Below are 55,697 nucleotides of genomic sequence, written 5' to 3'. Positions count from 1 at the left end.
GCAGGCTCACCTCTGCTACACAAAAAAAAAAAAATTGAGTAAAAATGTTCAGTTATTTTGGCAAGTTTCACATTATTGCGTTTTTAAAATTATAATTACAAAGACAAAATTTAGGCAAATATTCTTCTACGGCTATGCTTAATCATGCCTAAAGGTGGACACGAAGATTAGATTTCTTGCCCTCTTTTCCACTCAATATAAGTTCGCAATTCCTGGGCGTATAGCCTACCATGATACCAGTGGGCCTACTACAAAAAAACACCACTAATTGGGGTTTGGTCTGCTGAGAACTGTAAGCTTTGGACAAATTTTGTCCGATCTGGGGAACCTTTTCATTTGGGGTCCCACCTAACAATACGTTGTGTAATAGTGGTGTATTAACGGGACATTCAAAAGACCATAAGCGGCCATCTGGTCAGCCACCACACCATAACAATAAGCCATATTACACAATTACACACACATAGGCTACAAAGCCAGAGCCGGCGCGTCCATCAGGGGAACTAGGAAGTCGCCTAGGGCGGTTCCTTCAAGGAAACTAGGGATGGTAGAAGTTGGAGATTGCTCAGCACTTAAAAAGAAGGTGGACAACTGGAGGGTCATAGTGTTATGACAAAATTTGGTGCAACTACAGCTTGAGGTCTGCCACCATATGTTGCATACTCAGGTGCAGCGTATTTGACCTCTCCACGTGTGTACTTAAGTGTGTATTGCCAAAATAAATGCTTGGGAACACGTTTTATCATGCTTAGGCTACTTGACACTATTCAAGTCATAATAAAGCAGCGGAAGATTTCACGCTACACTGGTAACAATAGGTAGCCTCACGCTGCTGCAGTAAGGTTCTGCTGACGTTCTAGCGCCCAAAATTTTAAGCAAAATATAGCATTTCATTTGATAAAAGTAAATTGATGTAAAAGTAAAGAAGAGTTTTTGCAGTTCTGCCAATTTTTGAATTTCTCAGTGACCCTCCAGCTGTCAATTATTGCAAGAAAAATCAGTAAAGTGAGTCGTCCCGGTATTCCACTGTTCCTAAAGGAAACCCAGAACTTTCTTTATCATGCAGTATTGTAACATTTCTGAAGTTTTCTTATAACAAAGACATTTTTGTGTTGCAAATATTGTTACACGAACTGCAAGCCTGACTTTACGAGATAATAAATGAGAAAGTCTCTCTGATGCTTGGAAACCGCAAAAAGTAAAAACATCTCAAAAAATGTCAGTAAAGCACTAGCAGTAGCTGTAATCAAAATCTGCAAAATGTGACAAATCAGGCCGCATCTCCAGATGGCCATGACTAGCTGCAAAAAAGCTAATGTAGGCTATCATTGAACACCATTCATTTTTTCACCCTAAGAAATAATTTAACAGATCACAATAAATTGATATCTGAAGCAGTAGCCTACTTTCCAAACTTTTTAGACTGCGATCAGGGCCGGATTTACCAGTAGGCAGAGTAGGCAGTTGCCTAGGGCGGCAAATTATTGGGGGCGGCAAAATATACGAATATTATGGAATATATTACATATAATAATTCACAACAGATATATTCAGATATATAGCAATTAATAAATATGTTATCACATCACACACATTTATAAACAGTGCCGCAAGTCATGTATAGCAAGTCATCGCCCCTAGAGTACTTCACGCTTGATTGGTTTTCAACAATATGTGCTGCTTAGCGCTTCTTTTAGTTATCTGTCTTGCTTAGTATGGAGGACTAGGCTTGTCTGTGCAATTTTTTTTAATCTTTGTTCGGTTTGTTTCACTGTTAGTAAATTTGAAGGAGCCTAAAAAATTGTTTTTAGTCAATGTTAGGTTGATGGAAAAGTTGCAGGTTATTTTGTGTACTTGCCTTGATGCTTCAAGTATGTAAACAAGCCAAAAAGTATGACTAGTATACGAAAGAACTTTAGTTTCATGAAGTTTTATAAAAATGGCGGCTAGGGATAGTAATGGCGGCATTGAGGACAAATAAGAACAAGTGCCTGAGTTGTATCGAAAAATCGAAAATCACCAATGAAAAATTTTTTGGGGGGCAGAACTTTATCATCTGCCTAGGGCAGCACTTAGGCTAAATCCGGCCCTGACTGCGATCCCTTTTATTTTTCTGCAACCCTCAAATTTTGACAGTAAAAAGCAGGATAAAACATTAAACATACTCAAAGTTGCCAGACTGGCCTTTTTAAGGCTTTTTTAGAGTCTGTTGGCCTTTTTCTAGATTTGGCCTTAAATTTGCCTTTTTTTTAAATTTACTCTTTAAAATGAGTAATAATAATCAATATTTCTCATATATCGTAACCTTACCAGATGAAACCATATTCACCAGCCATTGTTCAATTCATGTTTTATAGGGTTCTAAGTGATCATGAACAGAGTTAGAAACAAATTAGTCTACATCCAGAAATAAACGAATGCCAATATGGGTTTATGCCTGATTAAAGAACAAGGAATGCGGTCTTGATTCTGAAAAACCTCGCTCAGAGATGGTTTGGTTGGTTTGGTTTTGGTTTTGAATCTTTATCCTCGGACTGACAAAACCTTGCTAGCCTATGTTATTCCTGGTACCGGTAGTTTCGCATAGGCTACTGTGTAAAGGCTCTTGACGCAACGCCGGTTACCGAGATTGGCAGAGTGAAGTTTTCCGATTGTTGAAGTGTTGTTGCCGAGGAATTATTCCATTCACTAAGTTTCGCTAAATGGAGAGCAGTCCTGAAATGCGTTTCTCAAGCGCACACCCCAAGAGGCGAACTTGCTCCGCGTGATCTTGAGCCGGGCGCGTAACCACTGAAAACCAGAGATCAATTGAAATGCAAAAAGACTTGTGCTAATTCATCGACTTTAAAAAAGCATTTGATAAACTTCCACACAATAGAATGTTATGCATGCTCGACCGAATTGGAATTGACGATAAAGATCTAAGAATTATTCAAAATTTAACCTACCGTATTTACTTGATTGTAAGCCTCGGCTTATAAAGTTTTTTTTCCATCATGTTTGCGGCTTAAATTCAAGGGCGGCTTACAATCAAAGGCGTCTTACATTTTTTCTTTTTGCCTTTTTCCTTGTCGACTTTGCCATAGATGTTTTGCCGTACTGCGTTCTCTGATGCCGACAATAGACCTTTCCCGCAGCTCTGTGCAATGAAGCGTGACGTTGAAAACAATCACGTTGGCTGCTTCATTGGCAAGCACAAAATTGCTTGTGAATGCTTGATAACTTGTTGCGTAGTTAGTAGAATCTTCGTAAAAACATGGAATCAACGTTAAAAAACAAGGATCTGACTGTTAAATTTTATTCAAGTTATTTTTATATGAAAAACAAGCCAAGTTGATGAAGACTTAAGGGCAAACACTTAGCATTTGCCCAAACTCATCCAATAAAGGCTGGATTTCCGCAGAAGTTTGGTGATTACTTTAGATATAAAATCGAAGCTACGTTTTAATCTTTTTTCCGACCACAGAAGATTTCAATTATTTGTTTGTTTAGCCTACCCAGTTTCATATCAACCACCCAGTAAAGTTGACATGAAGTCCAGTAATGGGCTAGCCTAATCATGTTTTTTTACTCCCATTGCAACAACATATAGAGTACGTAGCCTTCACTGCGATCACAAATGCAACACAATAAGAAGCAACGAAGAGATATATGGCCTAGTTGTCGAGTCAGCTGCTATCCTTATTTTAACATGACATTAAGTGTCTTTGCCGAGACACAAGCGCAAACACTGGAGCGGTGTCGAACCGACGTCCTTTGCGAACGTCGCGCAAACGTTTTCACCACTCAACCATGCAGTTGCTACATTACTATAAATTGTTTGTACTTAATTAGAGTTTTATAATGTTAAAAAGTTTACTAAAATTCAAGACAACAAGGCTAATAATTTAATAAAATTGTATTAGCCTAACCAAAAAGTATGGTATTGGGAATTCCACTTGCGCTGTAGTCAGGGGCGCCGAAACGATTTTTGACTGGGGGGGCAAGATTACGAAAAAAGGGCACTTTTGTTTACTAAAAGGCCAATTTTTTTTCAAGTTTTAAGATAAGATATAGCGACAATGCTCATCTATCAGCTCACTATTGAGTAATGATAGCTTACAAGTGTCCGGTATACAAAGAAGGGCATCATGCTATGTTATAATGACGTCACCTACTGTCAAGCCTTAAAGCAGCCTGCGGCCATGGCCGCTAAGTAGCGCTTGAATGACCGCCGGTGCTACCTCCTCAATCGGCCAAGTTTGGCCGCCGGTCTCTTCTAGCCAATTCTAATTTCGCAATAGAATGATCGTGAATTAACTGTCGAAAATATGTAGTATCAAAGAGTGACGCAAAATTAGGTCAGCGCGTCATAATCGCCACTGTTGCATTGTGCAGGAATATTTGTTATTGATGGAATATATCCATCTGCGATCACCAGCGCTGTAAGTCTTGTTTGTAATTCCCGACGTTTATTTTAACAAAGTCTTAATCCGAAGTGCTAATTTACATCGGCTGGCAATATTGTCGTTTTTATGTCGATTCGATGTTGTCGGACATTAAAAAGGAGAACTAGGTTAGTTAGAAAGGAGAACTAGGTTAGTTGACATCCGAGGAGAAAACATTTTTTGATCATATTTTGCAAAAATTATGCTTCTTTTAGTAATGTCCTTCACATCATTGAAATACTTATTTTATTACCTTGCCGTCATCGTCAACACATGTCGAACGTTATTTTTCGTTGCTAAAGAGAATTCTAGGGGAGTGGCGAACTTCTTTAAAATTAGCCACATTGGACACACTCATGCGAGTGTCGTTAGATAGTCCCGCTGTATTGGATTACAATCCCGATAAAGCAGTTATTATGCGTGGTGCAACGATTCTATTGTAGGACGTCGCCCAGGCCCAGACTTCAACAACGCTAAGTGATCATTTTTGCATTGTTTCAAGTTTAATTCTATTTACTTGTGCTATCGTTATTTTTATTTTGTATTTTGGCCTCCAAACACGCAGATTTGGCCGCCGAGAAGGAGCTCCCGGTAGGCTACGATGGCTGCCGAAAAAAAACGAGTTTTAAGGCCTGTACTCTGTTGCAAAATTTTGTGCCGTATATATCATTTTGAGGCAAAAATGAATGATTATAATTAGGCTAAAAGCGAATAGCAGAAATTGTTATATTGCAAAATGTGCAGTAGCTTACACATGAATTTTAAAGGGCACCTTTGCCCCCCCTGCCCCTCCATCTGCAAAAAAAATTGAGGGCAGGGGCGGCCGCCCCCCTGCCCCCCCCCCCCCCCCGCTTCCGGTGCCCCTGGCTGTAGTCCAATTTAAAATGAATGCGTGTGTGTTGCAAACTTGTGATGTGATTATTCCTATTTCGACAGAAAGGAATAATTGCCAAAAATACATAGGCCCAGGCTATGCTGTCTCATTCTGTGTCAATATATTAGTTCCATAAGAATAAAAGAAGCCGAACCAAACACAAACATTAAGTGGCTAGAAACTTGGAGTGACCAAAAGCATAGTAGTTCAGGCCCTTAGGGGCAAAAATGAGCATCTTTAGGCTAAACGCGTTACACGTTGTTTTTTTGCATTTTTTTGTAGTTGATGAATCTAATTTCAATTTTAGTGGGTGCCGCAACTTTTTGGGTCACGTGATCACCCCCAAATCGGGAATTCCCCCCAAGTCAATTTTGAGCTCTTTTCACGGCATTTTTATGCAATTAGATACGTTATTTTTTTACATTTGGACTGACTGCCACTACAAAATACACGAGATAAAAATCGCACAAAATTATGTTATTAATGACGTCATTGTGACGTCATGTATTAATTTTTTGCTTGTTTTTTTCTTATTGTAGTCGCTTGTTTGTTGTTGGTGTTACTTTTTTGGTTACAATAAGTTACCAATGGTTTTGCAACTGATTTGATTAGTATTGAGTGTCAGTACTAACATAGTCAAAATCTTAAGGAATCCAACTTCCGGAAAGTGGTTATTTTCAAGATAGCTTCCAAGATGGCCGCCAAACCATTGAACAAAACAGTAAATTGACCATAACTCGGTCATCATATGATCAAAACATGTAGTTTTGGTGTCTATATCTAGGTTTTTATACCCTGTGAAGTCAATGAGACTATTTTCAGAATTGTTGAATTATCTGATAGCCTATAAATTCAATATGGCCATCCAAGATGGCCGCCAAACCATTAAAATAACATAGTAAATTCACCATAACTCGGTCATCCTATGACCAAAACATGTAGTTTTGGTGTCTATATCTAGGTTTTTATACCTTGTGAAGTCAATGAGCCATTCTCAGAATTGTTAAATTATCTGATAGCCTATAAATTCAATATGGCAATCCAAGATGGCCGCTAAACCATTAAAATAACATAGTAAATTGACCATAACTAGGTCATCATATGACCAAAACATGTAGTTTTGGTGTCTATATGTAGGTTTTTATACCCTGTGAAGTCAATGAGACTATTCTCAGAATTGTTGAATTATCTGATAGCCTATAAGTTCAATATGGCAAACCAAGATGGCCGCCAAACTATTAAAATAACAGTAAATTGACCATAACTAGGTTATCATATGACCAAAACGTGTAGTTTTGGTGTCTATATCTAGGTTTTTATACCTTGTGAAGTCAATGAGCCATTCTCAGAATTGTTAAATTATCTGATAGCCTATAAATTCAATATGGCAATCCAAGATGGCTGCCAAAACAATTAAAAATGTACAATAACAATGTATTGTTTATTAATAAACCCGGTAAATTTCTATGTATATTTGGGTTAACTGAGCAGGCATAAAGAGCTCATACGATGTGGTCATGTAGACTCTTGACATAATCAGCGTAAAGAAAGCAAATGGATCAAGTATTACTAATGCTCATCGCTGTCACTCTCGATGTCATCGTCTGTAATTATGTGATTGCTGTATGGACACATGAACCAGTTTGGCATGGTCCACATCCAGCATGGTATGGTAGCACATATCTCCGGCAACTACAGTGAGGTGAACACGATTCGCAATTGCAGTGATCATTTTCAGTAGGTTGTCCGGGGCAGCTTTCATGTCCGTCATGATTGGAACCATCTGATTATTGTCTACTTTCCATCCCCAGTCTAGAGCATCCATACCATCGTCAGTAGCCTACCCATCCTAACCATAATCTGGTAGTAAACTCTGAGGCAGTGGAATTTGGTAAAGGATGATGTAGGTGGCAAACGTTCAGGGTGAACAAAGGATTTGGCTGTTTTAATTTTCTTGACTAATGTATTGTATCGCTGTGTTTCTAGGTTACTACTGCCATCGTTGCCAAACATCCCAGCTAGAAATTTCACGTGTATTACACGTAGATTCTACGTACCTTGGGTCGTGTATTATACGTTAATTTTCACGTATAATACACGCATATGTGTAGACACTATTTCACGTGCATTACACGTATATTTGGTGGTGGATTTTACGTGTTTTACGCCCGCGTTACACCTAATTTCCTCGTATCTGACACGTAGATTCTACGTACCTTGGGTCGTGTATTATACGTTAATTTTCACGTATAATACACGCATATGTGTAGACACTATTTCACGTGCATTACACGTATATTTGGTGGTGGATTTTACGTGTTTTACGCCCGCGTTACACCTAATTTCCTCGTATCTGACAACACTAATACACGTGTTTTCCACGTATATTTGGTGGTGGATTTTACGTGTTTTACACCCGCATTACACCTAATTTCCTCGTATCTGACACGTAGATTCTACGTACCTTGGGTCGTGTATTATACGTTAATTTTCACGTATAATACACGCATATGTGTAGACACTATTTCACGTGCATTACACGTATATTTGGTGGTGGATTTTACGTGTTTTACGCCCGCATTACACCTAATTTCCTCGTATCTGACACGTAGATTCTAAGTTCCTTGGGTCGTGTATTATACGTTAATTTTCACGTATAAGTGTCGACACTATTTCACGTGTATTACACGTATATTTGGTGGTGGATTTTACGTGTTTTTACACCCACATTCTACCTAATTTCCGCGTACCGTATCTGAAATCAACAATTTAACACATTTGTATTTATTTAACACATTTGTATAACACATATTGTTATAAGAGGCTACTGTCCAATTGTGACCCTTCTAGCACTCATTCGGAGAGTTAACGCTTGTTTTGAACTTTATTTGGAATTAGAGAAGAAAAAGAGCAATAGCAGTGGTGGGAATCGAACCCGCGTCAATGAAAGCCAACCAGCTGACAAAACCCCTAAGCCAACCAGCTGACAAAAAACCCATCACTTAATTTGCTTTCTATCAACTTCTTTTCGCCATTTTTACGTCACTTAAACCGGAGCTTATGATTGGTTGGCGGTTTCATTCTAGTCATTTTTAGTGGCAGAATTTCGACTTGTTAAAGTGGCTACCGTACCAAACCTTAGTAAGTAATTGTTTAATATCAGTAAGCGAGACCACTTAAATTTACACTAAGAACTATCGTTAAAAGATCACATTAATTTGCGACTAAAAAATGTCATGAAGTTTCCTTTTTACATAACGTAATAAAAACGTGTAAAGACACCTACAAAAACACATAATCTAACTTATATCCTAAAAAATGCGGAGGAGTGTGGTTGACACCAATCCACTTGAGTGGAGAATTCTTTCTGTTTATACCGTCCTTGGGAGGTAGTTTTACCTAACACAGATTAAAAATTGCCCAAATGAACGAAAGAACTTCAACACGTTTAATATACGTGGAAAACACGTGTTACTTTTCAACAGATGGAAACGTGCAATACACGTGGAAACAACATATAATCAAAATATAAAAAATTCCGATAAAACATCCTTCTGCTCGGGTAAACATTTTTTCTCTTTTGTATGCCCTCTTCTGGGTGTGATTTTACCTTATATACCTTAAAAATTAGTCAAATAATCATAGGATTTTGAACACGTGTAATATACGTGGAAAACACGTGCTATTTTTGCAAGAGTTATATTCAAAAAATAATCCCTGATAAAACTTCTAGAATCATATTTACACACTAGTCATACTAAATGCTAGCTAAAATATGTCTCTAAAAAAATGTTTTTTAAACTAGTGAATTTGTGTTGGTGTACACAAACTCCTTAATAACACCTGAATTCTACCTAAGATACCATACTACCTAAAATCAACCAAAAATCAACGTGTAATATACGTAGCTTTCTAGCTGGGATAACGGTCATAGCTTTGTTTCCAAGATCCTTAATGATGTGGTCTGTCTGATTTGGGAGAATAAAGCAATTTGCACATTCTTTGATTATTGGTTGACTTTTCACTATAGTTTCTTGAAAGCGTCTTCTTCCCGATACCAAATATCCTTGACGTTGAATCACAACCGGTGAATGAAGAGGAGCTGTAAGCATAATTATGTCTGGTCCGATGATTGCTTTAAGTTTGTTGATATCGTGTATCTTGGTTGCGTAAGCCTTTTCGTAGCGGAAGTAGAGGTCTTTAATGTCTGGGTCAGTGTCAGCATAGCGTAGTATCAATATTAAAAGGTCCGTGTCTTCACCAATTAAAGTTGTACTATGTCGATGAGGGCTGTCCATCTGCCGTCTTGACGATGTCAACATCTGCATCACCTGGAGCGTTCATCACATTGCAGCTTCTATTCCTCAGTTGAGCAGAAATTAATCCTTCCTTGTTGGAAGCTCGAGGCAAGAACTGCTCCTTCTTTCCAATGAACTGGGTGTCTACAGTAAAGTGAACAACCGGGTGGACGTTCATGCCGCGTCTTTGATGGGTATTGTCTTTGATAGACGGACCACCATATCCATCAAAGACCACCGTTGCTAAGCGATAATGACGAATGGTAAAATCTGCATACGACTGTGCAATAGGCCCATAACTGTCTCCAGTTTCCATGGCACTCGATGCAACAAGAACCCTCCATCAAGGACGTAGTGATCGGTTTTCGAGGCAGATTCTTTCACTACTTCATAATCGGCTGACATCACACTGCTGGCATGTTCTGTGATGGCAGTAGCTATTTGAGGCTTATCTTCTGCAAGAAACAGGGTCTGGATGTTACGTGGCTGTCACAAGTAATACTCGTCTTTCTCTCAACTGGTCTGAGTTTTTGGGAAATGACAGCAACAAAACTGCGTTATATCAACTGGTTCAACAAGCTGTGACAACTTCAGTCGATCCAAACTTGTTTACGATTGTTGTAACATCGTTAGATACAGCTCTTAACAATCAAACATTGGACATGTCTGAGGCTTCCCCATGTGATCACGAAGAGGCAGACACCCGTATGTTTCTCCATGTGAAACATGGAAAATCCGATGCCATAGTCAAAACAGTAGATACTGATGTGGTAATTATTGCAATTTCGTGTTTTGACAAGTTAGAAATCTGTGAACTATGGGTTGAATTTGGAGTTGGAGAAAAAACTCGCTTCATTCCAATCCATGATATTGTTTCATCTTCACCTCAATCTCCGATGATTTGCGCTTCTTTACCTTTGTTTTATGCTATCACAATCTGTGATATTGTTTCGTCTTTGGAAAAAAAGGCTTGGGATTGTTGGATGTTTAATCTTACCGCAATGTGTGGCTTATTTAACTCTCTGAATTTCTCAAGCTCACCTAGTTCTATAAATGACATACAAAAGTATGTCATAGCTCTTTATGGCAATGGTTCTACTATCACGGATGTGGACGAATGCCGTTATATGATGTTTACCAATGGTTGCACTATTGAAAAGCTGCCACCAACGTCAGCTGCTCTGATGCAACATACACGCAGAGCGATACATCAAGCTGAAATACGGAAATCAAGCCTCGTAAATGTTCAGCAACTACCCTCTCCTTTAGCTTGGGGTTGGAAACATAATGATGCAAATCAGCTTGTTCCGTTTTGTCAGTCTACTTGTGGCTCTCGATGTTCCTGTAAGAAAAAATCCATAAAATGTACAAGTCTTTGTTCATGCGAGTACGAAACATGCAATTCGACCACAAAATATCCAATCCTCTCTGATGTTTCATCTTCAATCCACATTGACGTTTCATCTCCAATCCACACTTATCATTCAAGAAATGCTTTTGACTTTCTAAACTCTATCTTGTAACTTGAAAAAACTTGTCGTACACGAATTTTTTTAACATCAAATTACGTATGGTAGGAATTTAACATCGAAAACCGCTAGTTTTTTCATCTTGAATTAACAGTGTTAAGACTCTGACATTGCATCATCTGGGGTCGTGTATTAATTTGATTTGTAGATCATAATTAGGCCTACATATTATTTTAAATTTTAAAGTGGCATGACCAAAAGGGAAATTCACCCCTGGTAGCTGCTCTTCTGGTTATTCCCTTGATGACGTCGTTATTGCGTCATACTGTATTGGAATTATTGTTATTGCTTGCAATTGTAAAATTTTAAGCATTTGCAAAACTTATAATGAAAGTATTTGATCGCTTTTTTCGGAATAAACTTACCTTTGGTTCCTGAATTTGAAGTTGTCTAGTTTTAATAATGTAATGATGACGTCATAAAAAATGCAATCATGACGAAACTACTTTTAGGAATTGTGAAATGGTTTTAGTAACCGGTACTCCAACTAAAACCAACAGCAAACGACCAAATACGTTAAAAAAGCAAAAAAATATATGTGATGACGTCACAATGACGTCATCAATCAAATTATTTTGTGTTTATTTTGTCTCACTTATTTGTATGTGCTTTTTAAGTTAAAATGTGCAAAAATCAAATGTAATTGCACAAAAATGACGTAAAAAGAGCTGAAACGTGATTTCTGGGAAAATCCCCGATTTGGGGGTGATCACGTGACCCAAAAAGTTGCGGCACCCACTAAAATCAAAGTTGGGTTGATCAATAGCAAAAATATGCAAAAAAACAACGTGTAACACGTTTAGCCTAAAGATTCCCCTAAGGGCCTGAACTATAGGGTAAGCTAGGACAAAAGCGTCAATTAATAAACGGAAATGCTGCACGAAAAAAACATAAGTGTAGATTCTAAATGAGATGATAACACGTTTAGGCTACCTACTTTAGTTGTTTACTCAAATATTTTTGAAATAAAATTTATCAATGCGAGGTGCTTTCGTTTAGTGGTCCTGTGCAGTAGGCTATAGCGCTGTGACGGCGGTAGTTAGGCCCATGGGCTAAGGCCCTGTAGTAAATTCAATTTTTTTCTGAAAATAAATAACTTAAATGTAATACTCAGTCAAAAAAGTACTTTTAGTACAAAATGTACGATTAAAATGAGCGATGGTTCGATCAAAACGTTCAAAAACTGTGCTTCACTGCAACGATTTCAGTTATTGAAGTGGCTTGTTTTCATCGTCACGCTTCATTGGTTGGCTGCGGGAAAGGTCTATGCATTTATGACGTGCATTCGAAAGAAAAAAAGGAGTTGTCAGTTTTATTTATGGTACTTAACAGTAAACAGTTTCAGCTTTGCGTGTAAACAGTATTTGCGGCTTACATTCAAGGGCGGCTTACATTAAATTTTTAACACTATTACATGCGGCTTACAATCAAAGGTGGCTTACAATCAAGCGCGGCTTAGCCTACAATTAAGTAGCCTAAATACGGTACTCGGTACCGTACTATGGTGAATTGGGATGCAACAGGACAGCTCAACATAAGAATAGCCCAAGCAAAAGCAAGCTTCCAACAAATGAAACCAATTTTTGCAATAAAATATCTCCTTTAAGACAAGGTCTAGAGTTTTAAAATGCTTTAATTATGCTGTTTTACATTACAACTCTGAAACCTGGAATATACCGTAATCAGAATATCTCAACAAAAATGGCTGAAAAAATTAATGCTTTCGAAATGTGGTGCTTTCGTAGAATGCAACGTATTTCATGGCTTGCAAAGAAGACAAATAAAGAAATTTTACACCATGTGAACCAAACCAGATCTCTGTTAAAATGTATGAAAGCTAGACAATATAAATTTCTCGGTCATGTAATAAGAAAGCAAAAACTAGAGCATCTCTCTTTAACTGGTAAAATTTTTGGAAAGTGGGCATCTGGTAGACAAAGACAAACTCATATGAAACAACTTAACGACAAGACAGAAACAATCATCCATGCAACATATAATAAGTTAGGAATATTTGGTCCAATTATTTATCTGAGGCCGTCGATGCTTGGCTCAGGCAAGGCAATTGAAGAAGAAGATACTTGTTTGATACTCGTAGTGTGACTTGGGAGTCGAGTCAGACTGCGCTTACACTCTAAGCCAGCCAGTGGTGTCAGATGTCACCACTGTAGTGGATTAAAACTCATCTGCTACAGTCCTTTTATACTTGTTATTTTTCGGGCTACTTTCAGAATTATTTTTGCTACAATTTAGGCTATTAAAATCCGCTAAAAGTCATAAAATATCGATAAACAATTCACATTATTTTGACTAGGTACTAGGTAGGCTATACAGAAACGTAACGTGTTCACTTTTTGATTGAATATTTTCACTAGTTACTGCTGTAAAAACAAAGCCTACAAACAGAACACCAATTCAACTATTGGAAGCTATCATAAGAATTCGTTCTCACCTATTGGATTAAAAAATGTGTTGCAAAGACTTCAAGTGTAGGCTACTCCAAATATGATTGAATTGCACAACAGTGAGAATTTGTTTATTTCATCAGAAAATGAAGAAACCAACTGTTCAGAAGAAGTTCTTCCATAACTCAATAAAATGTAAGTAAATTTGTTAAACATATGTATATAAAGTGAATGTCATCTGAGACACCGAGACCTAGCCCTGGCACGCTGTCAGCAAGAAGCGGTTGACTTGATCACATCGAAATAAGTTGAGAATTAAAATAAAGTTCAACCAGCCTCATGTTTAAAAAGAATATATATTTTTATTAAAAAAAAAAAGTAGCCCAATGGGCCCCAGCCAAAAAAAGCGCGCCCAACGCAAATTTTTGGCGCCTGAAGAAATCAAAAGTAGCCCAATTAGGCGTTATAACGCCCAAACTGGCAACCCTAATCTAGGCTTGTATGTCCAGAGTTGCCAGACTATGAAAAGGTCTTAAATCCTAAATAACACAAAACAAAGGCCAAAACAGAGAAAACATTAGATAAATTACTATGTAGCGAAATATATATTTTTTTTAAACATGAGGCTGGTTGAACTTTATTTTAATTCTCAACATATGCATATATTATTATTTTTAATAATTTTTAATTCATTATTTTATTATTTTTAATTATTTTTTATTAATATGGACAACCTTGTCTGATACAAATTAAAAAATAAGTAAAAACAGGTAAATATTCATTTGGCCTTTTTTATCTAATGTTTTCTCTGTTTTGGCCTTTGTTTTGTGCTATTTTGGCTTTAAGACCTTTTCATAGTCTGGCAACTTTGGACATGCAAGCCTAGATTAGAGTTGCCAGATTGGGCATTTTTACGCCTAATTGGGCTACTTTTGATTTCTTCAGGCGCCAAAAATTTGCGTTGGGCGCGCTTTTTTTGGCTGGCGCCCATTGGGCTACTTTTTTTTTAAATACAATATAACTTTTTATGTAAAAATTGTATCATGTTTAGGATTTTTACCTGATTTGTAGTTATTTAATTAAGGAGCAGCCTTTTAGGAGGCTCTGGTCAGGCAGGGTTACCAATTTCGAAAAAAATATGCCAATTTTCAAAAATGTGACTGTTTAAGCCTTAATATCTGGCAACTCTGGCAACCTAAGTGATCCAGCTTTCCATGAAAATGCAGTCGACAATCATCGACAATCGACATCAGTTCAGTTCAGTTTGTTCTTAGTTGTGACCTTCACAACGAAAAACAGTATATGTCAAACATAGCAGTGATCTACAAAAAGGTAGAAGCGACAAAACACCGACGATATAACGTGCATGATACCAAAGCAGGACAATCAGTTTAATATATGGCATGGTCGCAACACCTAAAGTTTTTGCAAATATAGAACGATAAGAAAAAAAAGCTACGGAAGTGAGTTTTTTTTTAATTTATATGAGTAAAAATAAAAAAAAGATAGTTGTTATGTTGATTGACCTTGGTGGGTTATCAAAACTGTTGATGGTCTTGAGTAGGGCTACCATATGTCCTCTTTTAAAAGGATTTGTCCTCTTTTTTGAAGAAAAATAAATTGTCCTCCGCGGACACCCTAAACTGCTCAAATGTCCCCTTTTTTTACATTTTCAGTTTTCTTGCTCATATTTTCAACAAGATTTCATTCTTATGTGACTTTTTCGCAATTTCCAACCATTTCTGTACCAATGCAACATTCTGATTTAGCCTATAGATTTTCAAAAAAACATTGACATACTATTTGATCTGCTGTTCTAAACAATCTTAGATGTTCATTGAAACATACTACATAGCTTTGCTATTGTCTTAAAAGCCAAATAATGGTCAGCGATGAGTGCGAGTGGAACTGCAAATCCACTTGTGAAGGAAATTTCCTCATTGACCAGATCTGATCAACCAATTAATGAAAATGAAAAATTGGACAAATTAAAAAAAAAATAAGAAAATTAAAAAATAGAGTAAATCACAAAGAAATAAAACATTAAAAAATGCAAAAACTTGCAAAAGAGTTTGGTATATTTACATTTTGAGATTCTCACACTTTTACAATAAGTTATTATTTTACCCAGATCTATTTTTTATGTTGATTCAGTGCTTGTAAACGTTGCTGATTAGGCCTACCAGCTTAATAGTTTGGCTAATTTGTCAAGTGAAGCAAATTGAAAAATAATCCAAAGTGCACTATGCATGACATGTAGCCTATTTCAAAATAAATCGTGGCATAGATACATACAAGTTACATTACTCATGTGAGTGCAAATGTAGAATGACTTTAATCTATGATGCAGCCACAATTGTACAAGGAAAGAGACAGCCTTTTAGTTGAGTCTGTCCTTTCATCTCATTAACAGGTAGCAGCTGTATACAACTTCAATTATATTTCGTGCAGGTATATCTATAACTACGGGATTGGAAACTCTGTGGAACTGAAAAGCATTTTATACACCAGTAGGGTCACTTTTTATTGTGCGCTGCAGTGATAAATAATCACATAAATTGACCTCGAAGGGCAGCAAGTAGTAGGCTAAACGAACAACCAAAAGTGTAACAATCAGTTCACCTGCTGTAAATTGTAAGGTCTACGCTTGCCTGGTTTGTTTATTTGTTTGTATTCCATTAATGCAGTCATGTTGTATTTTTTTTTGCTACTTAAAAAATTTCCAGAATGACTATTGGTTTTAATTCTGATGACATCATAAATGTATTAGTTTCGCACTGGATTGGTCTGTGAACAAATACAACAGCATATTTTCACTGCTTGCTGAACACTCCTCGTTTACTTTTGATCCGATTTGCAGTATGCAAAATGCTAAAGAACAACAGTAGGCGGTTTTTGGACTCGTTGTATTCAGTCATTTTTTGGATTCATCGTTTTTTTTCTAGCAGAGTAAATGTACTTTTAATTATACATCAATGAAGTTTTAATGTGAGTGTACATTTTGTATTATTGTAAAATCGAATTTTGCAGCCTATATCTTTTAGTCGGTATTTGATTTTGTTAATCTTTCTGTAGTCATAGTAATGTGATCTGAGGACCCTACTGATGTATATATAGCACTGGATAGAGTTTCCAATCCCGTAGTTATAGATATCCCTGATTTTGTGCAAGTAATGTTATGATTTCGTTAAAGCTGATCTTTTTTTCTGAAAAAAGTTAAGGCATGGCTATTGGCTACCTGCAGATGCTGTCTGAATTGTCACACTTTTATGACATTATCATATTTTCATTTTGTCACACAAATCTAACAAATCGGCTTCCGAGAAACAACAAACTTGTATGTTTTCTTGCTGTAACTTTTGCTGCATAGGTCTACAATTATCCAAAAGGATGTAAAAAATTCTTCATACGTAACATTCTACTTGTATTTTACTCGCTATTGAAACGTATCCTTTTTTTAGGCGATAAAAATATGGTGGGCCTAGTCTTGAGGGGAACACTCTTGATGCGTTAGCTCATCACGAAAAGCAATTAAACCATTTTTTGTGTTTGGGTGCTTGTTTGTAGTTATTTTAACAAACAGTTGAGTGAATGCATGGTTGCGAATCTGTCTGAAAGATAAAGAGGTGGAAAATCACTTATAATTTGGGACTGATGATTTAGCTCTCTGGAAGAATTTATTATAATAGCCTATCTCTTTGCTTGGGCTCCATTTTAAAACCCCCCAAAAAATGGGGCTACTTTTTGCATAAGCTTGGCTCTTTTTTATATTAACCTTTGACAACCCTAGCCTAGATATTGAAAGAGTGTGGTAGACGCCAGACAGGTTGTGTCAATCAATCAAGTTTTCTTAAGATTTTCTAGGTCTATAAAAATAGTTAGGCTTAAAAGGCTATGCCGACAATGCAGTAGCGGATATAAAAAAAAGTTGAGAAAAATCAAAAGGGGTTTACCCCCAGACATTTTTGACAAATATAATCTTGTTTTGGTCACTTTTGAGGCATTTTTAAGAACAATGTTGTTTTTTTTTATTAAGATGCACCCTTGGTATGGGATGCAACCTAATTCGTACCCTCATTTCGTACCCTGAAAAAATCGAAAAAAAAATTAAAAAAGCCAAAATAGCACACGGATTGAAGTTTCCGCTTAACCTTAACTTTAAAATGTTTGTGGAAACTCCGATTAGCGACTTTGGCTTTGTTGCAATCAGCGACTTCGGCTTTGTGGTATTTTTTCTCTCGATCTTTTCAGGGTACAAATTAGGTTGCACCCCATGGTATGTATCAACCAAATTTATCAAATAATAATTAGATTGGGGTAGAAGGTTTGGTTTATATTATAATTTAAGTTTGCTTATCATTTCAAAAAAATTTCATTCACGACCACAGAAAGAATTCATAATTTATTTCTTGGAAGTTTATAGGTTATAGCCCAGTGTGGTGCAGCCTTTCAGCAATCTAGAACTTTGAAAATTTATTTGAGGTGTTCTGACCTTCGTTTCATTCAGAGCATTTTCACTGCACATTTAACTTCATAATCTATCTCTACGTTAAAATAAAATTTGTCTATTTAATTGTTAATTAACTACCTAGGCTATTTCAATGTGCAGTGTTCGCTTTGGAATATTACCGTATTTTGTTATACATCATTTTGTTAGTTTTTGTGAGACACAAAAAACTTTTTACCCCCTTATGCATGCCCAATTTTGTCGGCTAGGTGAATAAAATATGGCTGAGTGAATAAAATATGGCTGAGTGAAGCAAGCTAGAAAATTTTACAACATGGAAAAAAATTATGTATTAAATGTTGCCCTGGTACATGTAAAATTGCAACCCGAAAAACGCTGAACTAACTAAATATGAGTGGGCCCTTAGGCAAAGATGAGCCCACAGTCAGGGGTTTAGGAATCAGTAATTATGGCTTTGCATGATTTAAGCTATTGAATATTGAGCTTCTGTAGCAGCTTTTCTATTTTTAAGCAGTCAAAAAATATTAAACAGACTAAAATGAGTGGGCCCATAGTCAACCATGCCCCCCTTTGATAGGGGGGCGGTTAACACGGCCCTGATGGTAGGGGTACTACTATGAAGCAAAATCAGTTTGTTTTGTGCAGACTCAACAGGCCAATGGTGGAAAACTTCAAGTATTCAATATGATACAAAAATGTACAAAAGTATGACGACTATTAGGTGACAGCTGCCATCTCAAAACAAAACAACATGCTTGCCTTACACAAATAAGAAAATAAATTGCATACAGCTGTTGTTTGTTTTGAAATATGTCAGCAATAAGCAAACATTGATAACAAACATTTGTTTTGTCTGATAGGTGTGACCAGGGCTTTTGCAAGAATATTTTTGCTCTGGTATCAATGTTTTCATCACGGTGTAACAACAATGGTTGTGGAGTCGCATCCGAAAGAATTTTGTTGTTTATTGTTTTTTGTTTTCCGTATTGAGCTTTATCACTTCACCAAAAAATAATCTCATATTTATATAATAATAATAATAACAATATTTATAAAGCGCCACATCCACAGTCAAACTATGCTCCTGGGCGCTGTACATGACAATGGTGATAATTAATACGGTAATTTCAGTCATAATGTTCATTGAAGTAGAACGTTTTCAAGCGAGTTTTGAATTCATTTAAATTTTCTGCTTCTTTCACACAAATAGGCAAACAGTTCCAGCAACTGGCAGCAACAACTGGGAAGGTACGATTTCCATACTGTGTCTTATATGAAGGGTTGCACAAGAGCAATTGATGTTGAGAACGCAAAGTTCTGGCAGGTTTATAATGAACAAGCAAAGTGTCTAGATAGTTCGGAGCAAAACCATGGAAAACTTTATAAATTAATAGACATATTTTGAAGCGAATATGATACAATACTGGAAGCCAATGCAGGGATTTTAGTATAGGAGTGATATGCTCACGTTGACGTGTTAAAGTAATTAGCCGAGCAGCAGCATTCTGAACTCTTTGAAGACGCAAAATAGTACAATATGGAATGTTATTTAACAATGAATTTGAATAATCAAGCCTGGACGTCACAAGTGCATGAGTTAAAGTTTTACAAGCATCAACATTAATAAACTGTCTGATGGAACCAATATTTCTAAGATGAAAAAAGCAAGATTTAACAGTGGAACTGACAAAGTTTTCTAAACACAAATGTTGATTTAATGTTACACCAAGCAATTTAATTGAGTTAGAAGAAGAAAGATTGATATTACTCAGGGTAAGGGTCATGTCATTAAACTTTGAAATACACCGTTTCGGAGAAAATACAATAAACTCACATTTTTCTTGATTCAGTTTCAACATATTATAAGACATCCAATTTGAGATATCAACCATACATTTTTGGAATTTTGACTTAATACAACACAATGAATCTTCATCAGTAACACGCAAATACAATTGTATATCATCAGCATATGAGTGGTATGAAAGCCCATGTCGCTTTATGATGTCAAACAGAGGTTTTATATAGAGGCAAAACAGGACAGGGCCGAGAACAGAACCCTGAGCAACTCCAGAAGAAAGGAATGTTGCAGAAGACATTGAGTTTTCAATTGCTACAGATTGAGTTCGATCATAAAGATAAGAAGAGAACCAGTCAAGTGCCATTCCTGTAATGCCAAAATCTGATTTGAGACGATTTAGAAGAATTTTGTGATCAATGGTATCAAAAGCAGCTGAAAGATCAAGAGAAAGTAGAACAACGCTGTGATTACAGTCAAGTACGGTAGCAATATCATTATGGATTTTTAGTAAAGCTGTTTCTGTGGAGTGATGTTGACGATAAGCAGATTGATTGATATCAAATAAATTTTGCACGTTTAAGAAATCATTTAACTGTCTGCCAACTACTTTTTCCAATATTTTTGACACAAAAGATAGATTGGACACAGGGCGATAGTTCTTGAACTCTTCTTTGTCTAGACTAGGCTTTTTTAAGTGTGGACGCACAATGGCATGTTTAAGTTTTGGGGGAACAAGACCACTTGTCAAGGATTTGTTTACGATGGTGGTCAGAATAGACAGAAAAGATGATGAATGCTTTTTGAGGAGCCATGAAGGTACTGGATCTAGTTCACAAGATGCAGATGATAATGCAGTTAAAATGTTAAGAATTTCAGTCTTGTCTGTTTCAAGAAAACTAGAAAATGAAAAATCAATGTGAATATGGTTACAAGGATCTGCTGACTGAGTTCCTCCAGTTATATGGTGAAGACATGGAAGAGTATTCCTAATTAAACTAATTTTGTTTGAAAAGTATTGGTTAAATGATTCAGCAATTTCTTGAGCAGACTTTCCAGTTGGATGAACACTTCTGTTATCTTTGCCCATCAATGTTTTAGAAAATTTGAAGAATTGTTTTGGAGTTTTGCTTTCACTGATTTGCTTAAGATAGTAATTTTTCTTGGCCTTAAGTACTAACATGTTCACATATTTGCATTGTTTTTTGTAAATATCTCGATGAATAGATAATTTAGTTTTTCTCCATTTGTGTTCAAGCTTTTTTCGAATTTGTTTTTCTTTCTTGAGTTCCATAGTAAACCAGAGAGATTTTGTTCTGAGTGTGAGCAATTGGGAGCAGATGGGAGCATGATCATTAGAAATAGATTTAAGAGTTGAATTATACAATTTTACAAGTTTTTCACAAGAACAGTTCAATTTTAAAGATTGAAAAGCAAGATAGACATCAGAAGCAAAATCTTTATCAATAATGTTCTTCCATTTGCGAAATTTTACTTCCTTCTTGGGACGAGGTGGTTTGTATAGATTTGTTTTTAATATTAATGCAAAATGGTCAGAAGAGAAAATACCCTGAAAATTGGTCAGACATGGATCAATGACTAGTGGTTTATCAACAACAATGTTTGTATGACAACGCACTAACATGAAATCTAGTGTGTGACCTTTTGCATGAGTTGGATCATTGATCAATTGTTTCAAACCAAATGTAGATGAAATATTGTTAAAATGCACAACATCCACTGAAGTTCTGAACCAATATTATCAAGATGCAAATTTATATCTCCAGTAACAATAATTTCATTATTACATAAAGACAATTGTTCCAAATAGTTAAACCACTCATTAAAAAATATGCTTGTTTTAAATCCATTCTTTATGGAGGGAGGAGGTCGATAAATTACACAAATTAATACTGGAATATTACCATGCTTTGAAATACATTCCATATGTTCAAACTGAGAAAACTGATAGCTAGCAAAAATTTTACTCTTGTCAAGTTTGGCAGAGACATTGTATAAGAAACCTACACCACCACCACCACGCTTTCCTTGAGATCTGGGAACATGCAAAATGTCATAACCTTTAGCAGTGATGTTACTTAACACATGACCATCAATTGAACTTCCTAACCAAGTTTCAGTTAGGGCACACACATCAATTTTGGAGTCAAAAATAAAGTCAGTTAAGGAAAGTGATTTATTATTGATTGATCTTATATTTAAACATCCAATAATTAAGGGAGAGTGAAATTTACTAGAAGTGGGAAAACGTTGGACTGGAATTAGATTAGTTAAGTTCAAGTTACTTTGTTTTCGATGAAAATTTATAGGCCTACCAGATGACTTTGTACATACAACTGAAATTGGTCTTCTGAAACACTTTCCTGCTTTCTTTCCTCTCCTGGTTGTCTTAATCCTGTTGATTTTCAATTTTAATAACTCATTCCAAGCTGTTTTCTCTAAACTGTACTTTCCACTTGACAGATTTTTACTTGTAACAAACTGCATCCTGAATAAGTGTACTGCTGCTTTCTTGATTTTAATTTTCCTAGCTCAAGGTCTGCTGCAGCCATAAGATAGCGCAAAAACAGAAACCAAAAGTTAAGTCCAAGAAATCCATAGAATTTTTCAGAGCAGCTTCATAAACTTTAAAATTTTAAAACCACACTACATTATACGTATTATTTAATTCCTTAAACCTTATTCAAATAGAATAAGTTATTTAAATAGAATAATATATTATAAGTTAGTTGTGTTTACTTTGAATCTTTTTTATAAAAAAGGTGTTTATTCAATCGCTGTGTGAAAGCATATTTTTTATTTGAAATATTGCCTATGTTTAGAATTTTTTAGGATTTTGCCTTCTTTCATTTGATATGGCTGAATTACCAAATAAGGCTGGACATACTCGGCATAGAAGTCCTGTGAAGGCAATCCACAATAGGCCAAGGCTATCACATGGTGATGGGGATTTGCCTTACGTCACTCCTACCCAGTCTCCAACTTCTGAGCATCGATTTTTAGTGCCTAGTCCAATGGTAACTCGTCGGAACAGAACCTTCTCAGCAAGTCGAAGGGCAACAGAAGGCCCTGTTCATCATGGAGAATGCAAATTTTTCTCTCGTTCGAAAGGGCATGGGTTTATACAGCCAACAGATGGAAGTTCATCAGAAATGGTTTTTATGCATGTGTCGGACATTGAGAGTGAATACGTACCATTACCAGGAGATACTGTTTCATACAAACTTTCTCGAATTCCTCCTAAGTTGGAAAAATTTCAAGCTGTTGAAGTCCGCATCACAAGCCTTACAATGGATGATTCAGAGAGACATCACGTCAGATGGGATGGGGCTCCTAGTCATGCTTAGAGATCATTATGATGCTTGCGGTCTTATGTTTTTAACGTACTTCAAGCATGATTGAAACACTTATATTATTACCACTCACTCCTATAATGTGATTTTGCCAAACACAAATATATAATAATAGAATCCAGTTTACGACAATGCAGAGTATACCAAGCACCTTTATCCAAGCAATTTAATTAAATCGCTCAACTATCACATATATTAAACCCTTAATGCATCGAATTTATTTTTTGCCCAAGAATTCAGCAATGCTATAATTGTTTCAATGATGTAAGCAAGGGAATTACTTACAGCTTTGATTAAATAATTTCATTTTATACACTTCAATGCTTTCTCAACTAAGCAATTACTCTATTGATACGATAAAATATGACAGTGTTTCTCAATGACCCGCTGATGAGCTGCAAGACCAGTTCGTGTGGATCATAAAAAGGGCCAAAACTTACTGAGCACACAGAAAATACCGGTACTTCATAAATGTTACATATTATTGAATTTCATCCTACACTTAAAATTTTTCTGTGCAATTTGCAGGCCTTAAAACTCGTGTTTTTTTCGTGCCTATCGAGAGCTCCTTCTCGGCGGCCAAAATCTGCGTGCTTGGAGGCCAAAATACAATAACGATAGCACAAGTAAATAGCATTAAACTTGCAACAATGTTAAAATGATCACTTAGCGTTGTTGAAGCGTGGGCGACGTCCTGCAATAGAATCGTTGTACCACGCATTAAATGCTTTATCGGGATTGTAATCCGGTATTGCGGGACCATCTAACGACCCCAAATTGTTTTCACTGCTCGCAGCTCATTAAATTGTTTCAACTGCATACCGCCTTTAAAACCTGACCATTTATTCCGTTATGATGTCACCATTGAGGGTGTGAAGTCACGAACGACGAAGCGTTCTTAACTATGAAGACACGTGTTTTACCCACGGATGTCAACTAACCTAGTTCTCTTTTTTAACAACGATTCAATGTCCGACAACATTGAATCGATATAAAAACGACAATATTGCCAGCCGATGTACTGTAAATTAGCACTTCGGATTAACACTTCGTTATTGAAACATCGGGAATTGCAAACAAGACTTACAGCGCTGGTGATCGCAGCTGAATATATTCAATACAACAGTAGGGACTATGATGCGCTGACCTAATTCTGCGTCACTCTTTGATACTACATATTTTCGACATTTAATCCACGATCATTCTATTGCGAAATTAAATAATTGGCTGGAAGAAACCGGCGGCCAAACTTGGCCGACGGAGGAGGTAGCACAGACGGTCATTCAAGCACTACTTAGCGGCGATGGCCGCCGGCTGCTTTAAGGCTTGAATTTGGAAAATAATTTGGTAATTTTACCTTGTTTTTTTTTTGTCAATGTTTTTTCTCAATTCTTCATTAGATTGTGCAGATTGTTTTCGACTAGTGTTATTTTGGCTACGAATTATGTGGATGTATCATGCAGAGTTGATAGTTTTCATTGTTAACTAACAACTATGAGGCTACACCCTCAACATGAGGATTAAAATCACGGCCTGTATAAATCAAAATTGGTTGATGATGAACTCTGTCAATGTGTGATATTGTTTTGATACGAATTAAGTTTTACTCACGAATATACTTTCAATTATTTTTCTTTTCCATTTTACTGCAAAACAGTAAGTCTTGATTTGAGAGTTGAAGCCAATTCGGAAGCACTGAAACATGGGTATGAGACAACAAATCAGTCGTTTTTAACATTGGTTCAATGTCTGCAGACGTTGAATCAACGTAAATAGCAATGAAGCGATTGGGCGGCCCATCGCAATGATATGTTATGATTCTTCACGAACACTTCATGTTGTTTAGTTGATGTATAATGAATGATAGGCGAGCGCCTGTTATTAATTAGCTCTCTCCATTATCATGTTTATGTGTGTTAGCGTGTATCTTATACGCCATGAATATGTTGCTGTTTGTCAGTACGTACTATGTGAACATGCTGCTACTGATAACTTGATAATTATGAATGCATTTGTTTGTGTGGATCAATCAGAAGACTCATGCAACTGAATTAAAACATTGTGTCTGCTGTTAAGCACACTGCTGCACCGCATTGTAGTGACAATTTGATCAAATGATGATGCAATAAGGAATGCTTAATCCAACTCCATCTCAAGAGGTCTTCACACAGCACGTTTGATAACCAGTGTCTTAAAACTGAGAGGAAAGCATCGGAAAGAAGTTTAATTTACACCGATTTGGCACAGTTCACTGTTTATTTTATGCGTCACATGAAAAAATTGAATTGTCAGGATTGGCTTTAAAGGACACGTCTATCAAAGGGGTCGATTTATTTTGCTTTTCATTTAATTAAACAACTCATTGTTTTTAGAATTCTATTTGGATTAGACTAAAGACAGAAGACACTTTTTACATTTCCTGATCGGATCCATCATCTTTCTCACGAATCTCGCCCCTTTCTTTTCCGATCTTTTCTGCAATCTTAAGCTACGCACCCGAATGGTGAGAACACCTGCACGCATAATCCATTGAATATATGCGGATGTTTCTTGGGAATACACTTGATCACGAAGGTGGACACAAAAACTGGCTTCCTATTTACTTGCTCACAACCACTAAACATGCGTTAATCAAAAGATTATAAGCTTGATTTTCTTGTTTTACTATATATTTTTCCTCAGAAATGTTTTTTTTACCACTATCATTAGTTAAGATCCTTTTCAAAGTATTCATCATTAACTTCTATAGGTAGACGAGGCACATTAAGGACTCCTGTCAGTTTTTCAGCTACATAAACGAGAAAATGTTACGTTTAATTACGCCAAAGCGGACGGAATGTTACGCCAAAGCGGACGGAACGAAAAAAAAAAAGAGAACTTTGCTTTTTGGGTTTTAACTTGACACTATTTTCTTGTGCTGCTGGGCTCATCAAATGGACTCTGTTGTAGCTCTTTCAATTGTAATCACCACACCGACATGTCTGCACTGAGTGATATACTCCATGCAATTACATTTGTTACAATGTTGATGTGTTATTCCGTTTTCAATGATATCGTCAATGATTCATCTTAGAGCGTGTCTCTTTGTCCTGGAACATACAGTGAACGGCAAGTAGGCCTATATTCTGAATCATTATACTCATCCCTCCTTAGGTTCTTAATATTTTTGACCTAATAATCTTTTTAACTTCAATGCCATACAACTTCTCACGGCTAATCCAAAGTAGACCTGCTCCAAGCTCCATTATAACAGCATGGCCATTTACCTTCACTCAACCTACTTCCGTTGTAGGGCGATTATTACACGCTTGGCTGGAATTTTTGCTATCTATATACACAGACCATTCCAACGTGTGAACTTATACTAATGACTGGAGGTCGATGTAATTTTGAACTCTAGGCTAGTAAATATACTTTATATCTTCAAGTTGGTGGTTTTGAATCCAAATTTCCAAAGGCACCGTTTGTATTATATTCGCTGGTACCAGTTTTAATCTTAATGTTCCTAATAAGTAGCCTAATAATGTTCTTACCCGAAAGTAACTTTATCTGAATCAATGGCTGTCTGATGTGGAATGAGACTCTAATCAAAATATTTTTTTAACTAGTCGAACCGATATGCTTTTGATTTGTATTTTCATATTTATTTTACCGAACGTATAAGCTACTTAGGCCTACTGTGTGAAATCAACAGTCAATGTAGCCTACATTTTGACAGTATGTGACAACGCTTGACCCTTAGTTACCGTAATATTCTTAAGAGATCATAAATCATCCTCTACCAAAAACCTGCAGCTGGGAAGCTTTTTATTGCTGATGGTTTGGTTTAGTTTCCTTCATAATATAAAGTCCCATTTTTTCTCTTAGTATTTAACAATCCCATTTTTATGCACATTTAGGCTACTTGCACGCAGAAAATATCCTGTAGCAAATAGTGTAATAATCGGTTGTGCGCTAGCAAGATTGTGTAGGTTTACTCTATGCTGCTGGTGAATTACATACTTATTCAATTTCGTCAATAGAACATATTTTCGAAAGAGCACCGAAGTTGTTGTCATTGCAAGCTTTGAAATTGAATGTGCCCACCAGTAGCGCACCCAGAAAAAAATTTAGGGGAGGGCTAATTCAGAAATGTCGGCCGAGTGATTTGCGATAATAGTGACAGTAAGCCAATGCCCATCAGTGCCGGTCTTTGGGGTGTGCAAACCGTGCGATCGCACAGGGTCCGCAAATTAGGGGGCCCGCAATCTACTCAGAAAATGCAGTAATTTTGTTATTTCCAATGCATATATAATGTCCTTCATGAAGCAATTGAAGGACGGAAGGACGAAGTTTGGACGGGATGACCACTCTGGAACCGTAAAGTAGACATCCGTAACAAGTAGAAAGAGAGTCTGCGTACTTACGGAACGGTTCGACCGGGTCTTGTGGAGAAGACTTGGCCGGCCATCCTTCATGAATGAAACGCATTACCGTGGAAATGATAGGATCTTTAGAAGATTCTTTACGCAGTGAGGCGGCATTTGGGGTCTGGACCTGCAAATCCAAAGCATCGATAGCACAGACGATATCAATGTCATCCGCACTTTCCTCTTCATCGAAGACTTTATCCCCTCCTGCTGGTAAGCGACTCAAAGCATCAGCGTTTTGATGATCCTTCGTCTTCCTGTACTCAATAGTGTATGTAAATTGCGACAAAAAGAGTGCCCAACGAGCCAAACGATTTGCTGCCAAAGAAGGTGTCGATTTGGTCGGGCCAAAAAGACTAAGCAATGGTTTATGATCTGTGACCAAAATGAATGATCTACCAAAAAGATATTGATAGAATTTCTTTAGCGCAAAAATTATCGACAAAGCCTCTTTCTGAATTTGACTATAGTTTCTCTGCGAAGCTGTTAATACTTTTGAAACGTTTGCTATAGGCCGTTCTGTGCCATCTGGGTAACGGTGAAACAAAGTAGCACCAATGCCCACACTAGAAGCATCACATGCGATACCTACCGGAAGTGACGCATTGAAATGTGTAAGAACCTCATCAGTAGATAGATGATGCTTCAGCTGAGCAAAAGAGTTTTCCTCTTGTTTTCCCCATCTCCAAGGAATATCCTTTTTCGTGAGATGGTATAGTGGTTCTGCTACAGTAGAAGTGTTCAACGGTAGAAACTTCGAATAAAATTGTAAGGAACCTAAAAATGAACGAAGAGAAGATACGTCAGTGGGGGCAGACATCTCCAGTACGGCGTTTACCTTGGGACCTTTGGAGATGCCCTGCCTGGACAAAATGTGTCCGAGATACTCTACCTGAGGTTGTGCAAACTTACACTTGTCTTTCCTACACCTCAGGCCTTTTGAGTGAAGTCGATCGAGGAGCCGTCTAAGATTCTGGAGATGCTCCTCAGCAGTAGTGCCACTGACAAGAATGTCGTCTAGGTAGACTGCGACCCCTGGAAGGTCGGCTGTAAGGTCGTCCATGATCTTCTGAACATAACCTGGAGCAGAAGATATGCCAAAAGGTAAAACATTTTGTAAAAATACGCCACGGTGAGTGCTCAATGCGAGTCGTTTTCGACTGTCAGGACCAAGTCGAATCTGATTGTAGGCATCAGCCAAATCTATCTTGCTGAAACCATACCCACCACCCAACTTTTGCATTAAGTCTTCTGGTAAGGGTAACGGGTGACGATGGGTCTCCAGGGAAGGGTTCACGTGACTGAATAATCGCCACATATGCGTAACTTGGCCTTCGCTTCTGAAGAATTTGAACGCTTACGGACTGGAACAACCGGTGTGCCCCAATCGCAAAACTGAACTGGTGTCCATACACCACGTGCAATGCCCGAATCATAGGCTTGTGCTAAGTCCTCCTTTAGCGCGAAAGGTACAGGCCTAGGTTTTAGAAAAACAGGTTTAGCATCAGACTTAAAATCTATGTCTAGTTCATAATCTCGTAAGCACCCGAGTTCAGGCTGAAAAACATCTTTGAACTCGTCACATAAGAGGGAGCATGCCTTCTCCAGACTCTTATCAGGCTTGTCGCATGACTGGATGCTCTGTAAAGTAGAACAGTTAGACAGAAGGAATTTATCGATAGAAATTCCTAAAGACGAGATTGCATCACGACCTAGCAAGTTTAGTCCTTTGACTGTCGTGACTACAAAAGGAATATTATCTGACCTTCCCGTGGAAGGACAAGTTACCTGGGCCGTGAAAGAACCCGTGATTGGTAGTAGATGCTTGGTAGCAGATTGGAACTGCGACACTGGTGCTTGCAATTGAGGTGCGCCTACCCGAGTCCAGACGTCGCTGGAAAGGAAATTTCCATTTGTAGCAGTGTCCAGTTCTAAGTGTGTGGTTACCGAATTAATGGAGATCGGTACTTCCAACTTTGAATTTCGAGGTTTTCTGCAAGAACTAGAAAGCATGTTAATTTCCTCGATACAATTTACCTTAGAAGGTTTAAACTGTCTAGCTTTCTTTCGACAAACACTCTGTAAGTGTCCCGTAATATTGCAGAAATGGCAAGTGGCTTTCTTAAACCTACAGTCATTGGCGTTGTGGTTGGAATTACCACAGCGATAGCATTCTTTATTTTTAGAAGAAAAGAAAGTACCTGTAAGTTGCCTAGTTTTTGGAGGTTTGCTGATGGTCCTTACTTTCGCAACTGGTACTGGTGGAGTGCCGTAAACAGTTTCTTTGGCCACCTTGGCTGCCTCTTCGGTTTCTGATGCAACCTCCACCGCACGTTTGAAAGTAAGTTCATCAGCTCTGATTTTGAATAACGCCTTAAGCACCGCCTCGTTACCTATTGAACAAATAAAACGAGTACGTAAAGCTTCGTCCAATGGATTTGAAATGGACGAGAAGTCACAGGTGGCAGCTGCCTGGCGTATGCGAATGGCTAGTTCTTGAGCTGTTTCACCGGGCTTGCGCTTCATTTCGCTCCAGAAACGGAATCGCTCCCTCACGATGAAGCGTTTTGGGTCGAATTGTTGAGCCATGTAATTTGTAATTTCCGTCATGGTGAGATCGTTGACTTCTTTTGGGTTTGTTTCCTGCGCAGCCAAATTTGTTAACATTTTGTGGATTGTAGGTGATTGATTGGTGAGAAAAACCTGCGGCATTTTGTCTTGTGCGACTGAATGTGCTGCTACAAAGGTGTTAAACCTCTTCCAATAGTCTGCCCACAGTTCAGTGGTGGCATCGAACGCTACGAACTTAGGTAAAGATACCTGTTGTTGTATTGTTGTTGGCTGTGATCTCGCAGTTTGGGCTCGTATTTCTCGTAGTTGTTCTTGGTGGCGCCTTTCTTGTTCTTCTTGACGTTCCTGGTGACGTTGTTCTTGTCTGGCAATTTGCTCCTTCGTCTGGCGTTCTTGGTTAGCAATTTGTTGTTGCAGGACTTCGATCAGTTTCTCCATGTTTCTAAATCCTGTAGAAATTCTGTAAAGATCCTGCCGACGACGCCAGTTAAATGTCTGTTGTATTTCCAGACGTTTAATATAAAATAAACAATAATAATTGTAGCGATAGCCAACCAAGTGAGAAAACCATTTACCTCTTGTTACTTACTGATTCAGTGTATGAAATCAACGCAATATATAGTAAGAAAGAAACGCAAAGCAATCAACTGAGGAACGTGGTACAGAACGCCCAATTGATTACACGCGCAGTGCGGTGGTAATCAATTCCAACGTCTGTACCAGAAAACGCTGAACGGTGATTATGTAGTGACGCTGGTCACGAGTTACATATATTCAACGTAAATAAAATGACGACTATAACAGAAAAGTTCAAAAAATGAATTCAACAAAGGAATTAACAACAAGAAAACATAGAGACTCAACGGGTGCAACCTATTTCATCCCCTGAACATTTCGTATCCTGAAAAGATCGAGAAAAAAACAACAGAGCCGAAGTCGCTGATCGGAGTTGCCGCAAACATTTCAAAACTTCTCTTGATCTTTTCAAGGGACGAATTAAGTCGAAATTTGATTTTGTTACTCCGATTTCAGGGTACGGAATCGGGGTAAGAATTTTTTAAGGGACGAAATAGGTTGCATCCAAATCAACATAGAGACATAGCTTTATATTTCCGAAAAATGCTGAGGAAAGCATGATCTTATCCTTTTGCGATGCCACCGAACAGCACCATTTTACAGTAATATTCATACCCAAATTTTTGTTAAACATGCTCTCAGAATGCCCCAAATTCAAAGTAATTTTTCAAAATTTTCTGGGGAAGACCCCCAGACCCCCCGCCACAGGGTGGTCTTCGGCGATGACACCGTCAGGATACGCCCGCCGACCGTAAGACCACCCCCCTCCTTTTTCAAAATATCTAGCTTCGCTACTGAATTGGATCATTGTCATTGGGGCCAGCAAAGTATATTCCGCACAGGGCCCGAAATACCCTAAGACCGGCACTGTGCCCATCCCTTTGATTAATATTTAAAGGCACTCACGGCCCACTACCCACAGGTTTGCCGATACATCAGGATTCGTTCTCTCAAATCAGATTAGAAGTTGGCCTAGTGAACCCCACGCTATTAGAACCATCAACACTCTCATCCCTATACGTCCACTCTCGCAATCTTCTATAGATCTCGACTTTTCATCATGTAGGCCTATGACAAGATAAAATTAGCTTTCCGTTTGCCAACACAGATAAGTGGGAAACCAACAACTAGCACAAAAACAGTTTGAAACAAAACACTAATTTTGTAAACAGTAAATTTGATGTGGACGTTTTTCCTATTTACAAAACATTCAAAATTAGTTCGTATTTTCAATTAAAGTCCCAGACGCCTTCGTCTCTCTGCTCAAATGTCGTAGGACTATACAGTTTTATATGTCCGTGTGATTCGGCATTGACGTATGACGCTATGGTACATCGGTATGTCCAGTTGTCCACCAGACATTTGACCACGAGAGTACGGGAGCATCTGAGCTTTAGGGAGTTACAGAAAGGTGCCATCAAAGACCATATCATGGAGTGTTCTTTTTGCACAGATCAAAAATTCTCTGCTGACTTATTTCTAATTTTACGCAAAGGAAAATCCCAATTTGACACCAAAATTCAGGAAGCACTGTTAACGCTATACGCTACAACCCAAATTTAAACAAACAATTATTTGCTGGAGGCGCGTCCATTCTCCTCAACATTTACTTGATATATCACGTTCCCTGTGGTGCACATGTTTTTGTAGTTATTTATGTAGTTGCCTTTTCCTAATGTAGGCTAAATTTAAATTCAAGAAGTTGAAATTTATTGCATTTATTAATTATTTTCTGATTCTTGATTAGGGCTTAAAATTAAGCCGAAAACGTCCGACTGTTAAAACTATTTGTACGGTAATTATGTAAAATATATTGTTATAATGCTCGGGCCTGTTGTATTGTTGTGTCTTATTCGTATCTAACCTGTAAGCAAAAGTTATAGCCTAGCCTGCATAGGGAACATACAAAAACTATATTTTTTGTGGCGAGTTTGGGGGGGGCTTGAGCCCCCTGTTCACGAAATTATGGCCAAGTTATCTGTCTTCGTATTGTGACATGGATTGTCGCGCAATCGTGACGTCATCATTGCGATGCACTGTCACGCTTGAGCGACAATCTCTCATCATTCTTTCTCTAATTTTCTAACTTGTGTTATCCAAACGTGCTTCGTCTTCCTTTTACGATGTGTGAATCTAACGAACGGACGTAATTAAGAGTGTGAAGTGACTATTCCACATCACAATTGAACCAGTCTCTTTTGACAATATACCATCTTAACTCAACACATGTAGAAGTAGTGGAACTTGAGTAAAAGGTTAGAAAGAAGACAGGTTGGGTAACAGTTAATGCATAGCTGTTACCAGAAAGAAAGAACATCTTCAATTGTGTTACGCTGGTCACTTCAATAGTGAAGCTACAAGAATTGTTTTTTGCTGGTGTTGTAAAACGCATATTGCTGGCCAACCGAAGCGGCCAAAGAACAGCAATCGAAAAGCGAAACCAGATCTCCAGCTAGAGAAGTCACTAATTCTGCTGTGGGGTAGTATAAGCACGGTTACTTTATACTGCCTGAAGCGGCTGGGGAACGGTCACCAGACCAACAATCCTTCAACGATCGAACTGTCCGAGGAGAGCAAGAAACTGTGATATTCCACCGACCACAAGACGAAGCGCGCGACGCCATTTTGAAACTGGACCACGTGGACAAAGGGTGCGACGCTTCTCGTAAGGGCAGTGGTGCGAGGACTATTTCCTGCCTCTGGTCAGTGTGCTACTTAATTTGATTGTGTATGTTATCAAGCTTTATAGCAAATTTGTGTAGGCTACCGGTACTGATATTTAGTAGTGAGGGATTAATTTGTTGATTACCGTACATTAATCTATTTACTAATTACTGAAATAACTATGAGTGCCGCTTCCCTTGAGGACTGTCTGTGGGTCTCGGGCGGGCTGGGGAGTGTACAGGGGCCGGTCCGCCGCTCTTTGGTGGGGCGGGGTGGATCTGTCGCGGAGAGTGGGGCCACCGTAGCGCGGCCTCCGGTGAGTGGACCAGTAGTACAATCACAACTGCCCTCAGAGGTCGGTAGAGAGGAGGTTCACCAAGAAGTGTTAGGGCTACAAAATGACAGGGAAGCCCGTCAACGAAGGCGTCAGCTACTTAATGACATCAGTGCGGCCACGAGACAGCTTGGGGAACTAAGAAGCAGAGACGAAGTCATAGAATTTGAATCACAACATATCAAAGCTCTAGATTGGAGGGTTAGAGACTTTTGTGCCATGACGCAGAAGGAGGATTCCGAACCTCGAGTCGCCCCCGAGTTTGAGATGTTGGTGAGGAGATGTAAGAAACGATGGGAGGAGCTAACAGACTCGCTCCCAGTTAATTCAGCTTCCCTGCCAAACATAACCATTGGGGTCCCTCCCTCATCTGCAGGGAAAAGCAGAAGGTCTGCGCATATTCTAGCTCAGATTGATCTAGAAACTCAATTAGAACAGATTCAAATTGAGAACCGCTTAGATGAGGCGCGAGAGACAAGGAAATTGAAGGAGGCCCGAGAACAGGAAGCCCGAGAAGAGCGTAAGCTGGCCAGAGAGCTTAAGGAGGCCCGGGAACAGGAAGCCCGAGAAGAGCGTAAGCTGGCCAGAGAGCTTAGGGAGTTACAAGTACGTGCTAGCTTGCAGAAGCAGATGGCCATGTCGGAATGCTATACAGAGAAGACACATAGCTTGAGGAGTTATCGCACGCGGGATTCCAAGACGAGCGCCCAGGTGAAAGATGGTCCCCATCTCAAGGAAAGCGAGAAACCAAAAAAAGCCCCTCACTCAGTGTTGTCTAAATTCTGTGCCCATATGGAGGCTGCTAACGAAGCAGACGAGTTAATGGCCCCTAGCTTAAATGTACCTGTCTATGAGAGACCTATTAGACCTCCGCCAGGATTTACTGATACTACTAGGTATATCCCTAAGGGTAGTGCAGTCCATGATGGGTATCATGGCTTACCCCTGCATGAAAGTGACGTGATGGCAAGGAGAAAACAGAAACCGCCCCTAGCCTACGACGGAGCGTGCGAAAAGGCGTCAAGGAAGGACTATCTTGACATGGCCTCGCTTATAAAATATGACGGGTTTTCTATGCCCTTTATTGTTTTTAGAAACGAGATAAATGCTTTGTTAGAAAAATGCCCGTATGAGGATATGAAACTGAGCTTGATTAGAGCAGCGTGTATTAAAACTGCTGCGCAAGACATAAGCTTGGTGATCAGTAGCACCCCGGGTTACAACGAAGCAATGCGTGCTAATATGGCAAAAGGTGACCTTCAGTTACCGGAAAATGAAAGCCTGGCTCGAAAGCGGTTAGGGGCGTTGAAGCGAAAAGCCGTGTGTGATGCCGAGTTGTACAAATTTTTGCTAGAAACTTTTCAGGAGCTAAAGGAAAAAGGATTTATAGAGCCCGCTTTGAACGAGTCAACTGAATGTGGCTCTTGGTACCTTCCATACTTTGTTACATCACAAACTAAAAAAAGGATTGTATATGATGGGAAGGCAACATTTAATGGCACTTGTTTAAATGATTGGATTTTCACTGGCCCCGATTTGCTTAACAGCCTGGCGGGTATTCTTGCGCGGTTTCGTATGGGTCGCTATGCCTTTATGTCGGATCTAGCTAAATGCTTTTTTCAGGTAAAAGTGCCTGAAGCGCAAAGAGATTTGCTGCGCATCTTGTGGTTTGACAACGATGATATTAATGGCGCTATGCGGCCGTATAGATTCACGCGCCATGCCTGGGGACTTAAGAGCTCACCTTTTGTAGCGAGTTTTGCGATTCGTAAGACTTTAGAGGATAATGCAACTGGTGCATCGGACCTGACTTTAAACACTATACGAGAAAATATCTATATGGATGACTTAATATTTGCGGTGGATAGCTTGTGTGATGCAGAGTCGGTTGTAAACGAGTCGATTTCTTTGTTTAAAAGTCGTGGGTTTCATTTGGTTAAGTGGAGTGCTAATGGTGAGGCACTTCCAGCGTTGTCACATTTGAATGTAGACTCATTAGCGTCTGGTTTCCGAGACCTAGACTTGGATGATGAATGTCAGGATGACATGCCTGGCATGAAGGCTCTTGGTTGCATCTGGGAGACAAGCTCTGATTGCTTAAAACTCAAGTCAGAACTGCAACCTTTGAACAAATACACGCGAAGAAGCATGTTAAGCCAATTAGGCAAGTCGTTTGACCCTCTTGGGATATTTTGTTGCTTCTTCGTGAAGGCTAGATTGATCTTGCAGCAATTAGCAATTGATAACTTTGACTGGGACACCCCGGTTCCAGACAATGTTGTAAAAGATTGGGAAACATGGTTTCAATTGATAAAGTCACTGTTGGACATGTCATTGCCTCGGTATTATTTTGCGAATTCTATCCCAGTGGAGCCCAATGATAAAGTGGTTTTCCAACTGCATTGTTTTTCGGATGCATCAGAGCGTGTCTTTGGTAGTGTTGTTTATTTACGTCGGATAGTAAATGAATCTATATCAGTGTCGATTGTCTTCGGCAAGAGTAAAGTGGCTTTAAGGCATCAGCGCTCTTGGGGAATTCCGCGAAAGGAATTGGTTGCTGCTGTGATGGGTGTAGAGTTACTCCGACAGGCTAAGGAGTCGTTAAAACTAGATAACTGTAAGCCCTTTTTGTGGTCTGACTCGAAAACCGTTTTGCATTGGTTAAAAAATGACGAGTTGAGATTGGACAAATTTGTAGCACGTCGTGTTGACAAAATATTATTGTTTTCGGAGTCTTCAGATTGGAGGTATTGTCCCACAGATTTAAACCCGGCAGATGTCGCTTCAAGACCAGATGGAGTTAAGAAGGAGACATCGAGAAGTTTGTGGTTTCACGGACCTAGGTTTTTATCACAAAGCTGCGAAATCCCTCTTGTTAATGATGGTGTGGGTAGTGTATCCTGTCATAAGACTAATTGCACAAAGGTTGAGATGTGCCCTGGTGACGATGATGACAGTCTAGAACAACTCATTGCCTCTGCACCGTCGTTGTATGTTTTGCAGAAGCGTGTGGCCTATAGGGCAGCGTTTGTTCAGTTTCTGTTCTGCAAAATCAAAGGACGCGAGTTTCGTAAGCCGAAGTTAGATGTCGATTATCTTAACTGGTCATTGGAATTAGTTGTTAAATTTGTTCAAAATAAAGTGTATGGGTCTGCTGTGGAATTGATGACTGAGGAATCGCCAGAAGCCTTGGATGAGGCGATCAAAAAGCTAAGCAAAAGGAGTAGCGTACGTAATAAACAATGGTTGGGTGATTTGAGATCATTACGTAGGTTTAGACCATGCGTAGATGAAAAGGGTCTGTTAAGAATTGAAGGAAGATTGAGTAATGCACCGGTTTTGTCTGAAGATAGAAAACATCCGATTATCTTGCCAACAAAGCATGCGCTCACGCGGCTGGTTGTGTTATGGTATCACAGCCGAAATGGTCATGTTGGTGTACAACATTCGCTGCTTTGTACAAGGCAGAGGTTTTGGATCATCAAAGGTGCATGTGCGGTCAAAAAATACTTAAAAGAATGTGCGAGGTGTGCGTTGGAGAAAGCGAAGCCCATAAGGCAGCTCATGTCAGATCTCCCAGTAGCTCGTACTGCTACATGTGATAAAGCCTTTGACATCTGTGGCATGGACTACTTTGGGCCAATTGAATTCGTTCAAGGGAGAAGTACACGTAAGGCGTGGGGATTGTTGTTTACTTGCATGGCTTCAAGGGCAATACATGTCGAATTTGTCACTTCGCTGTCATTGAATGAGTTTATATTGGCATTTAGCAGGTTCACTGACGTAAGAGGCTCCGTGACGAAATTGTTCTCTGATAACGGGTCTACGTTTCAAGGGGCAGCGAACCTTCTGCCAGAGTTGCTTGAGTCTTGCGAGTGGTCGAACTCTCTACGTGAAAGAGGTGTTAAGTTTGAAAGGATCCCGCCATATGCCCCATCGCAAGGTGGCACTTGGGAATCCATGGTCAAGCAGTTTAAGCTAATTTTCACAAGAACTGTGCACGAATTGGCACGTAAGCCAAGCTATGTTGAATTGCTGACGTTTTCCTCGAGCGCCGTTAGGATTGTCAACGAAAGACCATTAGTATCGTTAAGTGATGACCCTGACGATTTTGCGGTGATAACACCTGCGTCATTGCTTACACCCGCCTTCGGCCGTTATGTGCCCTTGGGGGATCCTCAACCCAGGGACCTTCTGAGGCGTGATTACCGGTTTTTACAAGGGCTCTCTGATAAGTTTTGGAGTCACTGGACAGATTTCTACCTACCTCAGCTGCAGGGTCGGGGAAAATGGAGAGACATCTGTCGCAATTTAGAACCCGGAGACTTGGTCCTGGTATGGGATATGAACGATCGGCCTAAACGAGGGGACTACCGAGTCGGCAGAGTAGTTGAAATTTTACCGCAGCATCGAAAGGGTAAAGAGTTTGTGAGAAGGGTGAGGGTGGCTGTGGTAGCATGGGACACTAACACAAAGAAGTCGCACGTTGAAACCGTGCTTCGTGATATTTCTTGCGTTGCTCCGGTAGAGGGCGCGCGGGCACGCACTGCTGTGCTCGCTCCAGTTGGTTCGGCCCCCCCAGATGGACGTTAAGGGACGTCACTCATAGAAAATGTGTTCACTTTTTTTATTAATGTTTAATTGTTTATGACTTGTGTGATGTATGATGCTTATGCTCGCTGTTTACAAATTAAATAGATACAGTCTGGCTGGAACCGTATGTATTTATCAACTACATATTGTCACTTTGAGTTATGCCAATATCGCTTACAGCAAATTTGCTTGTGATACCTGTGACTAAGCTGAGCATCTTATTCATTCTTTCACATTTAATTTAGTATCTTCTTATGACAACTTTGTTTTGTATAACTTTAGGTGTATGGTGTGTTAGTACTGTAATGTCGTGTGAGCATGGTCCGTTTTAAATACCTTCAGACAGCAGTGCGGGACTACAGGTTCATCTACATGACTATGTCGTATGTATGTTATTTATACGACAATTTTATGCGGTATTGCAATTATGTTTAATGTGTGTTAGGTATGGCCAATGTTGAGTAATTTCGTTTAGGTAAAAATAATCTTTTGGAAGATGGATATTGTAATATTCATCTTGGAGGCTGCTATGTTCACGAAATTATGGCCAAGTTATCTGTCTTCGTATTGTGACATGGATTGTCGCGCAATCGTGACGTCATCATTGCGATGCACTGTCACGCTTGAGCGACAATCTCTCATCATTCTTTCTCTAATTTTCTAACTTGTGTTATCCAAACGTGCTTCGTCTTCCTTTTACGATGTGTGAATCTAACGAACGGACGTAATTAAGAGTGTGAAGTGACTATTCCACATCACAATTGAACCAGTCTCTTTTGACAATATACCATCTTAACTCAACACATGTAGAAGTAGTGGAACTTGAGTAAAAGGTTAGAAAGAAGACAGGTTGGGTAACAGTTAATGCATAGCTGTTACCAGAAAGAAAGAACACCCCCTTAGCCCCATGCTGGGTGCGCTACTGGTGCCCACCAGTGTATCGAAAAGTTGCTTTACTTCAAACGTTTGCCGCATTTTCAATAATAACTTGAAACGTTAATCTAATTTTAATAAAGCGCTATTAAAGCTTTGCGCTTGATCATGCATCGGAAAAACAAAAAGAATGAGGTGGCCAATTACGTAAATGCAAGTTAGAGGTAGTACAGATAAATAACGCGAATAGTTCTGATAGAAAGCAAATTAAGTGACCTATCGGGAGAAGTGACAGTATCCAGGGTGTATTTGCATTGTAGGATTAATGTAGACATACACATCATTGTGTTTTGTTGAAATCATCCCTCCCCTGGGGCAGTGGCGTGCCAAGAGGGGGGGTTTGGGGGTTACAACCCCCCTTTGGCACGCATGTGACGTCATGATATTAAGAATGATGCTTTCAGTCTCTATGCTCTAAAAGTCTAAAACAAAGTTTGCCTAATTTTAAACGAAACTGCATTAAAAGAGCGAGTTTTGCCAATACCAAACATTCAAATAAGCTTAACTCAGCCAAGAATTAGCAACATAAAAACATAGAAACTTAGCTTTATTTCCGAAAAATGCCCAAGAAAACATCATCTTATCCTTTTGCCATGCCACCGGACAGCACCATTTTACAGGAATATTTATACCCACATTTTTGTTGAAAATGCTATCAGAATGCACTAAATTCAAAGTAATTTTTCAAAGTTTTCTGGGGGAGGCCCCCCAGACCCCCACCGCTGGATGTCGCCTTTGGCGAAAACGCCGTCGGGCTTCGCCCGCCGGCCGTCAAACCCCCCCCCCCCTTTCACAATTCCTGCCTACGCTACAGCCCTGGGGGTACTCGCTGGATCTTACCTTGATAACAGCCCGCTTTCGCCTCGGAGACGGGTCATGATGATGCTGCTTAGTAAAACGGATTCGATATATTTTGACTCTGAATGTAAAGTTAATACCAAACAGCTTCTTTACCGAATGATTTCTAAAGATGAGAAGTTCCTTGTTTGAAAATCTACTTTAGTTTTACGGAAAAATAGAAACTTTTTAAAATTCTTCGAGCCTCTTGTGAATTATGTTAGTTATCGTAATCAGTACGAAGTAGATTCTCTTGTATTCAAGAAACTTAAGCTATCAGTTGTGATTATCACTGAATGCAGAGTGTTTTGTTTCCAGTCTGAGTTTAAGTAATGTTTTAATCACGTTTATTAACTTTGTGAGTCAATGGTAAAATTGTATTCCAGTTGTTTAGTAGTGAAATTTTCAATCCGTGTAAAAGTTTATTTTGTAATCTGATTTTACTACACGAACCTTTAGTATGCAGCGCAATTTTTCATGACACTTTATAAAAAGCTTAAAAGTAGACTTCTATCGAAGTTCGTGACCTGAAGCATTTTGCAAGCGTTGCTCAAGGCTTGTATCGCTGTCTTTATCATTGATGAAATAGGCTACTGTAGCCAACAATGTTTACACATAGTTTGATTGTAGGGATAGCCTGATGGTAGTCTATAGTGTTGTGTTTTAACAATAAACAAACTAAGCTTTTTCAGTTCGGAAACTTGAGAAAGACGGGAAAAGTGAACCACACATTTTTCTCAGAAACGAAAGTCTAAAAAACCTAGCATCACAAGGACGTAACCATTGGGAAGGCTTGGGAATCCGGAGCTTAATCAACTGAACTGCCACCGCTGATTGTTCTGTTTTCGTATCAAGCACGTTATAACCAGTGCTGTATTCGTAGGGTGTACGACGGTATACGTAGTATACTCTCTGCTTTTTCGAGCAACTATAGTATACCCTCTGGTTTTCCAAATAGAGTGCCTATGCTATCCTTAGGCTACTGATTCTTGACAACTACTAACTAACTATAGCCTACTTAACCCTTTGAGGACCAATGGTTGGCTATACGGGTGTTAGGGGTGTACAATGGTACATGCGTGTACCATGAACCCGTTCTGAGAGTTTTATCATTCAATCAATTCAATCAGAGCATTGTTAGCAGAATGCAAATGAGACTTTGTGCTAATGCCGACACTAACAATGGTCAGCTACTGGTTGATATTTGCTAACTTTGCAACCGGAAAAAATGATAGAGGGAAATTTGCGTCATGGAGAAGCAGAGGTGAGAAGAATTTGTAGACGCTTTGACATTGATGAAATATAGTTAATTCAAGGGTTAAGAGCCTTTAGTGAAAAAGTTGAAATTGTGCCCAATAATTTGAAGCCTCTCTTGACAGCTATTTCAACTTTCCTTGTTCTACAGCAGAATGTGAACGTGGTTTCAGTTTATTGAACGATATTATCACAGGTTCAAGAGCATCTTTGCTTATTGATAATGTGGGCTATTCGATGTTTACTAAACTTAATTGCAATGGACCACCTGTAGCTCAATTTACTGCTAAAAAATGTGTTAAGATCCTGGCTGCCAAACTACCGATCAGCTAAGGATACTAAATCCCAAATTTGTAAAGAAGATAAAGATGTAGATTCTTCTCGGCAGGCTGTTTGGAATGTAGCCCTATTGAGTTATTCATAAAAAATAAACAATTTTGTACCTCTCGTCCAATTTTGATGTTGATAATTCATGTTATGGTAGAATAAAGATTAGTATTTTGCAAGTTGTGTATTTATCATTTCATCAAATCTGAGACAGTATAGGCTACCCTGTGTTTTTTTACGAATACAGCACTGGTTATAACGTCTGGTTTTGTGGCTTCTGCTTTTTTCTAGACCTTTGCTATAATTGGCATATTTTTTTGGGGGGGGATGGTCAGAAATAAAAACCAACAGAATTCATCATCATCATCATCGGCCATGCCTGAATAAGGCGTCGGCTACCGTGAGTCTCCACAACGATCGATTGTCCATACTTCTAATTAGGTTTTCAAAATTTTGGTTTGTCCATGTTGAAAGTTTTTTGAAGATTTTCAAACGTGGACGTCCCCGGTGCCTCTGACCAGGAAATCGCCCCATCATTACCGAGTGTTCAATTCCGCGTTTGCGGTAGACATGCCCGATAAATGTCATTTGCCTTTTTTTGATAGTTGTGATGAGGACGCCAGGGGTGCACCCAGAGCGTCTCCACACTTCTTCGTTAGTGATTTTATCCATCCAGTTAATTCCCATCATTCTACGAATGAACCAAATTTCAGCACTGTTGATCTTCTTTTCTATCTTCTGGCATACAGTCCAGGATTCACAGCCATATAGCAGAACTGACCAAATGTACACATGTAAAATTCTTATTCTAGTGTTTAGAGAGATTGAATTAGATTTCAGTATTTTGTCCATTTTGATGAAAGCTTGTTTGGATTGTGCAATTCTTGATTTTACGTCGCTCCAGCATCGACCATTCGAAGTGACCATAGAACCCAGATAGTTGAAACTATTTACTTGTGAGACTGTTGTATTTTGTATTTTGATAGTGCATACTGGAGTTATTTCTTTTGATGAGATGGTCATGCAGAAGGTTTTTGTTGCATTCAAATTAAGGCCAAGGTTCTCACTTTGCTTAATGACTATGTTGAGTAAATTTTGTAAACTGGAGTTTGATGTGGCGATTAGTACTGTGTCGTCTGCGTATCTTATGTTGTTGAAGTGTTGTCCGCCTACAGAGACGCCTTCTTCGTCATCTAGATGTCGTAAGATCATTTCGCCGTAGAGTGAGAAAAGATCAGGTGAAACTACGCACCCCTGTCTAACACCTCTCCGAATTTGTGTCCACTTGCTCAGCTCGCCATCTATCCGGACTGCTGCTGATTGATCCCAGTAGAGATTTCTGAGAAGTCGAAGGTCTTTACCATCTGTGTCTAAGCTGTCAAGCATCTCCATGAGTGGCTCATGTCTAACGCGGTCGAAAGCTTTGCTGTAGTCCATAAAGCAGAGGTACAGGTCTTCCCTGTGTTCTATCGACCTCTCAGCAAGTGTTTTGATTAGGAATGTGGCATTTCTAGTTCCTTTGTCTTTCACAAATCCGCATTGCACATCTGAGATTTCGGGATTGATGCATCTGCGTAGTCGATGGAGTAAAACGGTCAGAAAAATTTTGGTGACATGACTCATTAGACTGATTGTGCGGTGTAGTTCGCAATCAATCGCCCCGGGTTTCTTCGGTAATGTGATGACGATCGATTGTAATAGGTCCTCCGGAATTTTTCCGCTGTAGTAAATCTCGTTCGCGATTTCAGTCAACTTTTTTATTCCAAAATCGTCTAAAACCTTAAGGGTTTCTGTATGCACAGCGTCAGGACCTGGAGCTTTTTTCAATTTGGCTTTCTTTATAACGTGACGTATCTCACTTTCTAGAATCGGTGGTCCATCCATCTCTTTCGATATCGCAGGTTTGTTTCCACGAGCATCGTCGAACAAGTCTCTAATATATTCAGCCCATCTCTTGAGGATTTCATCCTTCTCCAGCAAGATGTTACCGTTTTTGGCTTTGATGCAGCCTGTGCAGGAGTGTACAGACTTCTTTTGCATCTTCTTCACTTGGATGTGAGCAATGGATGGTCTACGCTCAATCTCGTCACACTGTTGGTTCCACCATTGTTCTTTCAGTTGCTTACATCGAGTTTTGATTTCCTTATTTAGTGAGTTGAAATTTTTCAGATCTTTCTTCGATTCTCTTCTCTTATCTATGAGCTTTAGAACTTCGTCGGTCATCCATACTTGATTGGCAGCTTTTGCTTTGTGCGGTATAACTGCTTCGGCCGATTCTGTGATGGCGGTACGAAGAGCTGTCCATTTTGAAGACAAGTCGTCAGAGCTTTCTTTATTCATAGTTAAGTCACACAGGGCAGCGTACCTGTTCTTGACCTCTACATTGTAGTCGGATTGTAATTGGGAGTTTGACAATAACTGCTCGTAGTCTAATTTTGGAGAGTTTTATTGTTTGCTTATTGAGTTCTTGCGTAGTTTTACCCGGAGCGTGGCTACCACGGGGTTGTGGTCGCTGTTACAATCTGCGCCCGGGAGCGCTCGACAGTTCGAGATAGCGCTTCTGAAACGCTTGTTTATAGTGACATAGTCAATTTGATTTTTGATATTGCCTGCGGGGCTTTTCCATGTCCAAAGTCTTCTCGGGTGATTACGGAACCATGTGTTCATTACAGTCTGTTCGTTTGCATTGCACCAATTTGCCCAGGTTTCGCCAGGTTCATTCATGATACCAAGACCATACGGCCCGATAACATCTCCGTATCGTCCTTCGCCTACTTTGGCATTCATATCGCCCATAACGATCGTAATTTCTCGTTTTTTACATTGTTGTTTGGCGGTGTCTAGCTGGCGATAGAATTCTTCAAGAACTTTCGGTTCTGCTGATGATGTTGGTGCATACACCTGTATAATTGACAGATTGAAGGGCTTTGCATTTAATTTAACGAGTAAGATACGGTCAGAAAGTGCCCAGTATCCCACAATGCACTTTGCTATTGCTTGGTCGATGATCATACCAATTCCGTACATGGCCTTTTTACCGCCAGAATGAATGATGGTGTATCCATCCCGAATGCTCTTACCAGCTCTTTTCCAACGCATTTCACTTATTCCCATAATGGAAATACCCATACGCTTCTGTCCTTGGAGTAGGTTTTCTAATCGTCCAGGTTTTGCGAGGTTTCTGACATTCCACGTTGCTATTTTGATTCTTTGGTCGGTGCGGGCAGTCGCTGAATGACGATCGGGTGACGCCTTGCTCCGCGCACGTCGGTCCCTACCGGCTGAGACACTTCCAGCATTTGACGCCTGAAGTATCTTCACAGCTTTAGTGTTCAATCTTTTGTTGTGTGTCATCATAGTTTTCTTGGAAGAGTAGTAAAGACGGTAGGCTTCCGTTACTTTCCGTCTTGAGGTTTGCAGCTGGTCGGTTGTCTTAGCGCCTCGAGTCCCGCCCTCAGAGCCAAGCTGCTAGCTCTACTAGAAAGTGTAAATAACCTTCTAGATTTTACGCACACAGAAACAAGGGAGACGTTCCTTGTGGCAGCCAGTTTGTAAACGATCCAAAAATACACTCTTATATGAATTGGCGTGCGCTACCATTCAAAGAGATTGTTGACAGATTAGTCGCTGACAACCGGACACTAGATTTACCGCTAGTCGTGGTGCTATACGCGCCAGAGAAACCGTTGACATAGAGTTCTTCCGCTTCCTCACGCCGCTCTAGTCTTCACGTACTGAGAGGTTCCTTCTCTCTTAACGGCTTCCCAGTTTATGAGAGAACCGCACCCCTCACCTAGTTTAGCAAGTCAGTCGAGACCAGTATCCAGGGTATGCCATGTTGGTGTACGCTACCAACTACGAGGAGGCATAGGTGAGAGTTGCAGCAGCGCTGAAAACCATAGCCCATGTCATCCACCATCGCAAGTCATGCGCAGGTGAATCGTATGAGTGCGAAAAGGTGCGACTGATGATAGGACAAGGTGCTAGTTCGGCGACTGCATACCTGATACCCTAACACAGAATTAACAACAGAATTGACAGTGTGCAATTTCACTCCGTCAAGTTTAGTCACCGAGACTGTGCCAGTAGTTTAAAGCCTTTATGAGTATATGAAACTGTCACGATTAAACTTCTCTAGAGGCTTTTTCCGTTCGAAGGTAAAGATTCTGGCAATTTATCGAGTGGCCAGTCAAATAAACCTGAAGAAAAAGAAAACTATTTATCCACATGGTGACGCTGATAGGCATAACACTCCTGTCGTCATGGTGAGGTAAAAAAATGCATGAAAGAAAAACGTAGCAAGAACCAAGGAGTTCGTGTTGTGGGGTGATATTGATAATAACACCAATTCTGCAAACAATGAGTTTTGATTGGAAGCAGTTTTTTATTTTTATAAGTATAGTTCTTTGAGCTGGTTAAAAAGCAAAAATTTTTGTCTATACGGTATAGAAAATCAACACCAAACTAGCAAGCCATCGCCTAACTTTCATGTACAGTATCGTAGTCGTTCTGTTCAAGGATCATTAATTTTTCAGAATAAAAACTCCAAACCTGAAATCCAGTTATCCAGCAAATAAACTTCAGTAGCATAGCGTTTCATAACTTATTGTGTTACAATATTTAACCGAAGCTATTTATAAATTACACAAACATTTATGGGAAGAATGGAGAGGAAAAGGAACACAATTCAATTAGATTTTAAAAATTAAAATGTATAATGAAAACTACAGACAAAACTTTGTCATTGAAAAACTGTATTTAGTAATTGGTTCTCATTTGCTTGCATTTTTTATAACAATGTTAGCCCATAAATACATTTTGAGTTTTTGTTTTCTTATCAAGTGCCAAGCTCGGGCAGAGGTAGGCCGTAGCACACTACGGTAACCTACTTTTGTAGTGGCGCTACAGTTCTATTACAGTAGCAGCTGCAGTAGCAATGCCACTTTTTTCCCAACAAAATGGAGAAGCACTAGGTACCGTACATGTGCTTCAACTGTACTTGCGCTACCCGCTACTTTTCAATTGAAAGTGGGAAAAAATGAATCGTTTTTAGATTTTGATGACAACACTAAAGAATAGAAATAAAATTTAACCTTGAAGGTGTTTGCTATAATGATGTTGAAGTGCTAGTGTAAACGAATGTGGTACTGAAAGGTGATATATTTTGGTTTCAAAGTCATTTTGCCTTCACAAAGTACTTATAAATGAAACTTTCCAGGTGTCAGTTTAAAACAAACGTAGTGCATAGAAGTGGTGGTAGCATGAGTGACTTTTGCTCCATGTAGCACTAGCAGCAGCAATCAGCATGTCTTTTCGTCGACTAGTGCGGTAGTGAGTAGCGGTAGTGCCACTTTTTTTGGCATATTGTCGGAGTAGCAATGACATGCTACTTTCAAAGTAGTGGATACCTACTTCTGGGTCGGAATGGCCCGTTTCGAAGAATCCGATTTGGAGACAGCCTTTTTAGAGAAAAACCAATTCGGTGATTCTTAAATCCAGCGACGACTTCTGTTGATTTAGAGGATTTGTAAAGATCATTTGGATAGGCGGTTTTTGTGTTTATCTTTCCATACCAATGCAAATTAGAAAGTTATTGTTTCAGTGAGGTAGAGCTAAATTACCTGATATCTTGGGGGTATAGGCTATAGTGATATCCAGCATATCAAGCAACTTTAGTGGAGAAATTTTTATCGAAACTTCACTTGATTAACCGCTATTGTTGATCACGAAACGCTGTTTGACAACTGTTATATTTTTTTCGCTTAGACTTTAGTTGAGACTTTTTGCAGAGACTTTATTTGATTAACCTCAATTATAAGCTAATTCCTTTGAATAACAGATGCCGCTGCGAGAATTTAAAAATCTCCAAAAAAGGCTTTCTTCAAAAAAGATTGTCTTCGAATTATGGTAGGATTTCTCTAAATTGGATTATCTAAATATTAACAGACCGCTTCTAGGTATGAAGGTGTGCCACACACGTTCAATTTTAGTCTGGTATGCTTCCCACATTCTAAATTTCAATGTTTCAGTATTTGTTGGCATGTGTTTTGCAATTTATTATTACTCACAAAAAAATGCAATCTGTCAATATTATTTGGTATTAGTTGTGTATAAAATATTTTTTTGTTATGACAGACAAACAATAAGATTAATGGGTGTTTAGATTGAAATGGTTACATGCTGGGTTTTTTTTTCCGCTGAGATTTTTTGGTCATTTGTCCGAAATGACTTGAAAAAATTCGGTCAATTTTATTTATTTCGGTCATTTTTGGTCATATATAGTCAATTGACTACATATTTTCTTGGACATTTTGACCGAATTGACTATATTTTCTTCGGACATTTTGCTAAAAAATCGGTCAATGACCGATAAATGAGCGAAAAAAAAAACCCAGGTTACATGTTTTAAGTAATTTTTCTGGTATATTTTTACACTATCGTGGCTGTTTGTGATGTTTGTACTGTATTTTAGTTTATGTTTCTTATGATTAGATTTACAAGTACCTACCAATAAAATTCTATTTAAACATCCCTGGTAGCACCACTGTATGACATCATATTGTCACTGTATGACATCAGTTGGCAGCAGTGGCCAAGTGGTTAGCGCGTTGGGCTCGCAGTCGACAGCCTGCATGTTGGACTCCAGCCACCCGCACTTGCTGTTGTTTCTCTGGGCAAGAAACTTCACAATAATTGCCTCTACCCCAGGGGTTCTTAACCGGGGGTAAATTTACCCCCTGGGGGTAAATTTCACCTACCAAGGGGGTAAATTTACTGAATCATAAATTAAGGCAAACTTCATTTTTTTTCAGTTATTAAAAAACTGGTAGAGTGGTAGTGTTGCTCTCGATTTTGATTCAAATTTATGCTTATCGTAAGTTTTCCTCTCTTTTATCTCCACGGAAGTAGACTACCAGTTTCATTTCAGCAGCGTATGTGTGCTACATTTTCACTGTACACAACCTAATTAGGACTTCGACCACAAAGACAAAATTTGAGCTAGTAAGGCAAGAATTAGTCTTCAGTTCGACGAGTCAACTGACTTGTCGAACTGTGCATATTTGTTGGTTTACTGTCGATATGTGCATGCTGGTGAGTTGAAAAGGAATTCTTGATGTGCAAAAGTTTAGAGACGACTACCAAAGCGGTTAATGCTCTGGAAAAAATAGATAATTTTTTTCAACAAAATAATATATCCTGGAATTATGTGGGTTCACTTTGCACAGACGGTGCCCCTTCTATGCTCGGTGCTAAGTCTGGCTTTACAACTCTGGTGTAAAAACACGCACCTAACATCATTTCTACTCACTGTGCCCTTCATCGACATGCACTGGCAAGTAAAACCCTTCCAGAATATTTGAAAGCAGTATTGAAGCATATGGTTAATGTGTGAATTTTATCAGGGCATGTGCTCTTAATCATCATCTTTTCAAAGTGGTTTGTGATCAGATAGGATCAGAACACTCTGTTCTCCTTTATCACACCGAAGTTCGGTGGCTCTCTAGGGGTCTTGTTTTGTCTCGAGTTGTCGAACTACATGGTGAAATCGAGATTTTTCTTCGAGAACGCAAATCCCGTTGAGTAAGCACTTCGGCGACAACAAATTTATTGGTGCATCGGCTTACTTGACAGACATTTTTTCAAGTTTGAACCAGCTCAATATGCAAATGCAAGGAAAAAGCGATACCATTATAGATGTAGGCCTACATGATAAAATTCAGGGCTTTTAGACAAAATTAGATCTGCGGAGTAGAAGAGTTCAAAAAGGAATTTGCGCAAATTTTCCAACATTTGATGATTGGAAAGTCAGTAGAAGTCGCAACGAGATTTCTGACCACAAAATCTGGACACGGACATCACAAGAAGCCACCAAAACGGTGGGGTAAATTTTACTTTTTTCATTCGGCAAGGGGTAAACGAGACAAAAAAGGTTAAGAACCCCTGCTCTACCCAGTGATCGATTTCGAGTAATGGGTAGTACCAAATTTAGGTCATAAGTAGAGTAGACAACCGGAAACAGACATTGCCGTCAGCTGCAGCGTGGGTCAGGTGTACGTCGGAAGACGTACAGCAACCGATGCATAGCGCTCAAGTCCGCTTTCCCGCAATGCAGGATAAAGATATGAAAAACAAACAAACATATTTGATGATGTCACTGAGTTTGCATCCTCACAAAATTTGAAACTTAGTACCAATGACCCTTGTCCAATCTTATCACAAGTAGCTACATTGATTACATTTTGACTACAGCTTTTCCCTATGCTATTAAACAAAGTGAAAGAACTTAGGAGCAAAGTGGTTAGAACGCCTGGTTACACTTAGAATCAAAGCATAAAGAGCCTGAAATGTAGATGTTAATCTCATGTTCAGCAAACAAACGTTCGAAAGCTATACTGTCTTTATCTTCAGTGACTGTAAATGTCACTGAAAATGATACATTTATAACACTGAAGATGAAGACAGTATAGTTTTCGAAACGTTTGTTTGCTGAACATAAGTTGAGTATCTACATTTTGTTTTTTTTATTAAAGTGGAAAAAGATCTTAGCTTATGGCTTTGTATATGTGTACCCTACATTATACAATGTTAGAATCTGATATAAAGTTGAATTTTTTTCTGCGACCTATTTTTCCACTTTTTCACTATTATAACCACACATAAAAAGTACAGTTTAATATCTGTACTATCTCTGAGAGTTTGTGTTGCTCATAGCATAACGTTTGAATTAAATGATTATTTTGCTGGTTTTACTGTTTGAGACAACCTAGCAGGGCTGCGATTTTTGCTTTTTTCGGTGACGAGGTCACTCGACACGCGCCATCACTATTCGACAAACGCCGTGCATTACGGAAAAAAAAACGAAAAAAAAAGGAAAAAAAACTGAGAGAGGACTAAACGTCGTCAGGTCGAGGAACAATCGGGGGGAGGGAGCATCACGTGATGCAATCATAATAATGCTGACTTACATAAACTTTCTGGCGCCAGGTAGCCTACTTCAAAGCAATGCCTAAAAGCGACGCTTCACACAAGAAACTCCCAAGGTATCAGCGCCGCCATTTCGAACACTGAGGGAGTATGCTTTGATCGAAGTTCCAACGCCTGGCATCAAACATTTCGCAACACACGTTTCGTGCTATTCGACACAACGGGTTTCTTTTATAGATGAAATAACCTAGGCTACGTTGAGTTGTCAACGTCTATGCCAGTTTGTATTTCGCCGTTTGAGCCAATTAACAATATTGCTCTGGTAAAATGACTGTTGGATACTTGCTATGGAAAGTTTTTCACATGTAGAAAACAGCCTAGTTTCCGACCAGATGTTCAGAAATACAGATGAAAAAAGCTGCTATTTTTATGGAAAGGAGTTCTCTTCCAGAACATTTTGAACATTGCGGGAAAATGCTTTGATCGAAGTTCTAACGCTTGCCATCAAACATTTCGCCACACACGTTTCGTGCTATTCGACACAACGGTTTTTTTTTGTAGAAAAAATAACCGAAGTAGGCTACTTTTAGTTGTCAACGTGTTAGCAAGTTTGTATTTATGTCTGACTTACGCACTTGTTCCAAGATTGCAGAAATGTTTTGCAATGTGAATAAAGAATAGTAGACAGATAAACACGGTTGCAACTTGACTTCCATCCACTAAAAGGGTTTCTGTGATGACGTAATGGGCGATTTTGCACTTGCATTCACAAAAGCACACAACCCAGCTAGCAAAACCCGTCGTTTTTACATTGATTCAACGTCTGCAGACGTTGACTCGAAAAAACGAGACGCGAAAAATATACTAGAGTAGTCTATCACGACCGCACTGCTTGATTTATTGTGATGTAATAATACCAAAAGTAGCGATACGCACCAGGGTTGCCAGACTGAAATTTGCAAAAAAGGCCAAACTCACCAAGAAAAAAGGCCAACTTAAGGCCAAATAGGTAGAAAAAAGGCCAAAAATAAGCCAAACTCAAACAAGATAAAATAAGCATTGTAATCACGGTTGCCAGACTATGAAAAGGTCTTAAAGCAAAATAATACAAAAAAAAGGCCAAAACAAGGAAAAAATTAGATAAAACTATGTAGCAGGAACTAGTGGTGCGGTACTGATGAGCCCAGCCTCATGGGTGAAACACGTGTCTATCGCTGAGTTCCTGCTACACTCGACTTCCGAGAAACAAATAAAAAAAGCCAAATGGATATTTACCTGTTTATATTCCATGTCATGTCACCAATATTCAATATGTGTCATGTCATGTCACCAATATGTTATAATTCCATGTCATATTCCAGTTCCATGTCACCAACGGAGTAAGGCAGGGAGGGGTTTTAAGTCCTTCCCTGTTTTCTTTGTATATAGATGACTTATCGACTGAATTGAATTCCCTAGATGTCGCATGTAATACTGGTTCATCTCACTTGAATCACCTAATGTTTGCAGATGACTTGTGTGTATTTAGTCCAAGTGCTAAAGGTACCCAAAAACTCATTGATGTGCGTGAATCCTATGCTTCTAGACATGACATTATTTTCAACTGTAACAAAACTGTTGGATTGGTCCATCAATGTCGCAAATTTAAAGTTTTGACTTCTCCATGCATGCGGTTGTACAATACACAAATTAAATTTGTTGGACAAGTGAAATATTTAGGTATACTGATTGATGATACCATCAGTGATGACGCAGATATTAAAAGGCAAGTGCGATCTCTTTATGTCGCTGCCAATCAGCTTAGGTCCAAGTTTGGAAATTGCTCTACCGAAGTTAAAAATGTAATGTACCAATCATATTGTATGCCAATGTATGGTTCGCAACTATGGTGTAACTATAAATCTTCTACTTTAAATCGCATACGAGTTGCTTACAACGACTCGTACAGAATTATCCACAATTTGTCGAGATGCGACAGTGCTAGAGTGTATCAGGTACAGAATGACGTGTTAACATTTGATGCTCTATTAAGAAAAAATTGCTATGCATTTGTAGAACGTTGCAAAAGATCAATTAATCCACTTTTGCGCAATGTTATGTCTTCTGATTACTACTTTAATTCTACATTTTATATTCACTACAACAGTATTTTGTACGTTGTTTGATGTAGCCTGCTTGATGTTGTGTTAGTCTGATATTTTGTGTGATGACTGTTAAAAATTTGAATTCTATGGACTTTGAGTCTGATTGCAAATAAATAATAATAATAATAATAATATATTAAAAGTAGTGAAATATACGTAACATTTAACAAATTTACTTATATTTTTATTGGATTGATAAAGCTTTGGTAGAGAGTTTGCTTTGTTGAACCTTAGAGAAATAAAACATAGTAACTTTAGCGGGTTTAGCATACTTTATTTCACACAAAATATAACATAATTAATATAAAATAAACTCAAACGTTTTCGACATGTACGTGTGTCCTCATCAGGAATTAAATCTGCAATACATAAAATGAAAAATCGTAAGATAAATTTGACTATGCACTGTAACTGTAACGACACTCTGGACTGAAAGCACAAACTGAACAAATGATACGAGAATGATTGCGAGTAAATTATGCGGTGGGAAACAGATCACGTGAGGTGTAGACCACCGGCATCTATTGGATTATTATTGAAGAATTTCTTCTAAATAGTGGGTTTATTCATTTTCTGATGAACTATACAAATTTTCACTATTGTGCAATTCAATCATATTTGGGGTGAACTTGAAGTCTTTGCAACACATTTTTTGGTCCAACAGGTGAGAACGAATTCTTATGACAACTTCCAATAGTTGAATTTGTGTTTTGTCTCTAGGCTTTGTTTTTACAGCAGTAACTAGTGAAAATATTACCATGATACTTCTTCACATCACCAATGCGATCAATTGAGCGAATAGATGCATGGCACGCTATGGTTAAACCTCTATCGTTAAACTAAGATCAATTTCTGCTATTTTTTCTGAATCACTGACTTCATGGACAAATTTAGGGAGAGAACTTTAAGAGGAGTTTGGTATTTTATTTAGGTGTTTCTTGGTTTTTTCATGTGTAGAAATGTTGCTTAGCTTTGGCAATATGTTCACCTTGCACATAGTAGGCTACTCAGCTGGCAAGCCAGCGGTTGTGTTGGACCATAGACTATGGTTGGACTACCGATCGATCGAAAAGTGAACACGTTACGTTTCTGCATAGGCTACCTACTTTTGAACGTTGACATTATAATTCCAAAATAATATCTATAATATTCATATTTATCGATATTTTATGACTTGTACCGGATTTTAATGAATTGTAGCAAAAATAATTCTGAAAGTAGCCCAAAAAGTAGCAAGTATAAAAGGACTGTAGCGGATGAGTTTTAATCCGCTACAGTGCTGACATCTGGCACCACTAGCTGCCTTAGCAGGTGAGCGCAGTCTGACTAGGCGCCGGCGTCACATTACGACTATTAAACAAGCATAGAACATGTATCGAACAATGGTGAATATGGTTTCATCTGATAAGGTTACGATATATGAGGAATATTGATTATTATGCATTTTGAAGAGTAAATTTTAAAAAAGGCCAAATTTAAGGCCAAATCTAGAAAAAGGCCAAACGTATAATTTCTAAGGCCAACAGACTTTAAAAAAGGCCAAATTCGAGAAATTTGGCCTTAAAAAGGCCAATCTGGCCACCCTGATACGCACGCTGTTACGTTAAATAACTCAGGGGGAAAAGTAAGTTAATTTTGAGTAGATTCAACGTTCGAGTCAGCACAAATCTATTTAATTTTCCTGGCGGGTTACATTGCGTACCCAGACAGAAAAAATCATCATTTTTACATTGATTCAACATCTACAGACATGAAGTCAATGCAAAAATAACGAATTTTGTTGCCTGCGTAACAATGCCCAAGAAGAAATTTACGTTTGTTTTACATTAATTCGACATCTAGCGACGTTGAATTATCATAAAATAACGTTAATTGTTCAACCAGGTGCCGGTAACAAATTAATATCTCACTGCGAGATGATTGCCTCGATTTACGTTTACACTAACATAATTTCGGCACAATTGAGATACTGCGAGCAAACACGAGTCTGTTTGATAAAGAACTAGCTGTCAGAATCGGAATCATCAGATGCTGTATCGGAGGATGAGGTTGTCGCGTCGTCACTGGAATACTTGAAGACGCAAAACTGCCCGTTCATGAACGTGCGATGCCATATGATCGGAAGCATTACTTTACTGCCAAAGAACCATTTATAGAATTTCGTACTACTTTCATAACTAGACCCCGTAGCTTTTCTAATTCTGATTTGTTTCCGTCATAAAATTCTTTACAAATTTTGCAAAATACCACACTAACTTTTCCTTCTGTTTGGTAATAGCAGGTAAATTCCACTTTTTAACTGTATCTTCTTTCACCATGATTTATATTCGCAACGACACCGGTAAACAATAAGCATTCGATGAAAGAATAACTTTTGCGTAACAATAAGCTGATATTTATGAGGTTGCAAACATTTTACAGTTCTCAAGAGCATTGTCAGCGCATAAAATAGTTTGCATGATGCTCTGTGCTACCGCCGTGTGACACGCGATGAAGAAGCGCATAAAATTTCGTTTGATTAAACATTAAAGCATACGGCAATTGTCGCCGCAATCCAAGGTGTGTTGATTTAGGACGGCAATGTTTTTGCCGTCGTAGATGGAAGCTAATTTCGAGGGCTGTATAGTGTATACATGTCTGGTAGGTACATAACTTAGCGCTTGATACTCCTTTGCAATCACTCAACCAGCGTGCGATTAAAAACTTAAAGTAAGTGACTTTGATATCACACAATTTGTGTGGTACGGTAACTCGCGGCCAAACGCTTATAATATGACTCTTGTGACGTCATATTACTATTCGACAAACAAGCGTAAAATTTTTGGTCGTTCGACAAGAAAGAAAAAATCGCAGCCCTGCAACCTAGCAATAAAAACGAACCCAGCTAGTCGAGCACACTGGTTAATTGCATAGATATATGTCTTCACTGTGAAGCATCTATCATATAATCATAAGTG

General features: G+C 38.8%; 1 protein-coding gene and 1 pseudogene across 2 annotated transcripts; one reads left to right on the top strand and one right to left on the bottom strand.

Annotated features, from left to right (window-relative positions):
- The first annotated feature begins 13,636 nt into the window (after positions 1-13,636).
- On the top strand, positions 13,637-27,201 carry LOC145782213 (calcium-regulated heat-stable protein 1 pseudogene; annotated as a pseudogene). Its single transcript, XR_014290820.1, has 2 exons — positions 13,637-13,728; positions 22,643-27,201. The product of XR_014290820.1 is annotated as a calcium-regulated heat-stable protein 1 pseudogene (transcript).
- Positions 27,202-44,116: 16,915 nt separating this feature from the next.
- Positions 44,117-45,025, bottom strand: LOC145782412 (protein CFDP2-like). Its single transcript, XM_082594195.1, has one exon. It carries the CDS (start codon positions 45,023-45,025, stop codon positions 44,117-44,119), a length of 909 nt encoding a protein of 302 aa, XP_082450321.1.
- Positions 45,026-55,697: the final 10,672 nt, after the last annotated feature.

Source organism: Aplidium turbinatum, chromosome 13 (assembly GCF_918807975.1).
Source record: "Aplidium turbinatum chromosome 13, kaAplTurb1.1, whole genome shotgun sequence".
NCBI lineage: Eukaryota > Metazoa > Chordata > Ascidiacea > Aplousobranchia > Polyclinidae > Aplidium > Aplidium turbinatum.
This window is presented reverse-complemented; position numbering and strand designations above follow the sequence as displayed.

Coding starts and splice junctions, on each gene's coding strand:
- LOC145782412 (XM_082594195.1), bottom strand. CDS start 45,025: ATGACACACAACAAAAGATTGAACACTAAAGCTGTGAAGATACTTCAG.